Source organism: Hemicordylus capensis, chromosome 2 (genome assembly GCF_027244095.1).
Source record: "Hemicordylus capensis ecotype Gifberg chromosome 2, rHemCap1.1.pri, whole genome shotgun sequence".
NCBI lineage: Eukaryota > Metazoa > Chordata > Lepidosauria > Squamata > Cordylidae > Hemicordylus > Hemicordylus capensis.
Genome location: NC_069658.1, coordinates 357,797,195 through 357,869,283, shown reverse-complemented (window position 1 = coordinate 357,869,283; position 72,089 = coordinate 357,797,195).

The window sequence follows — 72,089 nt, the reverse complement described above, 5'->3', positions numbered from 1 at the left end:
TGCGGACATAGTATTTTGGTATCCCTGGATATGATCCAGTTGGCATACCTTGTGTGTGTGTGTGTGTGTTTACACATGCACACACACACAAACATAAACATGACATTGGTTAGAAGCAATTTTTCAAAATTAATTGCTCTATTTCCCCCAATTCCCCTACTCCAGAATAAAAATTCCATCTTTGCCATCTAGTCGCTGTGTCCTAGTATACTGCAAATGTAGAAGAATTGTCATCCAAATTAGATCTGTCACTCAATTAAAGAAAGGCAATAACTCATATAAGCTTTGTTTATTTATTTTGATATTAATAAACTACTTTTCCAAAGCTCCAAAAGTTATACAAATCATAATGCCATAATACAGCAGAATAAATACAAATAAGTACTATGAGAAAACTAGCTCCAGAACCAAACACAGTCAACAAAAGCTTGACAAAAGAGCAATGTTTGACATGCCCTTCTAAACCACAGACCTCAAGGAGCCGGTTAGCTCCCAAAACATTTCAATGTACTAACTTCAGTTGCTTCACGTCCCCCCCACCCCCCCACCCCGCTCTTTGCACTTTGTTGGAGGCTACATCCAAAGTTTTCCTGCACTCATCCAGGCTGCTTTCAGAACAGAAGAAGTGAAGAGACTATTAATGCAAGGGTAAAGAGACATCCCTTTGAATCCTGGTCATCATGGAGCAGTTCTCTAGAAATGATTTTATCGAGAAATTATTTATCCACTGTGGAAATGAAATTGAAAACTGAAAACCAAATAGGGACAAAACACTTACAAAAACCTATGGCAAAACCCAGCCCAAACTAAGCACCCCAAGTTTCATTGATTTCAATATAGATTAAAGTTTCACTGATTTTATGCAGATTAGATCTGTATGAAGTTGCATATGAATAAAACAATAGTTCTGAAGGAGGGGGGGAATCTTTATTTTTAGATGATACAAACCTCTGCCAAAGCCAATATCATCTCAAAGGAAGCATTACTTCCTGTGTTAAGGAAGAGGAATGCCTGTTCTAGGAAGGAAGCCTTCAAGACTTAATTACTCACAAGTAGTCACATTAAGATAATTACCTTCCCACATTAATTTCAGTGGGACTACTCATGAGTAATCTAGTCTGGCTGTCAGTCAAACTAGTTTAAAAAATAAAATAAAATCTGCTGCCTGCTTAACTAAAGATGCTTTTAAAATAATGAAAATATTTGTAATTAGATTGACTAAACATTACAACTCTGTTCCCAATGCAATAGAGATTCCTCTCTTATTTAGAGGAACACTGAAAAAGGCAATAAAAAGTATTCAAGTAATCAGAAGCGCTCTTACCCCTGTGTTCAGGGCCTTCACGCCCTCTGCCCCCCCCCCGAGAGAGTTAAGTTTTTTGTTGAAAATTTTCTGCTAATGCATATTTGCATAAATATACCTGTTTTATATTCTTACATTCTTGTGTGTTCAGTTGCTCAAGAAGCCATGTGTTAAAAATACTGCATATGTCACGGTGTGTGTAGGGGGATGATACTTAACTTGCGGGGGGTAGGAGCTCCAAAGGCCTTTAGGCTCCAAAATTACCTAAGTGCACCTCTGCAAGTATTAGAGCAGGGGTGGCCAAGATGAGCACTCCAGCTGTTGCTGGATTACAACTCCCATCATCCCCACCCTTGCCTTAGAGTGAGGGCAATAGCTGATGACATTGGTATTGCTTATATGACTAGTGTTGTATGACTAATATGATCTTATGGGTGTTTGTTGGAAAGGTTAAAAATTTGTTTATAACCACCAGCTTGACCATTTCTTTTGTGGGTTGGGTGGTAGGTAGCACCCATCATGCCCTACCACACAACCTACTTTGGTATACCTTGGAGCTACCCAAGGGAAACTTTGACAAAGTTCCCAACCAAAAGCTCTTGAGTAAACTTAGAAGTCATGGGATAAGGGACAAGTTCATGTGTGGATTGGTAACTGGTTGAAGGACAGGAAACAGAGAGTAGGAATAAATGGATAGTTTTCACAATGGAGGGAAGTAAGAAGTTTGGTCCCCCAGGGATCTGTACTGGGACCCGTGCCCTTTAACTTCTTCATAAATTATCTAAAAGTTGGGGATAAGCAGGGAAATTTGCTTATTTGCAGCGGACACGAAACTATTTAGGGTAGTGATATTCAAGGCAGATTGTGAGGAGCTCCAAAAAGATCTCTCCAAAGTGAGTGAGTGGGTGACAAAATAGCAAATGAGGTTCAGTGTAAGCAAATATAAAGTGATACATATTCGGGCAAAAACTCCAATTTCACATATACACTGATAGTATCTGAGCTGTTGGTGACAGACCTGGAGAGAGATCTTGGGGTCATTGTGGACAGCTTGTTGAAAGTGTTGACTCAGTGCGTGGCAGTTGCGAAAAAGGCCAATTCCATGCTAGAGTTCATTAGGAAAGGGATTGAAAACAAGAATGCTAATATTATAATGCCCTTATACAAATCTATGGTGTGGCCGCATTTGGAGTAATGCATACAGTTCTGGTCACCGTATCTTAATAAGGATATTGTAGAACTGGAAAAGGTGCAGAAGAGGGCAACCAAGATGATCAGGGGCCTGAAGCACCTTCCTTATGAGGCAAGGGTACAGCATCTAGGGTTCTTTAGTTTTAGTTTAAGACTCTTTTAGTCTTAGTCACTCTTTAGATGACTACAGGGAGACATGATCTATGGAATTATCTGCCACAAGATGTGGTGAAAGCCACCAGTCTGGATGGCTTTAAAAGGGGCTTAGAAAAATTCATGGAGGACAAGTTTATCAAAGGCTACTAGTCTGGTGTCTATGGGCCACCTCCAGCCTCACAGGCATGATGCCTCTGAATACCAGTTGCAGGGGAACAACAGCAAGAGAGCAGGCATGCCTTTGCCACTTGTGGGCCACTGTGTGAAACAGGATGCTGGACTAGATGGGCCTGGTCCAGCTGAACTGTTCTTATATTCTAATAGGATATTTTGAGTTTTCCCATTGTTCCCTATGGCCGGAACAAGATGTACTCATAGAGTTCAATGCATTTTGCAACTATGCCTTGAAAAGCACTGTAGCAGCACAAAGTAAAATGGAATCTGTCACTCCCAACACAGAACAGAGCAGTACCGTTAGCAGCAAGCATAGCCATAAGCTCAACTAGAGCAACCTCAGCCACATTTTGACTGAGTACACCTTGCAACGCAGATTGCAGAGCAGACTAGAGCAGTGAGAGAAGCACAAGTTCATCTCAAGGCCAGATATGGAGTTCATCACCGCAATCGCCATGCAATATTACAGAAAGAGAGAGAGAGAGAGAGAGCGCTGCCACTGTCAATTTCTCATCACAACACATTTCTCACAAACAAAACAAAACAAAACTCAAGGAAGGCAGTCAGGCACCCACCCAAGTTCTGCCTTTGTCAGTCTGAGATTCATCAAAACCAGATAATTATAGCAGCAATAACACAGCATACTATGCTTAGTGCTGGGGGGGGGGGGAAAGCCACGAAATCAAATCTTGCTTGACTCCTTCCTGCTCTCCTGATGTATCCTCTTCAAGAGACTATAAGGGCTCTCTCTGCCTCTCAATGCTTTTGAATACATTTTGAAATTCCCTCCAAAAGTGTCCCCACTCCCTTCTCCTTCCCCCGCAGCCAATGGGGGCACAGTTGCCCATGACAACCAAGAAGCAAGGATATCACAAGCCAATTGGAAGCCAGTGCCAGAAAGCCAATCAGCAAGGGGTAAACAGGCCTCCAAAATGGCACTTGGAACATCAAAACGTTTCAATCAAAATGGGGATTGTTCTGCTCCCAGCTCAAAACAGGCCTTTTATTTAAAGGGTGTTTTGTTTCTAGATCAAAACACTTGAAATGGCAAGTTTTGCATCAGAACGTTCCACCCTTGAAACATTCTGCACCTCCTCATTAAATATTGCCCTTATTCAAAATGAGCTTCATTCATTTGCCCATACTGATATCAGTGCATAATCAAGTGGGACTGGCTGCATAGTATTGTGATGTAGGGTCATTGATATGTTGTGGCCACTCAAGAAGAGGATAAGCAGGGAGAATATGTTGCTGATTAGGCAGCAACATGAGGTGAGAAACTTTAAGACTGATGAACCTGACTAATACACCAGTGAAATGTTTCTTTGAGTTGTTTTAAGCTTTCTGGAAGACTAGTGACTGTAATTCTACAAAGTTTACACAGGTAGAACACAAAAAACCTTGCTTACTCTATATCATCATTATGCTGGCACTTTTAATTGGAGCCTTATAGCAGTTTCACATCAGTCTAACTAGCACCATTGACTTCAGATAATGAATTTGTAAATCACCCAGGAAGGGGGGGGGGGAATCTGATGCCTTGCCTGCAAAACAATAATTTTCCCTTCCTTTTCCTTTTTCTATCTGAAGACAACCAAAATAGATAAAGTTGCTGATTTTCCCCCCTCATCTTTGTATCTTCTACTACCCACCCAGTAGCCTAATATTTTGGATCTATCTAGATCACATCTATGGGAATTCTTGCTTCCTAGTTCAATCATAAGGATTTGAGCCAATTCAGAAATTTGCTGGGGTCTGATGAATATTTATATGCAACTTTTCAACAAAATTTCCCAAAGCAGTTTACATAGAGATAAATAAATAAAATGACTCCCTGTCCCCAAAGGGCTCACGATCTAAAAAAGAAACATAAGATAGACAACAGCAATAGCCACTGGGAATGGATAGGGCCCCCTTCTAGAATGTCCTGGATATCTCTAAATGTGCAGTTATGTGTCAGAAGTTTTGGATCCTTGATCATAGCTGTCATACATTTTTATTGAGCTTTTTCTCCAAGGAGTAAACCAGGGATGTAACCAGGGAGAATCTGGGCAGGGCACATCTTGGCTGAAGTGACTCCACACATGGAAGACCTGACAAATGTCTCAGTGGGTCCAAATCCTTTTCTAACCCACAAAATATTGTTTCTAATACTCCTTTGGGGCCATTGCTTCTGTTTTTATTAAAGAGCCTCTCCTCTCTGTGTAAGTGAGCTCCTTGGCAACTTTAGATGCGGCATTTTTAGATGTGGCATTTTGCCAGAATGGGGTAGTTCTAGATAGCTTTGGTTGCACCTTATCGATCTTCAAGTCTATGAGGCGCTTCACACGATGAGTGTGAAGCGCCAGATGAGGTTTGTTTTGGGAGAATGGGCTTAGCCCACTCTCCCTGCACACGAGCAGTCATTTGTTGGGGGGGCCACATCAGCTGCCCAGATGACCAGCTGCTCTGTTCGGGTGCTCCTGCGCCCGGCCACAGCTCAATTAGGCTGGAGCTCCATTGGGCTGTGTGGCGCCCCAGCCACCTGAACCCTAGGAAGGCACAGTGTGAGTGTGCAGTGCCTTCCTGGGGTCCCTCCCCCCACCTAAGTTTGTCAGCTGCGGCTACAGGCAGCCACCGCTGACACATGATCAAACAAATGCCATTAACAGAGCACTCACTCTGTTAACCTCGTTTAGGGGTAGGGGTTTTCAGGTGGGCTAGCCGCCAGAGAACCACCGGGCTCACCCACAAGCCCAGTGGTTCTTATGATTGCTCAAAACTGTCGCCTGGTTTTGAGCAATCATGTGAATAGCTTCTATATCTTGTAGTGATATATACAACAGAACGTGTTGTCACACATTCGAGATCAGTATAGCAGTTTATTTCCAAAAAGGTCCCCATGCATTTTGAGGAAAACCCTCTTCTTCAGGGGACATCAGAAGTCTTGTGAGACCCTTTTGAAAATAAACTTCTATACCATTCATTTTTTCTTACTGGTATTTCTGGTGCCATTCCTTCTGCCTATTTCCATATATTCAAGATCACAAAGTATTATCTCAGAACAAATGAATTCTGACTTCTCACCTGCCAGATTAATGTCACATAGTTAGAAATACTATAAGATAATTATTACACCATTGTGATCCCATTGTTTGCTATTTAATTCACCCTCACGGCCACTCTGGAGTTTATAGATACTAGGTCCCTGCCAGCTTTTACCTAGCATTAGTCTATGAGGAATTTTTGATTTGATTTCTGCAAGCTATTATTCAGAAAGCCTTTTTCTATTATTTTGTTGACACTTTGGATTTTGCAAGGTTGCTTGCTGACAGATTGCTTGGAAACAGCAACATCTAAATGCCACATAAAACACCGACTGACAGCATAAGGAGCCATTTCAGCTGTTTTCATGTTAGAGTGCCTAAAATATGGGGGAGGGGAGAATTCACCTTTTGAAATGAGTGTGGTTCTAGCCCAGTTGATTGCATAGCAGCCAATGTCACATACACTCCAACCAAAGAACATTGTCCCAACAGAACCATGGATGAGAGAACAGCTTGTCATCGTGAAGAAACAAGAATGAAGAAGCTGTTTCCATGGAGGCTTGGTGGCTGACACATTTCACTGATTTAGAACTCTTCATTTTAACATGCATGTTTCCCTACTGTCTAGAAAGCCTGCTTTTAACTCATGTGTTAAAAGTCTTTACATCTTTCACTGTGTCATACAAATATAGCTCCTAAATATGCTACATTTAAGAGGTACATAGTATATGTTGAAAACTAGATAGCAGGGATGTGTACAAAATGGATTTTGTGTTTTGTTTCAAGCTTGAAACAAAACACAGATGGCCGAAACATTTCATCTCAACAGTGGTCAACCCCAGTTGTTTTTACTAGTGGTGTGCATGAATTGGATTTTGCCATTCGTTCAGAGCTTGAAATGAATTGCAAAATCCTCAAATTGATTCCTCGAAACAGCAGCCATTTCTAGCAGTTTTGACAAATTGCCTCGAAAAGAAAGACACCCCCTTTGGGGGGGGAGGGTCCAGAAGGTGGTGCTGGGAGACTACTGCTCAGCCCCGTGGCCATTGGCCTGTGGGGTCCCGCAGGGTTTGATTTTGTCCCCCATGCTGTTTAATATCTACATGAAACTGCCGGGAGAGGTCATCCGGAGACTTGGACTGAGTTGTCAGCAATATGCAGATGACACTCAGCTCTATCTTTCCTTGTCACTGGATCCTAGGGAGGCGGTGGATGTCCTGAATCGGAGATTGGAGGCCGTGATGGGCTGGCTGTGGGCTAATAAACTGAGACTGAATCCAGACAACACAGAGATAATGTTGGTCAGTAGGAGAGCCAATCGGGATGAGGAGATTTTATCGCTTCTGGATTGGGTTGTACTCCCCTTGCAGGAGCAAGTATGCAGTTTGGGGGTACTAATGGACCCGGCTCTGTTTTTGGAAGCTCAGGTGGAGGTAGTGGCCAGGGGTGCCTTTGCACGGCTTCAGCTAGTGCGCCAGCTGCATCACTTTCTTGAGAAGGCAGATCTGGCCACAGTTACCCATGCCTTAGTCATATCACAGCTAGATTATTGCAATGCACTCTACGTGGGGCTTCCTTTGAAGAATATTCGGAAACTGCAGCTTGTACAAAATGCGGCAGCTAGGGTTCTATCTGGAGCTGCCTGGTGTGATCACATCACACCTATTTTGAAAGAGCTGCACTGGTTACCAGTGTGTTTCCGGGTCCAATTCAAGGTGCTGGTTTTGACCTTTAAAGCCCTTAATGGTTTGGGCCCAGGATACCTGAGGGACCGCCTGCTCCCAAGGGTTTCTGCCCGCTTGACGAGATCATCTGAGGGGGCTCTGCTATGGGTGCCGACAATGAGGGAGGCCCGGCTGTCGTGCACTCGAGACAGGGCCTTCTCTGTTGCTGCCCCCAGGCTTTGGAATGTTCTCCCAGTGGCCATTTGCTCCTCAGACTCCGTCACAGTTTTTAGAAAGATGGTTAAATCTTGGCTTTTTATCCAGGCCTTTACATGATTGTTTTATTGCTGCTTCTGTGTGTTTTTATCCATGTATAGTTTTCTGTATTTGTATATTACATATTTTAATATTAGATTGTTTTTATATTTTTAGCTAAATACTTTAAACTCATTTTTATTATGTGTTTTAACTTTTGTAAACCTCCTTGAGATTGTTTTTAATGAAAGGCAATATATAAATCTAACAATAAATAAATAAAATAAAAATTCAAGAGATTCGAGTGATTTGGCCAGAGAGAACAATGGGGAACTCGAAACACTCCATTGTTCCCCATGGGTAGGTCCCAGGGATACCAAAGTGGATTGGGGGGTGGGGCATGATAGGTGCCACCTACCACCCAACCCACACAAACAAGAAAGTGGGCTATTTAAAAAACAACAACCTTTCCCCCAAACTCCTATAGGGTAGGGTCCTATGTGTGTGTGTGTGTGTGTGTGTGTGTGTGTGTGTGTGTGTGTATCCACCCCACTTGCCCATTTCTTTTGTGGGTTGGGATGTAGGTAGTACCCATCATGCCCTACAACCCAACCACTTTGGTGCTCCTAGGAGCTACCCATGGGGAACAATGGGGGTGTTTTTAGTTTCTCCATTGATCCCTGTGGCTGAAAAAAGCTGCACTCAAAGTTACTATCTCTCACACAACTATTACTTCATCCTTACTTGCCAGCATTGCAACAGCTGCCACAGCAACACCTTTAGCAGCAAGCATAGTCATAAACTCAACTACAGCAACATCTTCAGTCACATCTTGACTGAGTAAGTAGGGACGTTCATTTCGATTCATGCTGAATCGGGGTGATTCGTTGATTTGACCATAAATCAAATCACCTGATTGAAAGGTCTGATTAAAGGTCAAATCTAATCAGCCCCAATTTCAAATTGATTCTCATGAATTGAGTGGCCATTTTGGAGGGCTTTCTCCTCTTGCTGATTGATTTTCTCACACTGGATGTGATTGGCTTGAGAGCTCCTTGCTTCTTAGTTGGCTTCTTGTCATTCAAATCAAGCATTGCCATGGGCAACTGTGCCCTCACTGGTGGTCGTGAGGTTGGAGGAACACTTTTGAAGGGAGTTTCAAATATATTCAAAGGGATTGGGAGGCAGAGAGAGAGCCCTTATGAAGAAAAGTATGCATCATGACAGGAGGAAGGAAGGAGGAAGGAATATTAGATTTTGTGGTTTTCTTTCCTGAGCACTGAGTATATACTGTGTTGTCTATTGTTGCTATAACTCTTTTGTTGGATCTCAGATTGACGAAGGGAGGACAAGAATGGAGGGGATTTCAAAATGTATTCAAAGGGACTGGGAGGCAGAGAGAGCCCTTACATCAGGAGAGAAGGAAGGAATCAAGGATGGTTTGATTTTGTAGTTTCATTTCTTTTCTCAGCACTGAGTATAATGCTGTGCTATTGCTTTCTGCTATAACTATCTGGTTTTGCTGGTTCTCAAATTGACAAAGGCAGAACTTGGGTGCCTTCCTTCCTTCCTTCCTTGAGCTGTGGTTTGGTCTGTTTGTGAGATGGTGTTGTGGTCAGAAATGGACAGTGGCAGCTCAGCTCCATCTGTCTGTGTGTAATATTTCTTGATTATTTCTGTGATGAGCTCCATGTCTGGCCTTGACTAACATGCTTCACTCACTGCTCTGGTATGCTCTGTAATCTGCATTCTGAATTGCAAGGTGTACTCAATCAAAATGTGGCTGAAAATGTTGTTCTGGTTGAGCTTATATCTATGTTTGCTGGCTGCTAAGGGTGCTGCTGTGCTGTGGCAGTTGTTGAAAGTAAGGACAGAGTCATCAATGTGTGTTAGAGAGTGACTTTTGCCAATGCACAGGCACTCTGGCTGGCAGTGGATTCTGTGTCAGTGATTCTTTTTTCGCCATCTTTGGACTGTGTGTTTGGCAAAATGTGATGTTCTGTGTTGTGGGGGACTGTGTGTGCGCTGCTTCTATCCTGAAGTGTTCTTTTTCAAGGCAGGGCTGCAAAATCTGTGCTGTGCAGTGCACTCTGCTTGCTTCACTCATAGGGAACAATGGGGTACAGGAATCACCCTATTGTTCCCCATGGGTAGGTCTTAGGGACACCAAGATGGGTTGGGTAATACGGTGTGATGGGTGCTACCTACCACCCAACCCACAAAACAAATGGGCAAGCAAGTAACTAAAAGAAAGAAAGAAAGAACCTAAAGCCCCATAGGATCCTATAGGGTTATTCAGGAAAGTTTATTAAAAAAAAAAAATAGCCCACTTGCTCATTGCTTTTGTGGTTGTGTGGTAGATATCACCCATCATGCCCTACCACCCAACCCACTTTGTTCTCCCTGGGACCAACACTTCGGAAACAATGGGGTGATTTGAGTTCTCCATTGTTCCCTATGGGCAAATCAAAAAAATTTCATGGGGAACTTCCCCCTCACCTCACCACCACCCTTCCCACTGCAGCAGCAGCCATCCCACCACGCAGCAGCATTTTAAAGTTAAAAGGGGGGACTTTCCCCTCGCCCTCCTACCCATGGTCACTACTATGCAGCTTTCACTTCCCTCATCCCACCACACAGCAGCGGTTTTTATAAGAAAAAAGGGGGGCATTCCCCTCAACACCCCTACCCTCACTGCGGTGGTGAGAGACAGGAGTAGCAAATCCTTGGCCACCTACAGGCAGCAAAAGGCTTAATTCACCCCTGCCTCTCCTGATATATCCTCTTCAAGAGAGGCATAATGATTGCACATCCCCATCTGCTGCCCATTTTGGACCTTTCTCTGTGCAGTCATTGAAGCACAAAATCATACCTTCCTTCCTCCTCTCTTAAGTGGCACATTTAAGGAGATGGCAAAATTTGAGAAGTGGCACAGTTGCCCATGACAACACTTGATTTTTATGATAACAAGCCAACCAAGAAGCATGGACATTGCAAGCCAGTCCAAAGCCCATGCCAGTACCAATCAGCAAGGGAAGAATTAGGCCTCCCAAATGGTGCTCTAAATGTCAAAAAATTTCGATCAAAATGAATTTGTTTTGTTCTGAGCTCAAAACAGGCCGTTTATTTTAAAGGGAGTTTTGTTTTGCACTCAAAACACTCGAAACAGCCCATTATGAGTCAAAATCTTTTGGCATCAAAATGTTTTGCACATCCATACTGCATAGATCCCATGCCAAAGCAAGTGTTCTACAAGCCAAACAGGAACCAAACAGGAACAGGATAATTGATAAGTTCTAGCAATTGGTTGTGCACCCCTTTCCTTGTTAAATGTAGTACTTTCTCATTTAAAGAAATTTACTGCTTGTGCAATAGCTTAAGGCTGCACAAGCTCACCTCTTCCCTTACACTCTCCAACTGGGGTTTTTTTTTGGGGGGGGGGTTCCTTTGATCAGTTATAAAGGTCACAGATGAATGACAGGAGATAGTCTGTAGGTACAGCCTACTTGGCCTCCTAGGTCATAAAGCCTCTTCCTGAGCCAAAAAGGAAAAAAGTAATCTTCACAGTCACCTGGCAGCTTTAGGTGCCAGGTCAGGCCAGCAAAATTCACCTTTTGAGCAAAGGTCCAAAGATCATAATCAGCTTTCAGTGTCAAATGAAATACTAAAATTTAAGAATTTCAGGAACTAATGTCAAGTTCTCTGACCTAAGAGAATAACTCACAGTGACAAATTTCGGTTGCAACCAGGGAAACGAAGCATGGTTTGATTTCATAATGGCAACAAACCCACTAGCATTATATTTTCCCACACACAGATATTCACCACCTGTTTTCCACGTATGTGGACTTTACTGGAAGTTTGATGATACAATACAATATTGTGTTCTAAGTTTATGCAATGATAGGATCTATATAATGATAATGAGTCACATTCATGTACACTGTGAGCCCTTTCTTACGATCGGAGAAAGGGCTCAGAAGGGGCGAGGAAGCCTCAAAATGCTTACATCTTCTGCAGACAATCATCTCTCCCTTGCTGAGCTCACCTAAACACTTCCTGGCTCCTGCTAGAAACAGGGAGGTTCTGGGGCCAGGAGGCCCCCTGGAACTTCCATAATGCACTGTGCAAGTGGACAGTGCATTATGGGGAGCCTCCTGATGCCAGTCAGAAGGATACTTATGAGTAGGTGCTCTGCTGAGCTGCACGGCACTGACACACAGTCCATTAGCCCAGGTTTCAGGTGCGCTTGCAGTTCACACACACCAGAAAAATGGGCTGGGCTTTCCTGCACTTTCCTGGGTATTGCCTATGTGTGTGAATAGCCCCTGTATCTCATTGTTTCTGCAATTAGGAAGGGTGGTGGTGGTTGTTTGCCTTATATGAGGAAACCTGTAGCCATCGATCAGCTGCTGTTCTTCCTCACTGTAAAACATGGATAACCAAACAATATTTCATTTATTTATTTATTTATTTGATTTCTATACCCTTCCAAAGATGGCTCAGAGCAGTTTACACAGAGAAATAATAAATAAATAAGATGGATCCCTGTCCCCAAAGGGCTCAAAATCTAAAAGGAAACACAAACCAGCAACAGACACTGGAGGTAATGTGCGGCGGGTAGAGAGGGCCAGTTACTCTCCCCCTGCTCAATAAAGACAAGCGCCACGTTAAAAGTTGCCTCTTTGCCAAGTTAGCAGGGGTTCTGAAGTATATGGTCCTCATGATCTGCCATTAAAAGCAGCTGATAATCATATGTGTCCAGAGACAACCTAGACAGTTTCCATGACAAGTTGTGTTACATATCATAGCTTTGTGGAGATTTCTGAAAAGTGAAGTTCAAGGTGAATGCAAGTGATAATAAACAAGAGACTGCATAAGCTCTTCAGGCTTGCCATAGTTTCTTTGTATAGCCAGCTGAAGAGTTAGGTGTTTTTAGCCATGGGTTGTCTCATACATCACTCATCATGCTGGAGGTGGGGGGGGCATTATCTTGATAGAACACATAATAATTCTATCTATCTATTATTGATCTAAGTAAATAAGTAAGTATGTACATTTATATACTGCCCCAAACAAAAAAGTCCCTGGGTGGTTCACAATATGAGATCAGCACTAGAGTTCCCTTGTGTTTGAGAGGCTAAAGGCTAAACAGCGATGGCTTGTGTGTGGAACCACTCTTTGAGTTCATGTCAGAGACAAGCTTTTAACCAGGAAACTCACATTCTTAGTCTCACACTACACCAGCTCTAGGTAGTTAGTTCTGCAGTGGACAGTATGTACCTTGAAATTGTTGACTGTTCATTTACATAGCCCTGATAGTATGGTAGATACAAAATGCAGAACACAAAAATGTGAAGCACCTTAACTGGACATGGAATGAACCAATATATCCGATGACCAGCACCAGGGGCATAGCAAGATTGGAGTGAAGATGGGCCCCTGCTCCCCACAATCTTCTAAAGAGAGGCGGGAGGGGAAGAGTGAAGAGCGAGCTGTCACTCAGCTCATGCCCCCCCCACCCCGTCCTGGGTCCAGGGACCTTGGTCCCCTCCCTACTTCAATTATAGCTACACCCCTGACCAGCACACTCTAAAACAAGCTTCCTGTTGAGCTTTTTTTGTTATCAATGACCTTGCCACACTCCAAAGTTCCACAACTAAATGTTGCATTCTACTGATCCCATTTTTCCCCCCTTTGAGGTGGTGCTATTCACACATATTCTCCAGTCCCGATGGCTGCATACTGAACTTGCCTCAGAGAATAGTGATGAAGCTAAATGAAGCTGTATTTCTTCTTACATGTCCTTGTTCACTGTTGCACATTCTTCAGGATAGGAATTCTCCTTCCACTCTGTACCACAACAAAGAGGCTAACTGTTTCATGGCAGCTTGATCTCTTAGGATGCTGTAGATTGGGATTTTCCTTCTTCTTGCTTTTGCTTTTATTATTATAAAAACATTTAAAACTCATTAGCCTAAACAATGTCAAGAGTGAGGTTTTTTAACTTCAGTAAATGTGGCAACAGTAATCATTTTTAAGTCTTAAATAATGGCAGTAAAATTGGTTCCTAATGATACCTCATTTGTATTAAAGATGCTTTAGCAGTAATACGGTTTCAGTGATTATTTTATCTTATCTAATGTGTTGGATTTTGAAATCAAAGTGCATGCATGGAAAATTACAAGCTATTTTGCTTTTCTTGCCGATGGCATCATCATTCTAGAAGCCTCAGAGCATCCTGTTCTTTTGAAGATTGTTTCAGAAGATTAGCTACCTATCATGAAAATTCATAGTATGCGCATTACACAGCAGAACTGAAGGCTCAGCCCTCCAAATATAATTGGAACTTGGTCACAAACATAAACTTTGAATCTAGAGTGTAGTCCTAATGGGGCCATTCACATGACCTACCAGGTGGGTGGGCGAGGGGAAGGCTTTGCAAATCTTGCCTTCCCCACAGACTATCATTCTTTGCTTGGTGGGAGTGTGGAGCATGCTCCCATATGTTCCTTGCTGCTCCATGCAATGTGGAGCAATGTGGATTGCTCTGCAGCCAGAATCCATTGTCCCAGCCTCCGCATATCCCACTGCCGAGTGCAGTGCACTGGGGGATTCCCCTAGGGGATGGGTGCTCTAGGCTCCTGTCTCTGTGCCAGTACAACTATAAGTAGCTCGTTCCAACACATGATCCTGGCAGCCAGGTTAAGGGTGTGTTTTCACCCTTAACCTTGGCTAAGAGCTGGGCTTTGGTGCAGGGTTTGGCGCCAAGGCACCACTGGTGGTATCTGAGTGGATCCTGGTGGTTCTCCTAGGCAGGCAATCCCAGGCTTGGCTGCCCATGAGAACAGCCTAGTGGTTTTTTATCCCTTTGAAAAAGGAAAAGGGTGGGGTCAGGACAATGGCACTGATAATTCCGACTAGGAATTGTCTTTGTGTCGTGGGAATCGGCATCCCTGTGGCAAGTTTCCCACCCCCTGGCCATATTGTTTAGTACAACACATTGTGAGAGCTAGGGACATCCTGCAGTGAATTGTTCAATGCCTGCTGGCAAGCAATATTGGTGTGGATCACAGGTGCAGAAACTCACTATGTGTTTAGTGAATCACTGAGTGAGTTGTGCTAAACGATGTGGCATGAGTCAGGGTGAGAAACTTGCATGGAGTTGCTGATCAAAATACTATCACTAATTGCCTTCCCCAATCCCCTTGGATAGGATTTTTCTTTCTTTTGAAAGCTAATATTTCAGTCAACATAGACCAATACAAATATTTTCTTGCCATGTAGACTCACTGATGTTGGATATAAAATAAATGATTGGGCAGGAAAGATATAGATAGATTCTCATGAAATCTTCCTGTATATCAACAATATTTATTCAATTATTTATTATAACTGTGTACCACACCTTTCCATTTATATAATGTGCAACGTGGATAACAAAGTTTAATGAAAGCACTAAGAAATATTAAAAAGTCAGAAGCAAATACAATAAATAAAATGCAGTTGCTTACATTCTACACAGCATTCCTCCGATGCAAAAGCGGGATGCCTGTGCTAGTCCCATTCAATTCTCAGCGGTGTCCATGCTGTTTCAGAGCTCAGAGGACCTCCATGGTGACTAAGAATGGTGTAACTGCTATAGCAATACTGCTCCAATTATCCCAAATGGGGTTTTAAAAAATGGCTCACATGGCATTTCTCAGCTGAGAGGTGCTACACATACTTTAAAAATAATTAAAAGGGCAACATACAGTGGCTAGACTTGGAGGCTGTTCTCATGTGCATCCTAACCCAAGCTAGGGATGCCAAGCCTTGGTTAAGCTGAGTGTGAGAACCCCAGGATCAGGCCCGATCCAGGTGGGCCTGTGCTACCTAGCCTGGCTTTTTAGCCTGGCTGCTACTAGCTGAAGGGAGTAAGCACTCCCTTAACCCAGGCTACTTGCTCATGTGCAAGCCAGGCTGCTTCCAGCCCGGCCACACACAGAGATGGATACCTAGAGAGACCATCTCTTGGGGGAATGCCCCAATGCATCATGCGTGTCATGCGGTGCATTGTTGTATCTCCAGAGGATGGGGAAATGAGTCCTGGCATCTGTTTACCTGTGCTGCCACGAGGCAGCACAGAGATTGATCTGTGCTGCTTCTGGCAGTGCTAATCATGTGGGTGCTTGCCTTGTGCACCTTCAGAGCTGTGAGTGGTCATCTGGGGAAAGGTAGGTTGAACCCCACCTCCCCCTCCCATCATGTGCACAGTCATGTGAACATCCCTTTGGCCTCTGTGAGCTGGTAGACCTGGCCACTGGCGGATATTTACTTCCACCAACAGGCTGTGAGATCTGATCTCTATGAGCTCCATTTAATTTTTAAATGGCCAGTGCACTGTCTCTCAGTTGAGATGTGGCTTGCTGACCATTTAACTGAGGTTCGACAGGAATTTGGGGGAATGTCAGGTTTTCCATCCAACTTCACCCAACAATTTTGGGTGTCATGTCAGCCCTCTTGACAATTTTTGTGACAAGTTATATTGGATCAGATCTAACTTTTCTTTTTTTTTTAAGGCTGCACTGCACTGGGAATCTAGTGACAAATTATTCCAATAGTGGGAAGCCATTCAATTCAATGCATTATTGTATTGATTTTCTATCAGATAGGATTCCCCCTCCCCTCTGCCTCGTGCTGGGGGAGGGAGCTTGTTCCAGCCCTGTACGGGCCCAAGACGCAGCCGATTGGCTGCTTTGCACGAAAGGGGGCGTGGTTTCGGCCGAGATCGGCCGTTCCACGCCCCAAACGAATCAGTTTGCGAAGGCTCTTGGAGAGGAAGGAGCTCTTGTAGCGAGCTCCTTCTTCGAGTGCGGGGGGTGGGGGTCGGGTCCGTCCGGGATCGGGCGTGCGGAGCAAACTAAGCCGCTGCATCGGGTGCTAGCGGCGCGGCTTGCTTTTCGTCGCCCTGCTGGGCTTCCTGGGTCTCTGGCCCTGTGGGGCTTCGTCCCTCTCCTCCGGCTTCAGAGTCGGCCCTGCCTTTTAAGGCAGTGGCTGGGGGAGTAGTGAAGCCGCCGCATCGGGGGACAGCGGCGTGGCTTCAGTTCTCTTTGCCCGGCTGGGCGCGGCGCATTCTGGACTTCCCGGGCCTCCGGCCCTATACGGTTTGGTCTCTCCCTCCCCCGGCATTGGCATAGGCCCTGCCTTTGCAGCAGTGGTGGAAAGCTAGCTCACCCCCCCCCATTTTTAGTCGTTTCCCTGTTACTTTCTCTGGCCTCCCTTGTCTCCTTAGACCGGCCTTGGGCTGTGGGTGGTTGGCCCAGCTGTGTGAGGGGTTTGGGATTTGGTCTGGGGTGTGGGGCGGTGCTTTCCTCGGGCACGTGGCTTTACACCTTTGGGGGCTGCTGTTGTGCCGCAGGGACTGGGGGTGCATTTGATTGTTTTGGCCGCTGCTTCGTGTTGGAGGACTTGGTTCTTGGCTGATTTATTTGCGGTCAGTCTGGTTGCTGTGTAAGTCATGCCCAGAAAGGCTAAAGAAAAGCGGGGTGGGAAACCTATCAGACCACCCAAACGACCTGCTGCTCCTCCTCCATCTTCCTCTGAGGACGAAGACAATGAGATGGCTGTTATTAGGGCCCTTCTAGGGAGGATGGAGGCGCTTGAGAAGGCCCAGAAGGTTCCTTCTGATCCGGGGGCTGGCCCATCGGGATGTGGGGGCGTTCCACCACCCAAGGTTCCTCGCAGGACGCGTGGGGATACTAGGAGCCAATTATTGAAGTCTCTTTCTAGCAGGTTAGAGGCTCTGGAGAAGGCGGGGTCCCCCACTGGGCCTGACACTCCGTCTGAACCTGTGGGTCCTCCAGCACCATCTCCAGATCTACCGGGACAGCCAGCACCTGTGCAACCTGTGGACCCTGTTCCTGCTCTGCCTGGACCTGTTTTGCCTCAGCCTGTGGCACCGGCGGGACTGCCTCTTCGGGATCCAGCTCTTCCTTTGCCGCCGGGTGAGCCAGCAGCACCCACACCCCCCGGCGGCACCGGCCAGTGGCCTTCAGTGCCCTGGCCGATGCCTGCCATGGGGGGCTGGGGACCAGCCACATACTGGTCCCCCTACACGCACACTTGGGGTTTAGGTTTCACTCCACCCATGGGGGGATGCGCATTGGGCCTTCAGGGCTCTGCCGAGCAGGTTTGGGGAGTCAATAGGCCTCCTGGCGCTCCTATGGCTCCGTCTACAAGCAACTCGGGCGCCGCTGTCCCCGCAGCTGGCGGCACGGGGTTCTACCCCATGGGTATTACCCCCACTCCTCACCATGCCCCGTATGGTGGGATGGGGCTTCCTTTGGGAGACCATTTGCTTCCGGCTACGAAAGAGAAGATTCTGAAAGGGGAGTACATAGACATTTTTAGCCTGTTGTTTCGGGAACCCGAAGTTAAACACAAGGAGGGGGAGTCCTGTAAGGAGCACGAGGCTATGAAGCGTAAGCCTGTGGAGAAAACGTGGAGCAACTGGCTCTCCGGGTTTAACATATATATGGGGGTGATTGTACAAGTGCAACTGGCTAGGGGCCCCGCTTTGTTAAAATATATGGACATTATACACAGGGCTGTCTCTGATTTTGCTGGATCCGCTTGGATCCGCTATGATGAGAGTTTTAGGATGAGAGCCGCCCTCGATCCATCGTTGCCCTGGGATGCCCCACTGCAGGAATTGTGGCTTGTGGTAATGTCCCCGGCCCGTCCGGTCGAAGGGGACAGGTCTGATAGTGGGCATTTGCTGTCCAGACCCTCGGGCTCCGTGGCGGCGGCTGGTCCAGGCCATCAGTGGGTTCAACCCCACTTGGTCTGTTGGGAGTACAACTCGAATGGTAAGTGCTCCTGGTCGCCCTGCCGTTACAGGCATGCGTGTGGCCTCTGTGGGGCTAGACACCCCAGTTCCGCTTGCCCTCGGGCCCATTCCGCAGGTTCAGGGGGCAAGTTTAGGTCGGGTGGCAATAGGAAAGGGGGCCCCCCTCCACTTGCTGCGGGTAAAGGGGCCCAGCCCCATCAAGCTTGAGGTGTTGGGTCGCCTGTTGCAGGCTTACCCTGATAAGTCAGCGGCTTCCTACTTGTTTTTCGGTTTTAAGGATGGGTTTCGCATCCCTTCCTCTTCTCGGCAGGGATCCATCAGAACCCGCAATCTCAAGTCAGTTATAGGTCAGGAGCAGGTCGTTTTGAAGAAAATCGCGAAGGAAGTCGCGGCTGGTAGGGTTGCGGGGCCTTTTCGGTCCCCTCCCTTTCCGGGTCTCCGTGTTTCACCGCTTGGGGTGGTTCCTAAGAAAGCACCAGGTGAATTCCGGCTAATTCATCACCTTTCCTACCCCAAAGGGGCATCCGTCAACGACGGCATTCCGGACACTTTGTGTTCCGTCCGTTATACGTCCTTCGATGAGGCGGTCCAAGTTGTCCGGAGTAAGGGGGCGGGGGCTCTCATGGCCAAGTGTGACATTGAGTCCGCCTTCCGCCTGCTGCCCGTCCATCCTGCTGACTTCGAGCTATTGGGATTTGCCTTCGCTGGTCAGTTTTATTTTGACCGAGCATTGCCCATGGGCTGCTCTATTTCATGTGCGGCTTTTGAGGCTTTTAGCACATTTTTGGAATGGGCGGTGCGGCGGAGGGCGGGGCTAGTGTCAACAGCCCATTAATTAGATGATTTTCTTTTCGTGGGGAGGGGCAACTCTGGGGAATGCCGTCACCTGCTGCACTCCTTCATGGAGTTGGCGGCTAACCTTGGTGTCCCACTGGCGCGAGACAAGACGGAGGGCCCGGCTACGCAGTTGTCCTTCTTAGGTGTGGAACGACTCTGTAGCAGGGTGCTCCAGGTTGCCCCAGGATAAGCTGCATGCCTTGCTGACTTTGGTTAGGACCCTTGGGCGAGCCCGTAAGGCTTCTCTGCGGGAGCTGCAGGTAGTGGTTGGTCACCTGGACTTTGCCTGCCGGGTTGTTGCCCCAGGAAGGGCTCTTCTCCGGCGGCTCTGCGATCTCATGGTTGGCCTTCAGGCCCCACACCACAGGGTGAGGATCTCAGAAGGGGTCAGGGCCGACTTGGCCCTCTGGGAGTCCTTTCTTCTCACCTTTAACGGGATATCGTTTTGGCGGTCTGAACAGGCCTTGGAGGCTGATTTACAGGTCCATTCGGATGCGGCCGGAGGGGCCGGGTTTGGTATCTACTTTAGGGGCAGGTGGTGCGCTGCACCTTGGCCGCCCTCATGGGTTGTGCACGGGATAGTCAGGGACATGACTTTTCTCGAATTGTTCCCCATCGTAGTGGCAGTCCACATCTGGGGGGGGGGGGAGTTTGCTAACTCTTCCGTGAGATTCTGGTGCGATAACCAGGCTGTAGTGCACATTGTTAATACACAAACTTTGCGCTCGCGGAGGGTCATGGTCTTGGTTAGAGCGCTAGTGCTTCAGTGCCTGCATGCGAATATAGTCTTTCGGGCCCGCCATGTCCCGGGGTTGAGCAATGAGATCGCTGATGCCTTGTCTCGTTTCCAGGTAGACAGTTTCAGGGCCTTAGCCCCCGAGGCAGCAATTCTCCCGGACCCATGCCAGCAGTCCTGTGGCAGCTTGGCAGTTGGAAGCACAGCGGGCCATAGCAGCGTCGCTGGCTCCTAGTACCAGGATGAGCTACGCAGCCAAGATAGAGGCTTTTGCCCAATTCCGGAGGGCTGAAGGTTTGGGAGAGTCTTGGCCTGCTCCGGTTGGCCACTTGCAGCAGTTTTTAGTGGCACTACGTAAGGCGGGGCGATCCGTTTCTACGTTGGGGGGTTACTTGTCGGCCTTGTCTTTTGAGGCCCAGGTACGGGGGGTCGGGGATTCGTCATCTGACCCTCGGATCCGGCGTATGTTGGAAGGCTGGGCCAGGATGGCTCCGGCCTTGCCGGATTGCAGGCGTCCATTTACTTTAGAAATGTTAGCTTCCATGTTGGGTTGCCTGGGGGGCTGTTGCTTCAGCCCGTGGGAAGTCTCGCTCTTCCGGGCCGCGCTTTTGGTGGCCTTTTTTGGAGCATTTCACCCCTCTGAGTTGCTGCCACGTAGCAGCTGTTCCCCCCGGGATGGCTGCATCCAACTGTCTGACTTATCATTCGCGCCTGGGTCAGCCAGCCTGTGTCTCCGACGTTCTAAGACTGATCAGCGGGGTAGGGGGCAGTTGGTGAAATTAGCGGAAGCTACCGGTTCTGCACTCTGCCCGGTGGCGGCCCTTAGACAGTACATCGGGCTTGGTCCACGGTCAGGTGGATGTTTGTTCCTGCATGAGAGCGGCTGCCCATTGAAGAAGAAGAAGGAAGAGGGGAACAGCTTGGGTGGGGCACTGACTGTCTTTTGCTTCTGCCCACCTCTTCTCCGGGTGTTTTACATCTCCTGGGCTGCTGCTGAGCTGGGGCTTCTGCCACTATATAGGGCAGGCTGGCCCAGGGCTTGGGGAAGAAGAAGGAAGAGGGGAACAGCTTGGGTGGGGCACTGACTGTCTTTTGCTTCTGCCCACCTCTTCTCCAGGTGTGTTACATCTCCTGGGCTGCTGCTGAGCTGGGGCTTCTGCCACTATATAGGGCAGGCTAGCCCAAGGGCTCTCGTCCTTGTGGCTCTCAGCCGTGGGGCGAGCTGCCTGGGGGCTCAGAAGATCTCTCTCCTCTGCCTGAAGAGCCATCTTCCCTTAATCAAGAAGCTAGCAGGAGTCTATATAAGCCTGGTTTTGGTTTTTATTAAGCCAAGTGGCCGTGGTGTGTTAGTCTGGGGAGATGTGTCTGGGAGAGCGAAAAAGTGGGTCTGGAGTGGGGGTGGCAATATCACGGGTAGCGGGCAGAGGGAGGTATGGCGGTGGGAGTTGGGCAGGCCGTTACAGGGGAAATCAGTCCAGGCAATTGAGACCTGTTCCTTTCTCTGGCCCTTCTCCCAACCCTCTGACCCTAGGGAGCTCTGAGAACACTCCTTCGAGGATTAGGGTGCTGCTGCTGAATGCCAGGTCAGTTAACGCAAAAACATCTCTCATCCACGATCTGATTGTGGATGAGTGCGCTGACCTGGTATGTGTGACGGAGACCTGGTTGGATGCGCTGGGCGGGGTCGGTCTCTCTCAGCTTTGTCCTCCAGGTTTCCAGATCGTGCAGCAGCCCCGCCTCGAGGGTCAGGGAGGAGGCGTTGCAGTCATCTTTCGAGAGACTCTTCCCATTTCCAGGTGCCCGGTCAGGCAATCTCAGAATTTTGAGTGTTTGTCCTTGAGGGTGGGCCTCCGAGATAGGCTGGGGATTCTGCTGGTGTACCGACCACCCCGCTGCACTTCAGTCTCCCTACCTGAGCTGGCGGGGGTGGTCTCGGAGGTGGCTTTGGGTTCCCCCAGGCTTATTGTTTTGGGGGATTTCAATGTCCATGCCGAGGCCCCCCTAGTGGGTGCGGCTCAGGATTTCATGGCCTCCATGGCAACCATGGGCCTGTCTCAATTGGTATCGGGCCCTACCCACGTGGCGGGACACACTCTGGATCTGGTTTTTGCCGACCGGGAAATAAATGATCTGGAGGTGGGGGAATTTGAGACCACTCCCTTGTCATGGACAGATCATCACCTGGTAGGGTTTAGTTTGACTGCTCCGTCTGCCCTCTGCAGGGGTGGTGGGCCGATTAAGATGGTCCGCCCCCGGAGGCTTATGGATCCGCTTGGATTTCAGACGGCCCTCGGGGAGTTTCCAGTGTCCCGAGCTGGTGACCCTGTCGAGGCCTTGGTTGATCTCTGGAATGGAGAGATGGCCCGGGCTGTTGACACGGTTGCCCCCAAGCGCCCTCTCCGGCTTGGTGGAGCCCATTCTGCTCCTTGGTTTTCCTCGGAGCTTAGGGCGATGAAGCAACTCAGACGACGGCTGGAGCGACGCTGGAGGAAGAGTCGTCACGAATCCAATCGAACACGGGCTAGAACCCATTTTAGGGACTACTCCGTGGCGGTGGGGGCGGCGAAGAAACATTTTTTCTCCGCCTCCATTGCGTCTGCTCAGTGCAGGCAAACAGAGCTGTTTCATGTGGTGAGAACATTGCTCCACACATCCCCCCGGACAATGGGGGAGGAGTAATCTACGGCTCTTTGTGATCGGTTTGCATGTCGCTTTGCAGATAAAGTCGCTTGCATCCGTGCTGACCTGGACTCCAGAGTTTTGGCAGTTCCGGCAGACGTGCCTCTGGTACCATCTGGTCCCGTTGTTTTGGATTCTTTTCAGTTGGTGCGGCCTGAGGATGTGGACAAGATCCTGGGCAGTGTGTGGGCGACTTCGTGCGCTCTTGACCCTTGCCCTTCATGGCTAATAAAAGCTGCCAGGGAAGGGACAGGCAGATGACTGGAGGTGATCGTTAATGCTTCATTAAGGGAGGGCAGGATGCCATCGTGCCTTAAGGAGGCGGTGGAAAGACCTCTATTAAAAAAGCCCTCCCTTGATCCCTCCAACCTGGACAACTATAGACCTTTGTCTAACCTTCCCTTCTTGGGCAAGGTGATGGAGCATGTGGTGGCGTCCCAGCTGCAGAGGGTCTTGGATGATACGGATTATCTGGACCCTTTTCAATCTGGCTTCCGCCCTGGGTATGGGACTGAGACTGCCTTGGTCGCTCTAGTGGATGACCTACGCCAGGAACTAGACAGGGGGAGTGCGTCCCTGTTGGTTCTGCTGGACCTCTCTGCGGCGTTCGATACCATCGACCATGGTATCCTTCTGGGCCGCCTCTCGAGTATGGGAATCGGAGGCACTGCATTGCAGTGGTTCCGGTCCTTTCTTGAGGGGAGGGTCCAGAAGGTGGTGCTGGGGGACTACTGCTCGGCCCCGTGGCTGTTGGCCTGTGGGGTCCCGCAGGGATCAGTCTTGTCCCGCATGCTGTTTAACATCTACATGAAGCCACTGGGAGAGGTTATCCGGGGATTTGGACTGAGTTATCAGCAATATGCGGATGACACTCAGCTCTATCTCTCCTTGTCATCTGATCCTAGGGAGGCGGTGGATGCCCTGAATCGGGGGCTGGAGGCCGTGATGGGGTGGATGTGGGCTAACAAACTGAAATTGAATCCGGATAAGACGGAGGTACTGTTGGTCAGTAGGAGAGCCAATCGGGATGAGGAGATTTTACCGGTTCTGGATGGGGTTGCACTCCCCTTGAAGGAGCAAGTACGCAGCTTGGGGGTACTACTGGACCCGGCTCTGCTCTTGGAAGCTCAGGTGGAGGTGGTGGCCAGGGGTGCCTTTGCACGGCTTCGGCTGGTGCGCCAGCTGCGTCCCTTTCTCGAGAAGGCAGATCTGGCCACGGTTACCCAAGCCTTAGTCACGTCGCGGTTGGATTACTGTTATGCGCTCTACGTGGGGCTGCCCTTGAAGAATATCCGGAAACTGCAGCTAGTGCAAAACGCAACAGTGAGGGTGTTATCTGGAGCTGCCCGTTGGGAACATATCACCCCCATTTTGAAAGAGCTGCACTGGCTGCCGGTTCGTTTCCGGGTCCAATTCAAGGTGATGTTTTTGACCTTTAAAGCCCTTAACGGTTTGGGCCCGGGGTATTTGAGGGACTGCCTGCTCCCAAGGGTTGCTGCCTGCTTGACAAGGATATCTGAGGGGGCCCTGCTCCGGGTACCGACAATGAGGGAGGCCCGGCTGTCGTGCACTCAGGACAGGGCCTTCTCTGTTGCTGCTCCTAGACTCTGGAATGCTCTCCCGGTGGCCATTCGTTCCTCAGACTCCATCACGGCTTTTAGAAAGCTTTTAAAGACTTGGCTTTTTACCTAGGCTTTTACATGATCGTTTTTACTGCGGCTTCTCTGTTTTTATCTGTTATCTGTTGTCATGTTTTTATGCTTGTTTATATGTTTTTAGCTTGATGTTTTTATTGCTTGATGTTTTTACTGCTTTTATTGTATGTTTTAATTTTTGTAAACCGCCTTGGGGTTTTCTTTTAATGAAAGGCGGTATAGAAATGTAAAAATAAAAATAAATAAATAAATAAATAAATAAATAAATAAATAAATAAATAAATAAATAGACACAATATCAGTTTCTGGCGGTGGTTAAGAAGGTCCTCAAGGCCGCCAGGATCCCCCCGGAAGGACTCACTCTACATTCCTTTCGAATTGGGGCTGCCTCTACTGCTTCCGGACTGGGCATGACTGAGGATGCCGTCCAGCGGATTGGGCGTTGGAGGTCCATGGCGGTCAGGCGGTATGTGTGCTGACAGCGGCCAACGTCTCATGGTTCATCGTAATTTGTTTTTCCCTGCAGGTGCTGGTGGAGCGGCAGCTCCGATCCGGGTCCTGGTTTGTGGCCATTCGCTGGTCTTCTGGGCCTTCAAGCGGGCCAGCACCTCGCAGTGGGGCACACAGCTGGGTTTCGGCCGGAGGGCCACTATATATTGGTTAGGCATGCGGGGCATGCTTTGGGGTCAACTGCTCCCCGCGGTTAGGAGCCATTTAGTTAGTTTCCCTGCTCCTCAAGTGGTGATTTTACATTTGGGTGAGAATGATTTGGGCCGGCGAACTGGCCTCTCAATTATTCGGCAAGCCGCATCCGATTTGAAGACTCTTAAGGTCTGGATCCCGGGGGTACGCATACTGTGGGTTAACTGGCTCCAACGTAGAGTCTGGAGGGGGGCGTCTTTGGGTCTTGCAATGGAAAAAGCCTGCCGCAAGGCTTCGGCGGCAATTGGCCGTTGGGTTGCGGCTTCTGGAGGTCGAGTTATTTCACATCCAGGGATAGCCGTGCGCCTACCTGAGTTGTACCGGCCTGACGGGGTTCATCTGTCCGAAGCCGGGTGTGATGTGTACCTGGGCAATATTCGGATGGGGCTTGCCGAGTTTTTGGAGGATTGTGGGGCAGGGAGCTCAAGCGTGTGCTAACCTCCCTGTGTGGCAGTAGCAGTGCGGGCTAAGGGAAATTGAGGTTAGATCTCGGTGAGCACCCTTGGGTATTTAAAGGTTGATTGGTTAATCGCTCCTTTGTTGCCTGTGCGGCACGGGGAGAACGATTGCCAAGAAACCAGCTTCAGGACTTCACCAACCTTTGGGTTCTGCGGTCCGGGGTGGTTTAAGTCCTTGAAGTATCCAGACCACTTCCTGAAAAGGGGGTGGTTGGCTGTGAAGGGATTAGGCGGGTCATTCCTGCCCTATTTCCTGAGCCAGGGTGTGTCGCCCATACAGGCTATGGGGCAGGGCTTTGTGTCCTTGCTCCTGCCTAGGAGCCCACACTGTTGTTTAGAGGTGATTAATCACCTAAGCTTCCAGTTCGCCCTGTTTGTAATTTTAAATAAAGTGTGGCCCTTTTCACCATATACTGTCTCCGTGTCTTCTTGGGCTGGGGTCTGGTAACAATGGAGAGTGGGGAGGCTCACCACGCTTCAAGATCAGGCTTTTCTGAAGAAACCAGCTGCCTTCCAGGCAGTTGCATTGCAGCCATTTCAAATCCCTACCTTTCCTTCCCTGGTTTTATCATATAATGCATCAGGAAAGGAAGCAGTGTAATTATGTGGCTTTTCCTCCCTTGTGCTTTACTGAGAGGGAAATGGCCATGCTCTGCAACTATATGTCTCTTTTTCACCTCTTCCAGGTAACATCTTTTACAACAAATGTATGACATATTATCATTAGGCTTGTGCCCGAAACATTTCGGAGGCCATTATGAAGGCCTCCAAAACGTTTCGGCGAAGGGGGGGGGGGTTGGTGCCAAAACGCTGATGGGGGTAGCACTTTAAGGGCGGGGGAGGGTGTACTCACTCCTCCCTCCACATTTCCCCCACCGGCGCGCTATTGTTTTTAAGCCCCTCGGGGCGGCAGCGTTCCTCCCTGCTGCCCCGTTTCCCCCATCGGCCGGAAGTGGCCAGAAGTTGCGAGCGCGAGTGTGCCCATTGTGCATGCATGCTCACATGGCAGAAGGGCGTGCGTGCGCATGCACGATGGGCGCATGCACGCTCGCAGCTACCGGCCACTTCCAGCCGACGGAGGAAACAGGGCAGCAGGGAGGAATGCTGCCACCCCGAGGGGCTTAAAAACAACCGTGCGTCAGTGGGGAAAATGCAGCGGGAGGAGTGAGTACACCCTCCTCCGCCCTTAAAGTGCTACCCCCGTCAGCGCCGAAGATTTTCGTGCACATCCCTAATTATCATGTTGTGCTTTACCCCCACCCTTCCAACATCATTGGGTCTCATTGACAGACAGGGAAACAAACAACACTATGATGTCACATCATGCTATGTGTTATCATAGGCATTAACAGGAAGAGGAGAAGAAAGAACCATGGAGCATTGTCATTGTCTTGAAACAACTTGTTCCACACTTAATACAGGTGGACCTCATTATCCATGGATTTGATATCCACGGATTTGCATATCCACGGTCAGGAAAAAGACACCCAACCTTGGCATATTTATTTATTTATTTATTATGTGAAAAAATGAAAATAAAACATATTGACCTTGTGCATCCGTGGGTTGGAGGTGGCCAGAAATGACTGCGGAGGTCATTTCCAGTCACCATTTTCTTCAACAAAGCCACAAAATGGCTCCCATCTTTGTTAAAAAAGAGAAAGGAAGGGAAGCTGATTTTTGTCTGATTTCTGGCTGATTTGGTGGCAAAGCACAACTCAGGGGAAACAGCAGAACACGGTAACAAGCTCCCCCCCCCACACACACACACAAAAATTGAGCCATGTCCTGCCATTTTCGGCTGACCGGAAACCTAATCCCCACAATCCCATAGCCCCCAGTGGCTTGATATTCACGGTTTCCATATCCGCAGCTGCATCCCCCATGGGGAACCCCCATGAATATCAAGATTCTCCTGTACATAGAGGATCTTATACTTTCCCTGGTTGGGTTCCAGTATTCTCTGTTTTCCTACAGTTGCCTGATCCTCTAATGAGGACGTAGCCATTGTGATTTGAACTCCATGCAATATTAAAGAATCTAAATGAGGAATATAGCAAATACCATTCACATGTGCTGATTTCCTAGTAATTATACTACAGCAAGAGAGCTAATTAATTATATACCACCCAATATATACAACTCTGTATATCAGTGTACAAAATCCAAATTGCAATATAAAAATAAAAAACAAACAATTAAAATATGTTCACAAAACAAAAACAATTAAAAACAATTCAGAGAGTGAAACTGTTAAAATAATTTCACAGGATAACAAACATATTAAAATTATTTTAAATTAAATACCTGAGAAAACAGGTATGTCTTAGGATAGAACTGTAAGGGTAGTTTGGATGATATTTCGACATCTTAAAAGGGGGCACACCAAGAGAATGCCCATTGTGGTGTCTTTTGCAGACATCCCTATAAGTACTTTATTACCTATAAAGCCCTTAATGTCTTGGGTCCAAAGTATTTAAGAGAACACCTTCTTCATTATGAACCCCGCCACCTATTAAGATCTTCAGGGGAGGTTCGTCTGAGGGTTCCACCAGCTCGTCTGATGACAACTCAAAGGGGAGTCTTCTCTGTAGTTGCCCCAGAGCTGTGAAACACACTTCCTGCTGAGATTAGAGCTGTTTCATCCCTGATGGCTTTTAGGAAACAACTAAAGACACATCTCAGAAACTTGGCCAGATTTGGCTTTTAAAAAGTCAAATTCTGGCTTACGGCCCATTTGACTCACGAGTATAACCCTTAGGTTCTGGCAACCCTTATACAAATATGTTGAATGAATGAATGAATGAATCCAGGTGTCCCCCTGGCATGTTTCTTTATCACATGGGTAGGGAGGTTGTCTGAATGACAGCTCTACACGTGACCCAAATACTAGTTTAAACTTTCTTCATGCTGACTCTTGTGATCTGAGTTGCCATTAAGATGAGTAGCCCCCTTCCCAAATGATAAAGGAATGTGCTTGGAAGCACTGTTCCCTCTAAGAAGGATTCCCAGATGTTGTTGACTACAACCCTCAGAATCCCCAGCTACAGAGGCTTTTGCTTGGGGATTATGGGAGTTGTAGTCAAAAATGTCTGCGAGTCCCTGTTAGAGGGAACATTGGCTGGAAGGACTACAGAACATCTGCAAAATACATCATACTGAGCTCACTCTTGGCATGTCTCCCTTTAATCACATGGGCCAGAAACAAATTGTCTGAACTAGACCACTCTGTTTGTTTCTCAGCATAATCAATAAACCTCTCTCAGTTGTTAGATTCTGAGACTGATCACTGTGCAGGGAAGGGGTCCATAGCCATGTGACCCCTCAGCTCTGGCAAGCTGGGTTAAAATTCACAGACTCTTGTTAAATGTATTTGAACAAGGTGAGGTTTTACTGTAATATAGATTTGAAATGAATTGAAAGAACATACTCTGTGTATCACAGGAGGATGTTCTGATTATCAGCCCATCTGTCTACTCCCATGTGATCAGATTAAGCCACTTGGTGGTGCCTGTCATCACAAAATCTAGGGATTGTCATAACGAAGGTTTTCATGCAATTCCACACTAATTCCTGGGTATCTCCATTTCTCTAGAAGTACTTTTCAAAATATATTTCCCCAAACATCTGTAGATGAAGAAAGTTGCCATGGAAATGTTCAGTTCATTTTCAAGCTTCTGTGGCAGGGGGCATTGCTGTTTATGTATTGCCAAATGTCACAAGTGTTTTTCTATATTATCATATCATCTATAGCAGGCTTCCTGTGGTCTAAACCTTGGTTATCTTGACTCCCGACTTTGACAAATTTACCATGATGTAATCATCCCTGCTGGCTTGTGTTATCATGCTATGCATCAAATTCATCGGCTCTTCTTATTATCCCACAAATAGATTAGAAAGTGTTATATGCTTAGTTTATGTTTAGTTAAAAGATGAGGTGGGTATAGAAATCGGTAGCACAGGTTTTAGTAAGCATTTCAGAAAAATTGGTTACACTCCCCTCCTAAACATATGCCATTTTCTAGGCCCATTCAGAAGTTATGTTCAACACTCATAAAATGGCTGTACAGTGTACACAGGTACAAACCTGTACACAGGCACAATCAATCACATGCTACGTTGAACACAGGTACAGAAGTACACTTCCTATCTGCACCATACATTTGAATGGCCTGTATTCAGGTTCACTTTTAAAATGAACACAGGTACAGTTGTTCACACAAACACATGTATGAGTGTATAGACATTTGTACAGCATAATGTCTTAATCAGGATTCTATTAAGAGAAGATCTGTGAATGAAAAAGCATTTGAACACTCTGCATGGTCAGATCAATCCAGTGAGAACTGGCATAGAAATGTATTTAATATTTTATGTACAGGTGGATCTCGTTATCCACAGTTTCAACAGCCGTGGTTTCACATATCCGCCGATGGGTCTTAGAGACACGGTTTCTTTATCCATGGTCTAAAAAATAGGCAAAATGAGCCTATTCACAGCTTTGAGTGGCTGGAAAAGAGCCAGATATGACTTCCAATATCATTTTCAGCTGCCATTTTGCAGTGCAGAGCCATTTTGTGTCTCTTAAAAAGAAACATTCCCACACTTTTTTGTGAAAAATCAGAGGACTTGGGGATTTCGGGGGGGGGCATTGCTGGAGAGCAAGATACAGCACTTTATCTTATTTCTGCCTCCTCCCCACTTTTTTAGCCCCTTTTTTGTGTGTAGCCCTAGATTTCCTAAGCCCTAGATTTCCTAAGCCCTAACTCTTGGATTTCCATAGGGGTAAGTTTTTGTTATTAATGGTTTCCATATTCATGCCTATAGGTGAAAATGGAAGCCCTGCAAATAATGAGGGCCACCTCCTCATATAAGGCCAACCAGTGTGCAGGCACTCACTTTGTGCTATTTACTCACGTTGTGCTTTTTCCATTGGTCCACACAAGGTGTAGTGTTATGGAGCCACAACACTGTGCCCCGGGGCTGCTGCAGAATTCTAAGGCAGCTCCAATGCTGTTTTGAGGCACCATTTCTGCAAGTTTCCCTATTTAAGGGGAAACGTTGAAGGTTGATACCAGCAACTTAAATCTGAGGACAAATCAGGAGCCCGTGTAGTTCTTCCAAAGCAATATAGTCCACCCAAGCAGCCCCATAATAATATGGCAGCCTCATTCTGCAATAGCTGAGGTTTCTGGTTGCTTTTCAAGGGGAACCCCACACAGAGCACATTACGGTAATCCAAGCAAAGTGACTAAATAATGGTTATGGCAGCCAGATCTTCTTTCTCAAGGAAGGATCACAGCTCGCACACAAACTGAAGCTGTGCAAAGGAGCTCCTGAGTCCTGACCATGGCAGCCACCAGACCCTTCGGGAGCAATTCCAGATAAAAAAATCTGCAGGTTGTGCACCCATGTATTCACAGGGAGCACAACCTTATTTAGAACAGGTTGAACCCCTGTTCCTTGATTGTTTAGGCTTCTTGGTAATGGCCCCCAGACTTTGAAATTCCTTCTCTATTAAGATCAACATCTTCTCCCTCTTCATTCAGGCCTTGGGCGGTGAGGAGGTCTTTAGTTGAAGTTTTAGCTGCTGCTGTATATATTATTTGCTCATGTTTTCTCCGCTCCTGGCAGACATCCCAACTAGCACAGCGCTGGTGCAACAGTTGGTGACATCAAGTCAAATGCTGCACCACTGTGCGAGGGGGAGGGATGATGTCCCTGAGGGCTGTGCCCTATTTTAGTTTTGATTGTTTGAATTGTTCTATTGTTTTAAACTTAGTGTTTAATTAATTGATGTTTTTTGGTAAGCTTTCTTGGGGCAATAAATGAAAGCAGTCTAGAAATGCTCTTCTCCCCCCCGCCCTTTCAAGATTTTCTTCCTCTAAAGGAAGGGGTCTTTTAAAGCAAGCATCTTTCTTCCATGTGAAGCTTCTTCCTCTGGAAGGAGGAAACCTTAGGATGCAATCAAATTTTCTGTATAATAACTAAGCTCTTTCCCCTGCAGTTCTTTCTTTATAAAGGAAAGCAGTCTTTCATAAGTTTATAAAAGGTCTATATATTCAAGTTTATGTTTGTGTGGGCTTTTCCTTGGATGTCTGAAACTGAATAACTAGATGCAACTTTCCAGAAGACAGGGTCTCAATCTCTCACAATTTTATTGATTTGTTCATTCGTCTATTTAGCATATTTGTATACTTCTCAAAACTTATGTGTCTGGGTATGAGAAGTGCTCACATGCTGTCTCCTATTCAAATGCAAACCAAGGCAGACCCTGGAATAAAGCAACACAAATTGAAACAAAGATAAAACAATAGATCAATTTAAAACAATGATAGATTATACAAGTCTAATTAAAAGCCTGGGTGAATAAATGTGCCTTAGCCCTTTTAAAAGCTGCCAGAGATGCTCCTATTTTGGCAGGGAGTACATTCCAAAGATTTGGGGTGGCAATGGAGAATGCCCATCTCTCAGTAGTCACCAGATGAGCCGGTGGCAGCTGCAGACGGACCTCCCCAGAAGTTAAAAGAAAAATGGGAAGTGAATACGCTGAATTTTATTATCAATGTTGTTGCTGTTATTATTCATTAATTTCCTGGTCTTACGATCTAGTGTCTCTAGCTCTGCCTGGGTCCAGTCTATTATTCCTGCAGTGTATCTGATAACCGGTATAGCCCAGGTGTTTATGGCTTGTATGGTGTTCCCGCCATTGAGTTTGGACTTGAGGATTTTTCTAACTCTCCTGATGTATTCACTTCCCATTTTTTGTTTAACTTCAGTGTGTGCAATGTTATCAGCCTGGAGAATGCCCAAGTATTTGTAATGTTCTTTCTCTTCCAGGTTCTTGATGTTGCTTCCATTGGGCAGTTCTATTCCTTCTGTTTTTCTTATTTTTCATCTGCTCATTATTAATGCAGCACACTTGTCTAGTCCAAACTCCATTGCTATATCGCTACTGAATATACGGACAGTGTTCAGCAGTGATTCAATTTCTGACTGGGACTTTCCATACAACTTCAGATCGTCCATGTACAGCAGATGGTTGATTTTACTTGATGTTTTAGATGTTTGGTATCTGAGGCCTGATTTGTTGAGTATTTGTGAAAGTGGGGTCATGGCGATTACAAACAACAGAGGGGATAGTGAGTCCCCTTGGAAAATACCTCTTCTAATGCTAACCTGTCCAACTGTCTTGCAATTGATTGTTAACTGTGTACTCCACATGCTCATTGCTTTTTTTTATAAATATCTGAATGTTTTTGCTGACACCAGTTGTTTCTAAACATTTTAGTATCCATGTGTGAGGCAATGAATCGAAGGCTTTCTTGTAGTCAATCCATGCAACACTTAGATTGGTTTTTCTTCTCTTGCAATTTTCTAAAATCATTTTGTAAATCAGCAGCTAGTCTTTTGTGCCTCTGGTGTTTGGGCAATTTCCTTTCTGTTCAACTGTAAGCTGTTTGTTAGTTAATAAGTGTTGCATCACTCATCTGATGTTATTCCAGTTAATAATTTGAACATGGTTGGCAGACAGGTTATCGGTCTATAATTACTTGGAACTGCACCTTTTGCTGGGTCTTTCATTAGGAGATGAGTTTTCCCAGTTGTTAGCCATTGTTCAATATCACCTCCTTGCAAAATGTGATTGAACTGTTTTGATAGTTGTTTATGAAGGCTTGTTAGGTGTTTAAGCCAAAAGCCATGCAGTTCATCATCGCCTGGCGCAGTCCAATTTTTAATTTTCTTTGCTCTTTCACTTATTAATTCTGGTGTTATTATTAGTTCTTGCATTTGTTGGTTACATTTTTTGACCTCTTTCATCCAGCCTGCTTTTTTATTATAATCTATTGGATTGGGCCATGATTTCCCCCAGAATTGCACTGTTTCTTCTTTATTTGTTGTTTCTATGTTTTTTGTAGTTTCTCCTCCTATGTTTTGGTAGAAACGTCTCTGATTTGACTGGAATATTATTATTATTATTATTATTATTATTATTATTATTATTATTATTACTAATACTACTACTATATATTCTGACCATAATTTTTCAGGAAGCGCTAATAGCATTTACTCATGTTGTCTGTCTACATTAACAGCCAACCATTTATAAAATAGTAAGTTATCTTATTTGAAGTATTTTAAAATTCTCCCCCTCCTGCATGGATAATTGCAGACACAATATAATTCCCGTGTTTACTTGCACCTGCACCTGCAGAAATAAAGGTTGGCCTTTAAAATGGGGGGGGGGGTTTGACTGACAGTCAGTGAAACTCATTTTTGCATTTCTGTGGGAGGGAAATTGCTGTATTAACGCAAGGTATTATCACTTTAATAAGCCTTTATTGCCGGTTCTTCCATTTGCTCATCTGCTTTTAACCAACATAATATATTTATGAGCAACAGTGGCAAAACATGGTTCCTCTTGTTTTTGTTTGTATTAATGGCAGAAAGTCCTCTGCCAATTAATCCCTGCTATAAATGCCTCTGTTATGCTGGAGAGCAGCCACTTTTGGACTCCTTTACATGGGCATTCTTAATTATTGCTCGTAGCTTACTTCTGACACCAAACTATTCCAATTTAAACTAACTCAGGCAAAACAAACACGTAGGGTGCAGTCTGCCCTTGAACAGTTGCTAAGAAATGTTTCCAAAGAAGACATGAGTTACTGTTGTATAATATTGTTCTGTTCCTAATTTGTCTGGATGTTGCAAAAACCACACTACAGTATTCTTCATCCTTTTGAAAAGCATTTTTAAAAGAAATGTTTCTAGGGGCCAAACAAGACATGACTGCAGAAGCTGCATGTGAGCTAAAAGAAAACTGTTGAGGGAAATAATGTTTGATTTTGTTGATTGGTAATTTTTGATTGATATTGCAAACTTGTATTCCAAACCAGATGATTACAGTGTTTGGTGGCATCACCATGTGATGGTTTGTTCTTGTTTCGGCCCCACTCATATTAAGTGTGGGAATCTCATCATCCAAAGGGCCATGAGACTGAGGAAAACTGAACTTTGCCTCTCAGAAATATGGCACTCCAGACATTTTCTACTAGCCCAGCTCCCTTCCAGGATTGGGGGGGGGGGGAGCTGTGTGGTGACAGACTTTGGGGAGGGCAGGAAGAGGATGAGGAGGATTTAGGTCCCCTTTGGATTTTAAAATTAGCCATTGCTAATGCTTGAATATGTTGTTTGTTTGTTCGATTTCTATACCGTCCTTCCAAAAATGGCTCAGGGCGGTTCACACAGAGAAATAATACATTAAAATATAAGATGGATCCCTGTCCCCAAAGGGCTCACAATCTAAAAGGAAACATAAGACAGACACCAGCAACAGTCACTGGAAGTACTGTGCTGGGTGTGGATAGGGCCAGTTACTCTCCCCCTGCTAAATAAAGAGAATCACCACGGTAAAAGGTGCCTCTTTGCCCAGTTAGCAGGTTTTACACATGTAAGGAATAGATCACCTCTTTGTTATGCATTGCACTTTGTTATGAGCACAGCTGTTAATCATGCATGTTTGTACCCATTGTACGCAATGGTACAAGTTAGACCTGAGCAAAAAATATCAGTGCAGCATTAAAATAAGATAGAAGCATGCTTTCAGATACTAAGGGTGGAGTGGAGTTGGGTGGGAGGAAACATATAATGAGCTAAATAACTCATAAGACTTGGGGGCTGACACATCCTGACTTACAAAAGACACATGCAGCAAAGGAATCCTGCAGACATTTGCTGCATTTCAGAATAAAGATCACTGATCTCTTCTAAAGCACTCTGTGACCCCTGAAAATATGTTCTTGAGGACTGTGTGACCCTCTGGGACATATTTGCAGAGGCAAAAAAGCATTTTAGAGGGAAGGGGAGATTGCCCCCCCTGACCCGGCATGAATGCCCACACTGCTTTACACTGGAATGAGGCAAATGTGCATGTGCTTCCTTTGCTGCATGCATACTTTGGATGTCAGGATGTCAGCCAGGATTTGTAACCTGCTTTTGAGTGTCCAAAGCACTTCACATGCATTATCTAGTTATAATCTTACAGCAGCCCTATAAGGTAAGTAAGAATTCTTCTTATTATTATTATTATTATTGTTATTGTTATTATTACTTTTATACCGCCCTTCCAAAAGGCTCAGGGTGGTTTACATTAAAACACCATTAATCAATTAATAATAAACAAAATTATAAAGCATAAAACAACAACAATTTAAAACATCATAAAACAACGATTAAATAATCAATAACCATCTTGCAGATGTGGCTGAAGCTTAGTGGCTTGCAAAAGGCCACCTAGTGAATTCACTGCAGAGGTGAGATTCATTAGGCACCTCCTGAGTCATTGCTCAGCCTCTACTCTGCACTAGTTCTCAAGCTATGGAAGTTGATTGCTTGAGGGGTTCTTCTAACTGCAGCCAACACACCAGCTTTTAGAACAACGTAGGTTTTAATCCTCAGGAGTGCTGAGATGCTTATGTAGGTCTGTGATTTATAGCTGACCTTAGGACAAACTGTTAGTTGTGTGGGGTAGCCATTTCTTACCATGGGCTAGCCCACAGCATTCAGTCATAAAATTAAACTTTAAGCATAACTACTGCCAAAGTGACAGTTTTTAAGATATTGTTTTCTGTAGTCACGGTTATATTCTAATTTCAGACAAAGAGCAGAGAGCCACTGCCACACTGTTGCTTTGGGGAAACAACTTTAGAGAGACTTATCTGGAAAAATGCTAGAGAGAGGCTGTCTTATCTGATGGGAAAGTTGATTGGATTTTTGTACCTGCTGACATTTAGCAGAAACCTTGTCTCCCCTGCATTTCATCTATAACAATCCCACCATACATTATGTGAAAGTGTTTATACCAGTTAAGTAAACAGCACCTGCTATCTTTATTTACTTGCTTGTTGCCTCTTACCTGAGCAGATATTTAGAAGCAGTCACTTGCACATAAAAAGACTCTATTTTCATATTGTTTCTTCTTTTAAGGAGTAACACATTTTGATTAGTTTTAAAGCCAGAAAACAGACATTGACCTTGGAAATTCAGTGATACATCTGAGTTTAACTCAGTATAACTTTTCCAGTTATACATCTAAATATGTTATGTGTCTAAATATTACTCTTCCATCTTAAGCTATGCATTCTGTGTGCTTCTGAATCAACACAGAATTGGCCTCCTCTTTTGTTTTCTTCAACCATTGAATTGAACCACTGAATCTTCAACCTTTGAATTCCTTCTTCTGGAAGCTACCATGAAGATACCAGCATAATGTCAACTGTTCCCTTGCAATATTCAGGATCTCTGCAACTCGTGGGCATAAGTTCAGATGGTCTAGCGAAGGAAGAACTGATGCTCCCATTTTCTTTATTTGTACTACTTGTTCTGCCTTGAGTAGACAACTTTTATCTCCATTATTTCCTTTGGCCAGTTCACCTGAGCTCCAGCTTGGTGACATTAACTGAAGATTTAGTGTCAAAATGCCCAACTCTGTTCTGGCTATTGCATCTGTGAGGGGATAAGCTCTTTGATTCTGCACAATTCATTGCTCTCTGCTCCTGAATCAGAACACAGATGGAGGGCAGAAGACAGGGCCCCATCCAGTGGATTGTCAGGAACTCTAAGTTACAAAAGACATAGGCAGATATTGTCTTTGATTCTATAGTGCCACCATTGGACAACACTATGGGCTGGTTCAGGCATAACAAGAAACCATGGTTTCCAGTGCAGCCCAAGACATCTTTGCACCTGAGGCATGATGCCAAATACTGTCCCTTATTTCAAGTGGCAACACTGGGAGCAGGTGAGGTGGCAGAGGGCAGCAGGGGACATCCTATCACACACTCTGCCCCGTACCTCTATAACCTGCTGCTTGAGGAAACCATCTCATTTTGCCTTGTGGAATTCAGGGGACTGTGGTTTGTTCAAACCATTGTTAGCAATAAACCAGGATCTGAAACCACAATTTGATTTCAGTTTGCTTTACTAAAATAGGCTGCATTCATATGTAATGCAGAACCATGAGTCCAATGAACCCCCATTTCCATTCCTTCCTCGCCATTCTCTCATCTGAATTTGGATGTAATGGACAGCTTCCTCTCTGCAGTCAGTGAAACTGCAGAAAGGAGGGGGAACTGGCTGCCTGGGCTTCCTTCTTGGTTGAAGGACAACCCTGGAATCCAGTAGCAGCTGGAGCAAGGAAGGAGCTTCCTTCCTCAACTCGGGTTGTCAGACAGTAAGACTGTGGTGCTGTGTTTGGATGTAATGCTGGCACTGTAGAACCAGAGCTACAGGCAGGAAAACTGACTACAAACTGAAGTCACAAATCAGAGTCTGGGGAGGGAAATGGCAGGTCAATGTTGGCAAGAAGCTGAGGTTGCTAGATCGTGGATCATCCCCATTGCTAGATTCATTCAAGCCCTGGGGAGGGGTACCACATCAACACCTTTCCATGTCACAGTGACTGGAGGACAGCAGGAGGGGAAAGCGTTCACTCTGGCAACCTGGTCATCCCTTGGCACATACGCATATTTTTGTTTGGAATATTTGTATAGTGCCCACTACTGAATTCTTGTGGGGGGGGGGAGGATGTGCAACAATAAAACCAATCAAGACATTTTAAAACAATCGAAACATATAAAAAGTTCAAATGAAAATAATGATCCATAAAAACTGCTAAATAGCTAAAAAGCTTGGATGAAGAGATGTGTCTTTAGTTATTTTCTAAAGGCCAGCAGGGTTGGAACAGCTCTAATCTCAGCAGGAAGTATGTTCCAGAGAACTACAGAGAAGGCTTGCCATTGAGTTGCAGTACCCTCAGATGACTCTCCCCTGAAAATCTTAATAGGCAGCAGGGTTCGTAATGAATAAGGTGTTCTGTTAAACATCCTGGGCCCAAACCATTAAGGGCTTTATAGGTAATAACCAGCACTTTGTATTTTGCCCAGAAACCTATGGATAACCATTGTAGTTATTTTAAAACTGGAGTAACATTGTCTCTTCAGGATGTCCCAGAGACAAATCTGGCAGAAGCATTCTGTACTAATTGCAATGTCCAGACTATGTACATAGGCAGCCTCACATAAAGTGCATTGCAATAGTCAAACCTGGTGGTTACCAGCATGTGCACCATTGTCTTAAGGTCACTCACTTCCAGGAAAGGGTGCAGTTGATGAACTAGCCAAAGTTGATAGAAAGCACTCCTGGCCAGCACCTCCACCTGAGGTGTTGAGGAGAGGGTTGGGTCCAGAAGTACTCCCAAACTGTGGACCTGGTCCTTCTGGGGGAGTGTATCCAGAACTGGCAGATCTATCCCATTTCCTAAACTGCAGCTTCCTACAATGAGCACCTCCATCTTGTTTGGAAACAGTCTCAGTTTGTTATCCCTCATCCAGCTGATTACTGCCTCATGGCAGGCATTTAGGTAAGTTGTGCCATTGCCTGATGAAGCTGACATGGAGAAATAGATTTGGGTGTCATCAGCGTATTGATAAGACACTGCACCAAATACCCTGATGATCTCTCCCAGGGGTTTTATGTAGATGTTATAAAGCATTGGAGACAAGGTGGAGTCCTGAAAGACACCATACAAAAGCTCTTACTTCATAGAGCAACAATCTCCAAGTAACAACTTATAAAATCTGCCCGAGAAGTATGAGCAGAACCACTGCAAAGCAGTACCTGCTATGCCCAGTCCTCCCAGGTGATCCAGAAGGATACCATGGTTGATTCAAAAGCTACTGAGAAATCCAAAACGATCAACAGGGTCACACTCCCTCTGTCAATTCACCTTTGGAGATCATTCATCAGACCCACCAAGGCAGTCTCCACCCCATAATCTGCCCAAAAGCCAATTTGATATGGGTCTAGATAATCTGTTTCATCCAAGACTGTGGAGTTAAAAGGCTACCACCTTCTCAATCACCTTGGCAAACCATGATGGGAGATTGGAGACAGGTCTATAATTGCCTGACTCTGATAGATCAAGTGTAGGCTTCTTTAAAAGAGGTCGAATACTTGCCTCCTTTAAAGAAGGAGGCGTCCTACCTTCCCTCAGGGAAGTAATTCTGATCTCAACCAGGTCCTCTCCAACAATCTTCATGCTTGATAATATAAGCCATGTCAGACATGGGTCAAGAGAACAGGTGGTAGGATGCACAGTTCCAAGCAGCTTGTTCATATCCTTAGGAATCACAAACTGGAATTGATCCAATTTAACCACACAAGACGAATTTCTGGATACCCCACTAAAGACTCTGCACCAACAATGGAATCCTGGTCAGCTCGAATATGAGAGATTTTGTCCACGAAAAACTCATTAAAAGCTTTACAGTTGGTTTGCCCCCCAGTAAGACCACCTTGCTTGCCAGGGATTGCTGAAAATAGGGGTTTCTGCTCACCCACGATTCTCTGTGATGGCTGATCTGCATATGTCTCAAAGCAGGTACCAGCCCAGGAATTTTGAACGTGTACTTGGAGCCATCCCCGATCTTGATAGGGAAATGGCCAGACACATGGAGCAGCCTTGAGACTCGGTAGGGGTTGAGTGTAGAGGGGAAGGTAAGTTAGTGTAGAGGTAGTGTAGAACATTACGAAGGCACCCCTGGCGGTGGCCAGGGGTGCCTTTGCACGGCTTCGGCTAGTGCGCCAGCTGCGTCCCTTTCTCAAGAAGGCAGATCTGGCCACGGTTACCCATGCCTTAGTCACGTTGCGGCTGGATTACTGTAACACACTCTACGTGGAGCTGCCCTTGAAGAATATCCAGAAACTGCAGCTAGTGCAAAATGTGGCAGCGAGGGTTTTATCCGGAACTGCCCATTGGGAACACATCACCCCCACTTTGAAAGAGCTGCACTGGCTGCCGGTTCGTTTCCGGGTCCAATTCAAGGTGCTGGTTTTGACCTTTAAAGCCCTTAATGGTTTGGGCCCGGGGTATTTGAGGGACTGCCTGCTCCCAATGGTTGCTGCCCGCTTGACGAGGACATCTGAGGGGGCCCTGCTCCGGGTGCCGACAATGAGAGAGGCCCGGCTGTCGTGCACTCGGGACAGGGCCTTCTGTGTTGCTGCTCCTAGACTCTGGAATGCTCTCCCGGTGGCCATTCATTCCTCAGGCTCCATCATGGCTTTTAGAAAGCTTGTAAAGACTTGGCTTTTTACCCAGGCTTTTACATAATCGTTTTTACTGCTGCTTCTATGTGTTTTTATCTGTTGTATTGTTTTTATGCCTGTTTTTATATGTTTTTATATCTTTTAGCTTGATATTTTTATTGCCTTTTTTTGTATGTTTTAACTTTTGTAAACCGCCTTGGGGTTGTCTTTTAATGAAAGGTGGTATATAAATGTAAAAGTAAATAAATAAATAAATAAAAACATAGTGTAGTGTAGAGGGGAAGATGAGTTCAATTTTTAAACAGATTGACCAGGGGGCCCACATCAGCAGGGACTCCTGTAGTTGGATGGCCTAACTCATGAGGGTGCAGTCCGATGGAGACCTGAAGCTCAAGGAGCCTCTGGTTCTCCCCAGTGGACTGGCCCTCTCATGAGAGGCCTAATCCCACTGGCAAGCTGATATGTGGGCAGAAGTGTGTTTGGGGTTCCTGGATTGCTTTGACTGGGTCTGCCATCACAAGAGCATCCATTGCCACAGTGACCCCAGGATCCTTTGGCTGCCCTCATATACATATTCCCTTCTAGAAAATCGTAATGATCCCTTCCTGGATTTATGAGAGACTGCTTGGCTGTGGTGCTCTTATGGGGGCAGAAATATGGTGTGAGGGAATGGGTTTAAAGCTATTTTAAAGGGTTTAAATGCCCTTTCCCTGATGAGAGCAGGCAGTCCATGATGAACAGGCACAATCACGCTGGGCACACCCCCTTGGAGATTGTGGCCAATGGCTGCCACTACTGATGCCTTGCCCACAGTGTGGTGATACAAGCACTATGGAGCTTGCTGGGATGCGTCTTTGGCAGATCAGGAAGAGGGAGGAGCTCCTCTGCCCTGAAACTGGATGTTGCCCAACCTGGATTGGAAGATCATCTGTAGGACAATTCCTGGGTTCAATCATTAACCTCAGGTTCATCAACCCGTGATTTCATGCTATGTCCAAAAGGGCTCATAGAATCACTTAGCTCATACCATGACATCATCATAATGTGTGTTTCCCTATCAGCACCATCAGAAGAAGCCAATGATATGAGGCAGGAATGGAGAAACACACATTATAATAACATGATATGGGAAAGTAATCCAACATGTTAATGGTGGGTGGGGAAGGTGGCCAGTTTTAAATTTCAGTTCAATATTCTGCATATTGTGTAGTTCCAAACTTAATTGAGTCCATTTGCATTTACTTTAGGAGCATATCATTTTCTTCCATGCTGTCCACTTCTTTAAAAATGATCAGATTTCCTTCATCTCTAAAAAACATAAAAAATGAACTGGCTATGGTCTAGTTTAGCAAATCAGAAGTCAAAAATGATTTTAGCAAATCATTATTATAGATATGTCACTCAACCAAAGCAAGAGGCATTATCAAACAATCATAAGTGCCAAAGTTGTAAAACACTGAGTATTGTGCTGCATTATTTCATTTTGTTCCTGATGTTTTGATTCTTATCATCTTTCAGGAACTCAGCTAGTGATATTTTGGTTTGCAGTATCTCAGTTCATTATAATTAGCATAAATTAAATTACTATGTGAATTTTGAATATTTGCTTTCTGAATTTCAAGACAGCTTCAGGCTCGTATTGACTACATTCATGTCCATTTCCCCCATCAAATATTTCACTGTCAAACCATTTATACCACACTGATTTATGGACTTAATAAGAAAATGGGCAAAAATGTCAAGAAAGACTACTGGAACAGGAAGATCAGAAACAAGTGCTTTTTCAAATATGATGAATCAAACTTACATTATCGTGTCAGGACTCAGGACCTATAAGAAGGCAGAGGATTGATTTTCCTAACCAGTATTCAGTTACACAGAATTACATATATATGCTTTCTACATAAACTTCATATACTTATGCCAAGGCAAATGTATTCTATTATGGCTGCATATGGGTGCTAGTATTTTGTATTTATTTGAACTTTATGAGGGCTTTCAATGGAGGAATGGTGGGAATGTTGAAAAAAAGTGTTGCTACATACTGCTGATTTCCAAGGAGGATGTTGCTCCCTGAATTCATGACACACATTGGAATCTGTGCCTTTCTGACTCAAATGACCCCACATCTGTGCTAGAATTTGAATTTAAAAAATCTGGTTCTGCTTATATGAGCAACTCTGCTTCTACTAGCCCCTCAAGCACACACTGATGCTCTCTCTCTCTCTCTCTCTCTCTCTCTCTCTCTCTCTCTCTCTCTCTCTCTCTCTCTCTCTCTCTCTCTCTCTCTCACACACACACACACACACACACACACACACACACACACAGCCCTTCTGGATGTGTATTTTTTGGCCCTTCAGCCCAAAGCCCATCCAGGCATCCTGATTCACACTGTGGTCCACCAGATGCCTCTTAGAAGCCCACAGACAAGAGATGAGGGCATGCCCTCTCTCCTGCTTTTGCTCCCCTGCAACTTCAGAGTATTCAGAGGCATCATGTCTCTGAGGCTGGAGGTGGCCTATAGCTGCCAGACTAGTAGCTATTGATAGACCTGTCCACCATGAATTTGGCTAAGCCCCTTTTAAAGCCATCCAAGCTGGCGACCATCAGCACATCCCATGGCAGAGAATTCCATAGATTAATTATGCGCTGTGTGAAAAAATACTTCCTCTTGTCAGTCCTATATTTTCTTGTCAGTCCTAAATAAGTTTCATGAGAGGACTCCTGGTTCTAGTGTTGTGAGAGAAACATTTCTCTCTGTCCACTCTCTATACTCCATGCATAATTTTATACATCTTGATCATGTCTCCCAATAGTCACCTCTTTTCAAGACTAAAAATCCTCAGATGCTGTAGCCTTGCCTCATAATTCTCCCTTCCCTTGCTGTGGCAGTGCTCCCTGTGCTCCCCACATGTTTTCTGCAGCAGGATTGGTTCTCCAATCCTTCCCTTCACTTGCTGGCCATTTGCATGGCCATTCCATTGCATATTTCATGTTCATCATGACTCATTCTTATGCCACTGTATCTGCCATCTTCAATTGCTTGCATATGACTGGTACTGGGGAAGTGCTATGCAAATAAAGCTGCTGTCCATGGTGCTACCCATGAAACTCATCAAGGGACACTCCCTAAACACAACAGACACAAAGGCGGAAGAAGCCTCCTCCTTAACCCCATGGCCCACTAGTAAACATTATGGCCAGTTACATTGGTATTTTGTACTGTCTTATTGTTTCTTGGATGCCCTTCTTTATCTGGCAGCTCATCAGTCTTATCAAGAGTCAGCAGTCATCTCTGTTCTGGATCCTGTTTTCAGTAACTGATATTCTGCACAGCAAAATGCAGGCAGTATAGACCTGCCTGTACCACTTTGGGGCTATAAATCACCCAGCAATGCTGCTGCATAAGAGGGCAGTACAAGTGCTGCTAACTCTTCCATAATCTCACATTATATGCTATTTCCATTGGGAATAATTGTGCGATCACAAGAGTCAGCAATGCCAGTAATGCCCTCTTGCACAATATCGTCACTGAGTGCTTTAGAGTCCCACAACAGTGCAGGCAAGTCAGTACTATCAATGTTTCACTGTGCAGAATGCCAGCCAATATCAAAATGCACTCTCAACAGATATGAATTAAGGAGAGTGCTTCTTCTCATGTTCCGTCTGCTTTCCATCAAAACTGGCTGCTACAGCCTGCTTTGCCATGGCTGTGAGGTGACAAAATTCCTCGGCCAGAGGATGTGGCTGCCAGACAGCTGTTTCTCTAGCACATCTCATTGAAGAATGTAAGCAGTGCAGAAATATCAGTGATGGTTCCCCAGCAGAGAAAAGAAGTTCACTTCATTTTTGATGAAGAAACAAGTCTATTCCATTTTACTTTAGCTGAAGCCTATTTTGAGAATGCTTGTGCTAATTTCTTCTAGCTTATCAGTAGATCAGCAAAAACAGGCTGTGCATTCTTCCACCATTAATTTTCAAAGCCTTCTCTGAAAGGCTGGGATAAGGGAGAAATACTCAGGTCTCCTTGGACCTCATTCCTCACACAGGCAAACACTAATTGACCTCTGAACAATTTGCCCAAATAATCTGATGAGTAAGGCTCTGCGAATTCAGCTTCAACCCCCTGACTGGAGTTTGCAAGCAGAAGCACTCCTGATAATTCATACAAATTTTGGATGAGTGTCTTCATACATTAGGGCTGTACGTAACCTTTGGATATTTGCCCAAACTTAATTACAGCTTAATTTACCCATCCATCACTAGGACTGTCAAGTAGACAGGTGTTTTAGGCAGCTGGATTTGCAACCTTTCCCCTTGTAAAATGGAGCCAGCCATCTAGAAATTCAACATGCACATTCTAAAGAAAAGGAAAGAATGCTCTTGTTGATTTCCCCTGCATAAAAAAGGAGTGATAGGCTCTTCCTGTCACTTATATTTTATTAGCATGTCTAGAATTACATTTTTAAGGCTTTGTAAACATACCCCTGACAACCTGTTTGGAATTAGTTCTGCTGGATTTGACAAGTCCTGAGCACACAAAGGCTAATAACTCAGTGGGATTACATGTCTACCTATTTATAAATAAGTACGCTTCCTTTCCCCTTCTCTTCCCCCTATTGGGAACTGCTGGGGGGATTCCAGCCACCACAAGAACAATAAACATTTTCTTTCCATTTAGTAAGATCCATTAAGTTGGAGATGAAGCACCAGGCTGAGACAACAGGACAGCAGTGAGCATGTCACTGTGAGTGTGTCAACCTGCTGCCTGTTGGGTCCATCCTCTGCTGCTGTGCCCCCCCCCAAATATGTTGAGATTCCCATCATGAATGAACCAGCAATTCACAGGCGGGATGATGCAATCTCTCTATAGGGACAGCTGTGTGGGCTGTCTGAACATGCCTCGATGTTCTCATTAATTCCACATGCCAGCTACCTTGGCACTGCAGAAAAGATGATACGAGGTCAGCTATCTGCAAAGAGATGATGCAGTACAAAACTGAAAAGAAAAGAAAACACAAATGATCAAATATATAACTGTGGGATTTTTGTTGAATCCATTCATTGATCCAGGCCAGCTTTTGAATGGTGCTTTAGTTACTTTTATTCCAGTCTGGAGTATAGGTGGGGCTAACAAACAGCCAGTAGCAAGAGCACTGAAGGCAGACTGCATTTGCCTCTCTGCACATAATACCTATCTTATTAAACTGTTAATGATCCTAATTCAATTCCTCTGTCCTGTCCTTGTGTACCTGAACTCTCTTTTCTGGATTCTATAATAACATCTGTACGTTATGACCCTTAATTTGACCTTACAAGTCCAAGAACCAAAGAAAGAGCAAAGGAGAGTGCAAACTGCAGAGTTGAGCATATTAACATAAGAACAGCCCTGCTGGATCAGGCCCAAGGCCTATCTAGTCCAGCATCCTGTTACACACAGTGGCCCACCAGATGCCTCTGGGCACAGTCAAGAGCTATGTGCATGCCCTCTCTCCGGCTGTTCCTCCCCTGCAACTGGTATTGAGAGGCATTATGCCTCTGAGGCTGGAGTGGCCCACAGCCACTAGACTAGTAGCCATTGATAGACCTGCCCTCCATGAATTTGTCTAAGCCCCTTTTAAAACCACGCAAGCTGGTGGCCATCGCCACATCCCATGGCAAAGAATTCCATAGATAAATTATGCACTTTGTGAAAAAGTACTTCCTCTTGTCTGTCCTAAATTTCCCAACCTTCATTTTCATGGGATGACCCCTGGTTCTAGTGTTGTGTGTGTGAGAGAGAAATTTCTCTCTACCCACGCTCTCCACTCCATGCATAATTTTATACACCTAGATCATGTCTCCCCTTAGTCACCTCTTTTCCAAGGTAAAGAGCCCCAGATGCTGTAGCCTAGCCTCATAAGGTGTGTGCTCCAGGCCTCTGATTGTCTTGGTCACCCTCTTCTATACCATTTTTAGTTCTACAATATCCTTCTTAAGATATGGTGACCAGAACTGTACGCTGTACTCCAGATGTGGCCACATCATAGATTTGTCTAAAGGCATTATAATATTATCAATTTTTTCCAATCCCCTTCCTAATGATTCCTAGCATGGAATTGGCCTTTTTCACAGCAGCCGTGCACTGAGCTGACACTTTGAATGAGCTGTCCACCATGACCGCAAGATCTCTCTCCTACTCAGTCAGTGACAGCTCAAATCCCATCAGTGTATATGTGAAGTTGGGGTGGTTCCCCCCCCCATATGCATCACTTTACACTTGTTTATATTGAACCGCATTTGCCATTTTAATTCCCACTCCCCCAGTTTGGAGAGATCATTTTGCAGCTCCTCATAATATGTTTTAGATTTCAGTACTCTAAATAGTTTAGTGTCATCTGCAAATTTGGCCTTTTCCCTGCTTACCCCAACTTCTAGATCATTTATGAATAAATTAAAAAGCACTGGTCCCAGTACAGATCTCCGGGGGACCCCACTTCTTAGTTCCATCCATTGTGAAAACTTATAATGGGTGGCTCATAATGGTCACCGCACACCATGCAGGGGAATGGTGGCCACATTATACCATAATGCCTATGGGCATTGCATCCTGCAACTGCATTTGCACAATTTTATGAGAGAGTGGTACAGCCCTGAAGCACAGCCCTGTTGATGGTGTTTATATGGAGGTGCTGCAACTGCCAGCATTCTTCTGTACAGTATGATAACCACTGGTATTACTACTAATGCCTGAGATTAGATGCTCCTTGTGAAAATAAGAACGCAAGAGAGATACTGGAAAAAAATAAATATGAGACTCCCTCTACAGTGCCTCTTTTACTCACAGTAAATTATTGATGCTGGAAAGTTAAGGATCATAGGATTGGACTCAAAGGGGTGGGGAGGTGGGGCGGATTTTTACAAATCTATCAGTTTGTATTTCAGAGCAGTCTGTCTGCCCAAGCATGACTACAAAGCTGCTTATACGAAGGGGAGTCTGCAGGGTGGCCACTCTGTGTGTGGCTATTTGTTTTTGTTCTCAGTTCAGATTTAAACTGTGTATATCACAAACAGAATTATTCATTCAGGGCACTAACTGTGATGAGGACAACTACCACCCAAGTTTCTAGCATATATTGGAGCAGTAGCTTGCCAAATTAACTTGATCATGATGGATTATCCAGATGACCAATTTGCCAATTGTGCATGTATATATTCTAAGCTAAGAAAGTCAGCAGCTAGGCACACACAAAGCAGTCCTGTGAGTTGGCCTTTAGATTGCTGCTTACCTTTATCCATGCTGTTTTTGTCAAAACAAATGGAATGGGAGTGAAGGGGGGAATAGATGCCATGGCCAGGAACAGCCTTATTAGTCTAGTCACCCTAACTGAGGGTAGAAGCAAAAGCTGATCTACCCACAGGTGAACCAAGTGGGAGCGGCTGACAGCCCGACTAAGAGCTGACAGCCAGACTGTGCAAGCACTGCTGCTGTATTCCAGAGTAATGCAGTGTGTGCATATGTAGAGGGGCAATTTTTGTTGATTTTCCCTTCCCCAAAGCACTCTCTGTGACCCAAAATCTCTCCCCATTTGGTCACGTGAACAAGCCCACTGTTTTACAGGTATTTCAAGGTATTCAGATGGTTACCATAAACCATTGCCTGAGAGTTCCTAGAAATGTCGCTATTCAATTCGAATTGATAAAATTCAATAAGTAGGTAAAAATATGCAATATCCTATTCCTATGAGCAAATCTGCTCTTAAAAGTTATCATCAGTCACTGATTACTACATTTATTATAGAATAGTATCTCGTTACTCTTCTTATGGGCACGTTCAGTCCTGCACTAGAATATAGAAGACTCACATTATATATGTGAGTCTTCTATATTCTAGTGTACTGCCTAGAATGCACCAGGAAAGAAAGCATTCTTTTCCGGATGTGTTACTGGGAAAAATGGTTTCATTCTATGGTTACAGGGTGTGGCCATTTCCCCCCAGTAATGTACCAGGAAAAAGACACAATGCCATTATGTTGCTTCCGTTCTTGATGCTTTCTAGGCCAGCACCAGAAATGGGAAAGGTGGTGTTTTGAAATGCTGCTGGTGCCAAAGAAGCTGACTGTTTGCTCTAGGTAAGACCCCATCATGTGCCGCCATATCCATGCATCATGCCAGTAACAATCATCAGCTCAACAAAATCCTGATTACTCCCTGCATCACTAGGGATGTGCGAACAGGTTCAAAGTCGAATGTGTTTGATGTCAAACTGGTTCAGTTCGATTTTTCGTGGTCAAACTGAACCACCACCTGTTTGGTCTGACCCCGGACCGAACCCCCACCCCAGGGGTTTGCAATTTTTAAAATTAATTAACACATTTTTTATTACACTTGCCCCCTCTCGAGGAGTTGTTTGAGGTGGCAGGGGGGTCCGTGGAGGTTCTCCCTGCTGCTGGCTTCCCTTATGCCTTAATTCAGCTGTCCAGCCACTCATTGGGCCTTTCCCCCTTGGCACGGTGGCCATTTTGGAGGCTGCCGTGCCTGCGCAATGGTCCTCTGCATGGCCTGGGGAACCTCCACAGACCCACTGGCCACCTCAAACAAGGGGTGATACCTCAAACTTACCCATAAGGGGTAAGTGTAATTAATTTTTGTTTTAAAAAATTCACACACACACACCCCTGGCCCGGATCAAACCGGGGACGGGTTTGAGGGGGTGCTGGACCAAATTGGCCCGGTCCAGTTCAGGTCCAGTTCAGACTTGAATTGAACCAAACCAGCCAGTTCTGTGCACATGCCTATGCATCACTAACGCAATGTGAGAATGGCCAGGATTGGGATCAGGCTGATAATTCAGCCTGTGCACAGCTCTAACAGTGGACAGCATCCAAACTAAATAGTAATCACTAAGCACCACTGGAATCAATGAGACAAGTTAGTCCTGGTGGCCAACATCCAGTGCATTCTTAAATGTTTGTACTGCTGTACTGTGCTGTTGCTGCTGCACAGCTGCCCCCATTGTCCTGAATGAGAAAAACTGTGGAAGTGCTGCATGAACACCTGCCGATTTCGCTCAGCCCTGATGCTGCCTTTGAAGGATGCAGCAGCCCTCCAGTGCAGTGTTATGGAAACATAACACTACACGGGATGTTGGCCATTAATTTCAAAGGGCCTTTGTAATTCCTAATTTGGCCCAGATGTTGTCCAGTACTTCTAACAACAAGTATACATCAACCTTTAAATGTGCATCATGAACATTGGTGTAATATCATACATACAGAACATTCTCTAAGAACAGAGATGAGATTTGTGAATCCTGAATATATTTGGCAGCAGAAACAGGAAACCATGCAAGGGTATTTGCCTTGATCCAGCAGAGTGCATACAGAGCCCCTTTTGAGAGGCTGAAATCCCAGTTATTTGATGAGAGCAGGGAACTATGTGTATGAATCCAGCCTCTGCTCTCTCTCCTGATCAGTCACCATGATTTCAGCTTTTTAAAAATGGGCTTCATGCATGGATCCCCTTCTGGACTGGAAAGGGGAACTGTGCCTGTAGCACCTAGTTTTGCACAGCATTCCCTAACTGACACGTGATATTCATTTGGAAGTCTTTTTCTGCACTCATGGTGACTCACATACAGCACAGTGCAGTGCCCATGGAAGGACTGGGAACATACATGGTCTCAATTCAATCCCCAAATCATGTCCTTACATCTAGCAAACTTGCAGAGCCCCGGTAGCTTCTTAAAACTGCTCAGTCACTGAAGTAACAAGCCTCTCATTATTCCCAAAGTGATTGTTCAGTTCTTAGTAGCCACAGCGGCTCTGTGAGTTTTCTAGATGTAAGAACGTGATTTGGGGATTAATGGAGACAGTGTGCACACCCAGCCTTTCCATAGGCAATGTGCTGCATGGTGTGTGAGTCAGTGCCTCTAGGTGGATTTGGTGGGCATGCTTTTCTAATTTGTCATTGTCATCATCGTCATCATCATCAGAGATCTAGCACAGATTAAATCATCAAAGTAATGATCTGCATTTAAAAATAAAAATCCACTTAGTTGCAACTTCTTGAGAGACTATTGCCCTGCACCCCAAGGAGACACAAGACACATAGATATGGTGAAATAAAGGGTCACAATTTATTTTGCCAATTCAAAATGCAACTTTAAATAATAAGAACAGGGATTGGCTCTCCAGACCTACAGTGCAGCAGCTAAAGGCCTGAACACTCAGGCCATGCCTGCCCAAAGCATAAAAGGTGGTGCACCTTGGCTCCAGACAGCCTCCAATGCTCTAAAGCAGGGGCTGCCCATCCTAGCAGGCTTCTGCCATAGCATCACTCCCCAGCAATCACCCAGCATGTCTGGGGAGCTTAGCTGACAGAGTAGATTGGTCCAAGCCAAGGTTCCTTGAGCTGTGCAGCATCTAAGGAGTTGACCTGTTTGATCTAGTAGCCAAACACTTACCTGAAGGTGCTCACTGACTTGAGATGTTCTCCCCAACCACACTGTACCTGCCAGAATTGTGACTGGGAAAAGAGGGCCTCAAATATCTAGCTAACCCGGTACAGTCAGAGGCAGGCAGAAAAGGATGCACACCACTGGCCAATCAGATGAGTGCCCCCAAAATTCCTGCCTGGCCCCACTAGGTGACCAGCAAAGCCCAAACTGTACCTAGGGAAGGGAGCGAGGGTGACTTCAAGGAGCGACCTGAAGGGGAAGGACACTGAAACTGGCTGCGCGTCTAGAAACCCTGCCCCCCGCCTGTCGGGCAGCCAATGGGGCTGCAACCTGCCTCGTGCTCATTTCCAGGGGGAGCATGGGCAAACGGGCTGTGCCACTCATTCAGGCAGCGAGCAGCCGAATTTTAACAATGACCATGGCTTCTAGGTTTGTATAGTGCAATTACATTGTGCAGTCAATAATGATATTACACAATTATTGGTCAAAGTATTTATCCTAAAAGTCATGCCTCTCTTAATTCTTCAATTTTTAAATGGAACAAAGACTTTTGCAGAAAATCTGTTTTTTCATTTCTGGTTCAGAATTTATCAGAGGAATGTGAACATGCCAAATTTAAAGGCAGAATTTAAAATATCTGTAATCTAAAATACAGTTCTGGCAATTTTTATTATAATTTTGTTATCGATTGTGAGACATCCAGGGACGTGCATATGGGGCAGCATAAAAATGTGTCAAAAAATAAAAAATAAAAAATAAAATAAAATAACTACGCCCTTAAATAAATGTGTAACAAATTAGCTGTTCACAACTTAGCAAAACTCAACAAGCAGTGAAAATTTATCATGTGAACCATGAAAAAGTGACTTACTTGAACAATGTAATTAAAAATTAAAATTGGTACATTTGAATGCCAAACAAAATGAGGATTTGAGAAAAATAAATGCTTTTCTTTGCCAGTCTTTGAAAAGTATATCAGCATGGAAGCTTGGTGGTGGTTCTGCTACAAAAGCTCACGTTTAATTTGAAAGCTGCTTAATATTTGAGATGAATAGCTGAGGTTCAAAATGCTCTTATAAAGAACACAGATTATAAGAGCATTTTGTAAAGAGGGGTAGTCTTTAAATAGCATGTGCATGATATTAAGGGGGGGGGGGTTCAGTGTGCTTTTCTCTTTGTGTTTCATTAAATGTAAACCTAGTAATTAGAAAATTAAGGATAGCCAACTCCCACACATTAGTTTGTCAAAATTCTTCTTAACCATGGTAAGTTAAATAAAAATTATCTCAAATTGTGCCTGAGATACTAACCATTGTGGGAATTAGAATGAATATATTTTCCCATTGACAAAACTGGTCTGTTGTTGTTGTTGTTGTTGTTGTTTTGTGGGTAGTAAGTATAAAATAGGAGTGTTCATGTCCATTAGAATGACAAATATATTTAAAAGAATTGTTGATGTGGTATATAGCGACTGCAATTACTATTTTATTAATTTTTATACACCTCAGTGAGTAGTCTCACCTGATACAGTTTGGGACCCTGTTCAGCTTGACTCTATCCATAATACAAACACTATGTATTCTATAGTAGCTCTTGCCTTATTTGAAAATCCAATGCAGGAGGTTTCAAGTTCCCTCCCTGACATCTTCGGATACGGCTGAGAGAAACTCCTGCCTGTAATCTTGGAGAAGCCGCTGCCAGTCAATGTAGACAATACTGAGCTAGGTGGGCCAATGGTCTGACTTGGTACAAGGCAGCTTCCTATGTCCTTATGTCCCTAAAACCCTAAATGGATAGGTTTAGACTCCTCATCAATCCAATCAACACCCTGATCCAGCAAGAGAGATCCATATACAGAAGCAGCCTTTAATATTCATTCCTGAGATTGATACAAATCTAGATATGCATCCCGTCATCAAGATGTACACCCAGGCATATTGAACTGGCTGGATACAGTGGGATGCATCCATATCTGGACGGAACAGTGGCTGCAAGGATTAGTTGCCCACAACTATAGCTGGACTGAAGCTCAGAAGTCCACATGTCTCTCCCATACCTGAAAGTAAACCTCTGCTAAGCGAGCAAAGAGGCACATTTAAGAGAACGTCTTCTTCGTCATGGAACCCACTGCCCATTGAGAACATCAGGAGAGGTCCGCCTGCAGTTGCCACTGGCTCATCTGGTGGCTACTTGGGGATGGGACTTCTCCGCTGCTGCCCCAGAGCTTTGGAACACGCTCCCTGCTGAAATAAGAGCCTCCCCATCTCTGACAACTTTTAAAAAGTCTTTAAAGACACACCTATTCACCCAGGCTTTTAATTAAATATTGTTTTAACATTGTTTTAAAATGTTGTTTTAAAAATTTAAATTGTTAATGTTTTAACTTTTACTATATCATTTATTTTGTTTTTACTACTGTTTTAAGTTTTCTGTTGTCATTTATTTTAACTAATGTTAAATTATTTAATTAATTTATTTTAACTAACTTTTTGTTTGCTTGCTTGTTGTAAACTTCCCAGAGACATGAATTTTGGGTGGTATAGAAATAAATTAAAAGATAGATAGATAGATAGATAGATAGATAGATAGATAGATAGAGTAGTGATTCTATATATTTACTTGGGGAGAGCAACTGCCCCTCTCCAGCCGTAGCTGGATAGGTTGCTGTGGGTGTCCTTATGTTTCTTTTATAATTGTGAGCCTTTTAGGGACAGGGGACCTCTCATTTCTTTGTCTATGTAGCTGCTTTGACAACATGTTTTGCTGAAAAGTGGTATATAAATATTTGTAACATTCTGGATGCCATCCACTGGCCAACATGATGCCCAGCATTCCAGTGATGGTACAGTCCATGCTGGAGCTGCTGCAGACTCGTAGGGAAGTCCCAATGCTATTGAGAATGAGAGGTTGCTCAAGCAGTGCTACTGCAGTTTTCCCCATTCACTGCAATGGGAATATCTCTAGTAGCACTGCTTGCACAACTGCTCATTCTCAACAATGTCAGGGCTGCCTTATGAGTCAGCAGCAGCCCTGGCATGGATCACTGCATCATGTTGGCCCATGTCCATTATTTAGTTCTGGCTTTTTGTATTCTGGACATACCTGGGTTGGTAGAATGGGAATTATATACTTCCACTGGTGAAGGTAGTTGCAGACAGGTTGAGGTCCTAATTTTTTGGATTTCAGTGAGAATAAATTTTCTCCTCTTGCCTTCCTTCCTTTGCAAATAAAGCAGAATAGCTTATTTTCTCTCCTGCAACACCCGTTGCATCAATGTCAGATGCAGGCGGTATGGTTAGGGTGTACACACTAGTATGTGCATCTGCTTAATACAGAATAGGGGCCATGAGCAGGGGATTGTACCCCAGCTGTTAGCAGCTTCCTATGCCCCTGTGTGGCCAAAAGAAGCATACTGGCAGCAGCTGCATCCCCACTTCTGCACTGTGGGAATTCAGAGAGGGTTGAGATCTTTGCCAATCTCCCCTTCCTCTGAAGTGCTCTGTGCATCCCACAAATACATTCCTGAGGGCTATGCCCTGAGTAAAAACATTCTTACACCTTGAAAACTATTAAAATATCAAAACTTTGTAAAAATATCAAAAATATCAAAAATTTGCTTACAATTTTCATTTGTGCTCTAAAAAGCATGGAGCATTACCATACATCATTATCATCAAAATTAAATAATAATAATAATAATAATAATAATAATAATAATAATAATAGATCTTTGTATTTTGTGATTTTTTTCTATTTCTTTTTCTTCTATTCTGCTAGCAATACCAGGGGATAGCAGAATAGAAGAAAAAGAAATAGAAAAAAATCACAAAATACAAAGATCTACAAATTGAAATTGAAAGTCTGTGGCAGAAAAAGACCAAAATAATCCCAGTGGTAATTGGCGCCCTGGGTGCAGTCCCAAAAGACCTTGAAGAGCACCTCAAAACCATAGGGGCCACAGAAATCACCATCAGCCAATTACGAAAAGCAGCTTTACTGGGAACAGCCTATATTTTGCATCGATATCTATAATAACCAACAGTATTGATGATAAAATTCTGGCATCCCAGGTCCTTGGGAAGGTCTCGATGTCTGGATAAAACAAACCAGTCAATAACACCTGTCTGACTGTGTAAACAAGAAATAATAATAATAAAAAACTGGACCACCTAATCAGCTGTTGTAAAAAGATCGCACAGACTACAAACAAAGGCATGACAAAGTAGCAGGGATGATACACTGGAACATCTGCAAAAAATACAAGCTACCTGTAGCCAAAAATTGGTGGGACCATAAAATTGAAAAAGTTGTCAAAAATGAAGATGCAAAAATATTATGGGACTTCTGACTACAAACAGACAAACATCTGCCACACAATACACCAGATATAATTGTAGCCAAGAAGAAAGAAAAACAAGTCAAAATAATCGACATAGCAATACCAGGGGATAGCAGAATAGAAGAAAAAGAAATAGAAAAAATCACCAAATACAAAGATCTACAAATTGAAATTGAAAGACTGTGGCAGGAAAAGACCCAAATAATCCCAGTGGTAATTGGTGCCCTGGGTGCAGTTCCAAAAGACCTTGAAGAGCACCTCAACACCATAGGGGCCACAGAAATCACCATCAGCCAATTACAAAAAGCAGCTTTACTGGAAACAGCCTATATTCTGCGATGATATCTATAACAACAACAACAACAACATTGACAATAAAATTCAGCCATCCTAGGTCCTTGGGAAGGACTCGATGTCTGAATAAAACAAACCAGTCAATAACACCTGTCTGACTGTGTAAACAAGAAATAATAATAATACTTTAAGGTGATCCCCTAACCAATGATGTGTTATTTGATGCTTATTTCTCTGAAGCTGATCAACATCCTGATTAATGCAGTGCAAATGCAGTAGGGATATGCAAAACATTATGAGCTGGAAAGGATCAAGAGATCAAAACAAAATGTCCTTAAAATAAAGGGCCTGTTTCAAGCTTGAAAAAGAACAACCCCATTTTGATTGAAACATTTCAAGTATTTCAAGTGCCATTTTGGAAGCCTGTTTTTCTGTTGCTGATTAGTTTTCTGGCATTGGCTTCCAGTTGGCTTGCAATCTCCTTGCTTCTTGGTTGGCTTGATATAATCCATATCAAGTTGTCATGGGCAACTGTGCCCACATTAGATGGGAGGAGGGAGGCCAAAGGAGGGTGTTTCAACATGTATTTAAGGAGACTTTGGGAGACAGAGATACCTTAGTGTGGCTGTCTCTTGAAAAGGATACATCAGAGGACTGAATCATTGGAATAGAGATTGCAGCAGCAAAGCAGGTGGCCTGGAGGCCTGCCGGTGGAGAGAGAGAGGCCGCATTCACATGTAACATGAAACCAGAGGTGAAAGGGCCTCCAGTTCCAATTTGTGTATGTCTAAATGCAGGCAACTACAGTTAAGACAAAAAATGGACTAGTGGTTTCCCTCCCCAGACTCTGATGTGTACCTTCGGGTTCTAGCGAGGTTCGCCTCCTGGACCTCCAGTTTAGCGGTGCCAGCGTTGCGTCCGAATGCAGCACCACACTCTGCCTGTTCTGTAACTGGAGTTTAAAGGAGGAAGCTCCTCCCTCACTCCGGCTGTTATTGGCTGCTGGGGCTGTCCTTCAGTCAAGAAAGAAGCCCTGGCAGCCAGTTTCCCCTCCTCTGTGATGCCTTGTTGACTGCAGAGAGGAAGCTCTCCATGATGTCTAAATTTGGATGGGAAAGTGGGGGGAGTAGGGAGAGGAAACATGGGTTCATTGAACCCATGGTTTTGTGTTGCATGTGAATGCAGCCAGACAGAGTGCCTGCTGGGCTTATATGTCTATATTGTTTCCTTTTTAATTTGTAGTGCCAACAACTGCTTTTCTTTCTTTCCCCCCTACTTGCAAAAAAAATGTACCCAGTGGCTTTAACTGGGTGCTGCTTTGATTTCTTCTTCTTCTGTGAATGTTTTCTTCTTCTTGCTTGTAGCCAGCCCCAGTGGCTTTAATAACTGGAGTGCTGTACTGAGGTCTTTCTTTTTCAGTCCCAAGCTGCACCTTTGGTGCTGCTGTGTGCCTGGATTGCATTTCATATTTTTGTTTTTGTAGGCTGCTGTGCTGTGGCGCCCAGCCTTCCAGGCTCTCTCTCTTTGTTTCTCTAGTGCATTTGACCCCCCCCCCAGTATTTTCTCCCCCTCCTTGTTTGGGTGGGTGGCTGCCTGCCTACTGGCCTACCCCCAGCTGTTGAGACCCGGTGACTGCTGGGAATGATTTCCTTGGAGATCAGCACCTGGCCAGACTCTAGCAGAAGTCTGGAAGGTAAACCCCCGCCCCCTGCTTGGTCAGGCTACAGTTATTTAAATAGGGCCCAGTTTGGGGAGGGGATTTAATTACTAGGCACTAGGATTGTAGGACAGGAGCGGTGGGTTAAGAGAGGCCATAGTAATCCGCTTTCCCTTCCCATCCCTTTAACTTCCCTTCCTTTTAACCCCATTGTTGCTCGCTCCCCTCCAATAAAGCCCCCCCCCCAATAAATCCTACTTCTTTATTTGGGGGGATTTAATTTTTCTAGCTACTTTGGATGCACTACAGTGGTATAGATAGCATGGTGTGTGGCACACAGAGCATAAACAGACCACCTGACATGCCCATTTAAAATACCCAACTTAAAGGTGCTTTTTCTCAGCCCCATCAGAGTTAAAGCTTGAATTGTTATTTTTTCAAAAGCAACCACCCAAGATGTCCTCCAGCAGGGTGCAAGGCAGAGGCAGGAGCAGATTGGCAGGCAGAGGGAGGGGTGATGCTGGTCATGGTGGGTGATGGCAAGAGGGACCTTCTCCTCCTCATCCCCACTGATATGGTTGTGCACAGGCTCTTCTTTACAGAGGAGGTTGGTGGCAGCTGAGGTAGAATTGGGGGGAGGTCCTCCCCTGTTGGGAAGAAACTCTTCTTGTGGCAGCACAGGAGGAGGAGGTGTCGGCTGATAGCCCAGCCAGATCACTCTCACCATCCTTCCTAATCCCCCTAGTCAGTGCAACCCCCCCCCCCCGGCCTGAGGCTGAGGAGCAGGAGGAAGACATTCCATTTCCTGTTCCTGGACCTTCTCAGCCCCAGACTGAGGGAGGTAGTGGTGTTGGCCACCAGAAGGAACCAGCAACCCCAGTACCACTGCCCCTCAAATGGGGCCAGCTCGGCTCCGAAGGCAGCATGGTGTGGGGCCACTTTGAGCTCCACCATGGTAACCCACACTATGCTTTCGGCATCCATTGCAAGGCACAGGTTGGGGGGGGGGCTCCTAAGCATCTTTCAACTTCTGAGATGCTACAGCACCTGCGATGGCATCACCCGGGTGCCCCTGCTGGCAGCAATAGGCCTGGAGCACCCTCAAGTAGCAGCAAGGCACCTGCTCCTACTCCCAAGCAGGGGAAGTTGCCTGTGTGGTGGGTGCAGTCAGTGGGCAAGCAGTCTGGTCACCCAGAGCCTCATCTCATCACCTGGGCCATTGCAGAGATGATTGCTTTGGACAACCAGCCATTCCAGGTGGTGCAGAATGCCAGCTTAAGCCAGCTGCTCCTACTGCTTACCCCAATTATAAAATCCTCTCATGCACCACCTTCAGAAGGCAGGTGGTGCCCAGCCTGTACTGGGTGTGCTGGGAGGCTATGCCAGGGCTGTTATGCATCACAGGTGCTGCACAGCAGCACCTGACACCAGCATGCACTTCAATGTGGATCTATGGACCAGCTGCAGTTGGAGGAACACTGCTTTCTTGTCCCTCATGGTGCACTGCCTGGGGCAGGAGCATGAGGGGACATCTGGTGGTGGTGGTGGTGGTGTGGTCATCCCTTCCTATGTGCTGCATGCAGAGGTTCTGGACACTGAGCACATGGCAGATGAGCTGTCAGTGGCCATGGAATGCCAGGTGACTGTCTGGGCAGCCAAACCTTCAGTGAGGATTCAGTGAGGAGCAAAGCGAAGGCAGCCAAGCAGCTTCAGCTTGTGTCCAAGGGGAATCCTAAGGGAAAGGTTAAATTTTTGTTTAAAATCACCCACTTGCCCGTTTCTTTTGTGGGTTAGGTGGTAGGTAGCACCCATCATGCCCTACCGCATAACCCACTTTGGTGTCCCTAGGAGCTACCCATGGGGAACCATGGGCATTTGAAACACCCCATTCTTTACTATGTCCAGAACACTCGAAAAAGCATTTTGAGTCTGTTTCATCGAAGCTGCTGTTTCCTCGAAATATTTTGAACATTGTACATTTCATTTTGAGCTCAAAACAAAACACTAAATCCACTCCGTGCACTTGCCTAAAGTGCAGCAAAGGAAGAGCTAGCAGCATGGGCACTTAAGCAGTGAGGGTGTAATTATTGCTTATCTGCTCTTCTTTCTTTCTGAAGTGTCTGTACAACCTGAAAACATGTCCCTAAGTGTTGAACAACTTCAGGGACATCTTTTTAGGTGACAGAGCGCTCCAGCTGGAAGGGAAGATTGGCAAATATCACTGCTCCTGAAAGCATTGCTGGAATGCAGTGGTTGCCTGTGTGCCTCTTTTGCTGCATATGTGGTACATTAATCAGAATGTCAGCCACAGAAAGCAACATTTTTTTAGCTCTTTGTTCTCTATTGGTTCACTTGGAAGTATGGGAAGGAATGTGATCTCCTCTCCTAGTTAATTGAAGATATAACAAATTATGCCTGTGGAATAAGGATGTGAGATAATAGTTAGCTTTAGTGTTTACAGAACACTGGCCATCCAGAGAAAGGGGCATAGGCTGTGCTTGTTTCACAGGTTATACATTTCTGCAGGAGAGAAGTGGAGAGAGAAACTGGGTTATAAAAATATATGGCTAGAAGCCTAGACTACATTTCAAACCTCTGGGCTTCTGTGACCTCCAGATGGGCGTATTCTGGAGCTGGTTATCATTTCTGAATAACAGTGGAAATAGAGATTTCCTTTTTCATCTATTTTAAAAGAAAACATTTTTATATACTGACTCTTTTGCCTGGGGCTCTTAGATTTTTTAAAATTGTTACTATCTTTCTGGTCAAATGATTGGTTGGGCAACCCTTTGATATGGCTTAGACCAAGAGAATCTAGATACCTGGAAAGGCTACAGCAATCCTAAATGCAGGTCTTGGGGCAGTGGGGGTAGCCTGAAAAGGTTGCTATGTGGTAAGAATTTGTACAGTCATTTTGGCATACAAATTAGACTGAATGCACCCATACTTTGCCAGCTCTACATTAGGCAGGCAGAAAGTCAACAGGTGCAGAGTCAATAATCACTCACTAGAAATGCACCTGATGGGTTTCTGCCTAGTGCATCCCTGTGAAACACAGTGTTTTCCCGAAATGCCACCTACTATAATAAATGTTTCAAATTTTTGGAAAAGGCATTAAATTATGTCAGCATTCTAAGTGGGTATGTTAAAATATCGCCTCTATAATTGTACAGCACGAGGATATTTACGGCACTTCCCTGATATTATCTCGTTAAAACATACACAGGTGTTCATAGCTTCATTCAGGTTTAAGAACATCCATGCTTAGAGGCAGAATAGATCTCTCTAGCTGACATCCTGAGTAGCGCTGCACGAGTGTTCCTAACAGCAGCATGCACAGAGTGCTGGTCCCTTCACTTCCAAAGCATAGGCACCCTGGCTCAAGAGTGTGGCTCTTTTCAGCACTCTTCCCTCACTCCAGAAGCACTCTGTCACACCTCCCTCTGCCCTCGGCACTTGTTTCCACTGCAGCAGGGCACTTCCAGAGCACAGGGAGAACTCCAAAACAGTTCAGTTCTTGCACAAAATCATCTGCACTTTGGATGTAGAGGGACTACTACTTCGGGGGCTACTACTGTGTGCATGCTGCTGCTAGAGGCATGCAGTATTAGTCAGGATGTCATCCAATAATTGATGCTGGGGCTATAAAATGGGAAGCAGGTTAAAATAATCTAGTACTAAAATCCACTCTCATAATTTTTACAGCAGCCCTTAATGCTGTTCACTGAAGAAGCAACACAGTTTCTACTCCATTAATAACCAAAACCAATTTCACATGTTTCTTTCCCCAAAAGGGAAATCAATTAATAATTCAAAAGATAAACATTGGATTCCAAGGACCAGGTGTATTGCATAGGTGTATCAATGCCAACATGCCTTAGCAACTCTTAAGAAGGAATTATAGTTCTCTTGTCTACACTGGTCTTAGTGTGCTAAATTTATGCAAAGTTTTAATGAAGTTGTAGCATAGAAACATAGGAAGCTGCTGTTAACTGAGTCTGACTATTGGTCTATCTAGCTCAGTAGTGTCTACACAGACTGGCAGTGGCTTCTCCAAGGTTTCTGGCAGGAATCTCCCTCAGCCCTATCTTGGAGATGCCAGGGAGGGAACTTCGAACTTGGAACCTTCTGGTCTTCCCAGAGCTGCCCCATTCCCTAAGGGGAATATTTATTTTATTTTATTTATTTATTGTTGCATTTATATACTGCCTTTCATTAAAAGACAACCCCAAGGTGGTTTACAAAAGTTAGAACATACAACAAAAAGACAATAAAAATATTAAGCTGAAAAATATAAAAACAAACCAAATTTAAAATCTATAAAATACAAGCATAAAAACAATATAACAGGTAAAAACACACAGAAGCAGCAGTAAAAACGATTATGTAAAAGCCTGGATAAAAAGCCAAGGTTTAACAAGCTTTCTAAAAGCCGTGATGGAGTCTGAGGAGCGAATGGCCACTGGGAGAGCATTCTAAAGTCTGGGGGCAGCAACAGATCTTTGCTGCCCCCAGACTTTAGGCCCTGTCTCGAGTGCACGACAGCCGGGCCTCTCTCATTGTCGGCACCCGGAGCAGGGCCCCCTCAGATGTCCTCATCAAGTGGGCAGAAACCCTTGGGAACAGGTGGTCCCTCAGATACCCCGGGCACAAACCGTTAAGGACTTTAAAGGTCAAAACCAGCACCTTGAATTGGACCCAGAAACGAACCGGCAGCCAGTACAACTCTTTCAGAATGGGGGTGATGTGCTCCCAATGGGCAGCTCTGGATAAAACCCTAGTTGCCACGTTTTGCACTAGCTGCAGTTTCTGGATATTCTTCAAGGGCAGCCCCGCATAGAGCGCATTACAGTAATCCAGCTGCGACATGACTAAGGCATGGGTAACCATGGCCAGATCTGCCTTCTCAAGAAAGGGACGCAGCTGGAGCACTAGCCGAAGCCATGCAAAGGCACCCCTGGCCACCGCCTCCACCTGAGCTTCCAAAAGCAGAGCCGGGTCCAGTAGTACCCCCAAGCTGCGTACTTGCTCCTTCAAGGGGAGTGCAACCCCATCCAGAACCGGTAAAATCTCCTCATCCCGATTGGCTCTCCTACTGACCAACAGTACCTCCGTCTTATCTGGATTCAATTTCAGTTTATTAGCCCACATCCAACCCATCACGGCCTCCAGCCCCTGATTAAGGACATCCACCGCCTCCCTAGGATCAGATGACAAGGAGAGACAGAGCTGAGTGTCACATGCATATTGCTGACAACTCAGTCCAAGTCCCTGGATGACCTCTCCCAGCAGCTTCATGTAGATGTTAAACAGCATGGGGACAAGACCGATCCCTGCGGGACCCCACAGGCCAACGGCCACGGGGCCGAGCAGTAGTCCCCCAGCACCACCTTCTGGACCCTCCCCCCAAAAAGGACCAGAACCACTGCAACGCAGTGCCTCCAATTCCCATACTTGAGAGGCGGCCCAGAAGGATACCATGGTTGATGGTATCAAACGCTGCCGAGAGGTCTAGCAGAACCAACAGGGACGCACTCCCCCTGTCTAGTTCCTGGCGTAGGTCATCCACTAGAGCGACCAAGGCAGTCTCAGTCCCATATCCGGGGCAGAAGCCAGATTGAAAAGGGTCCAGATAATCCATATCATCCAAGACCCTCTGCAGCTGGGACGCCACCACATGCTCCATCACCTTGCCCAAAAAGGGAAGGTTAGACAAAGGTCTATAGTTATCCAGGTTGGAGGGATCAAGGGAGGGCTTTTTAATAGAGGTCTTACCACCACCTCCTTGGGGCACGATGGCATCCTGCCCTCCCTTAATGAAGCATTAATGATCAGCCATCTGCCTGTCCCTTCCCTGGCAGCTTTTATTAGCCATGAAGGGCAAGGGTCAAGAGCGCACGAAGTCGCCCGCACACTGCCCAGGATCTTGTCCACATCCTCAGGCCACACCAACCGAAAAGAATCCAATACAACAGGACCAGATGGTACCAGAGGCACGTCTGCCGGAACTGCCAAAACTCTGGAGTCCAGGTGAGCATGGATGCGAGCGACTTTATCTGCAAAGTGACAGGCAAGCTGATCACAAAGAGCTGTAGATGACTCCTCCCCCATTGTCTGGGGGGATGTGTGGAGCAAGGTTTTTACCACACGAAACAGCTCTGTTTGTCTGCACTGAGCAGACACAATGGAGGCGGAGAAAAAGCATTTCTTCGCTGCCCCCACCGCCACGGAGTAGTCCCTAAAATGGGCTCTAGCCCGTGTTCGGCCGGATTCATCATGAATCTTCCTCCAGCATCGTTCCAGCCGTCGTCCGACTTGTTTCATCGCCCTAAGCTCCGAGGAAAACTGAGGAGCACATCAGGCTCCACCAAGCTGGAGAGGGTGTTTAGGAGCAACCGTGTCAACAGCCCGGGCCGTATCTCCATTCCAGAGATCAACCAAGGCCTCGACAGGGTCACCAGCTCTGGACACTGGAAACTCCCCGAGGGCCGTCTGGAATCCAAGCGGATCCATAAGCCTCTGGGGGCAGACCATCCTAATCGCCCCACCACCCCTGCAGAGGGCAGGCGGAGCAGTCAAACTAAACCCCACCAGATGATGATCTGTCCATGACAAGGGAGTGGTCTCAAATTTCCCCACCTCCAGATCATTTATTTCCCGGTCGGCAAAAACCAGATCCAGAGTGTGTCCTGCCACGTGGGTAGAGCCCGATACCAATTGAGACAGGCCCGTGGTTGCCATGGAGGCAATGAAATCCTGAGCCGCACCCACTAGGGGGGCCTCGGCATGGACATTGAAATCCCCCAAAACAATAAGCCTGGGGGAACCCAAGGCCACCTCTGAGACCACCCCCGCCAGCTCAGGTAGGGAGACTGAAGTGTAGCAGGGTGGTCAGTACACCAGCAGAATCCCCAGCCTATCTCGGAGGCCCACCCTCAAGGACAAACACTCAAAATTCTGAGATTGCCTGACCGGGCACCTGGAAACGGGGAGGATCTCTTGATAATTGACTGCAACACCCCCTCCCTGACCCTCGAGGCAGGGCTGTTGCGTGATCTGGAAACCTGGAAGACAGAGCTGAGAGAGACCAACCCCGCCCAGCCCATCCAACCAGGTCTTCATCACACATACCAGGTCAGCACACTCATCCACAATCAAATCATGAATGAGAAAAGTTTTTGCATTAACTGACCTGGCATTCAGCAGCAGCACCCTAATCCTCGAGGGAGTGTTCACAGAGCTCCCTGGGGTCAGAGGGTTGGGAGAAGGGCCGGAAAAAGGAACAGGCCTCAATTGCCTGGACCGTTTCCCCCTGTAACGGCCTGCCCAACTCCCACCACCATACCTCCCTCTGCCCGCTACCTGTGATATTGCTGCCCCCACTCCATACCCACTTTTTCGCTCTCCCAGACACATCTCCCCAGACTAACCCACCACAGCTTCTTGGCTTAATAAAAACCAGAACCAGACTTATGCAATCTCTTGCTGGCTTCTTGGTTGCAGGAAGAAAGGTCTTCTGGGCTGCAAGGAGAAAGGTCTTCTGGGCCCCAGGAAGCTCGCCCCACGGCTGAGAGCCACTAGGACGATAGCCCTTGGGCCAGCCTGCCCTATATAGGAGCAGGGCCCAGCCACAGCAGCAGCAACAGCCCAAGGAGATCCTACACACCTGAGGAAAGGTGGGGCAGAGGCAAAGACAGGACAGTCAGAATATCTTACAATGCTCACACATAAAGTCTCCCATTCAAATGCAGCCAGGGTGGACCCTGCTTAGATAAGGGGACAAGTCATGCTTGCTACTGCAAGACCAGCTCTCCTGTTTAATTACATTTATTGGTGTCTGTCTTCCTCCCGCCCTTGCTGTCTACAAAATAGCTATCAGTAGAGGGCACAACCTCCAAGCTACACAGAATGAATTTCAGCACCACTAGTCCTTCCAGCATGGCGCCATTTCCATGGATGGGCCACACACAATTGGGCCCCAACTAATATCATTTAACCATTCTTCCAGATACATTTGCTGCTCAAGAGTAAGTGGTTCCCACACAGTACAGAAACCCTGAAAATGGCTACAGATGTTCAGAACTAGTTTGATCATGAAGCAGACCGCCGCAAACCAGGCTTGTTCGAACAGTTCAGTTGTGAATCACTTCAGTTGTTCCAAACCGGTTCAAGCTGGTTCATCAAACTGACCGGCCTCGCTGGATGGGTCAACCAAACCGGTTTTCATATCTGTGGTTCGGTCCAAATTCAGTCCGAAAATTGTCCATGCACACCCCTAAAAAGGTCATCTCTTTCCCACTCCAAAGCTCCAGATTTGAGCTATCAAGAGACTAGAAGGAGTGCATTTGTCATCTCCATTTATATAATACACAAATGTTCTGAGCATTTTCCTGGAATATCTTTTAATATAGCCCATCTTGGCAGTTCCTCACCTGTTGGCTAGTAGGTTCTTGATGAGACCATTTCAGTTCAGTTTGGAGATGTATTATAAATCTTAATTTGCTGTGTTTATTTAATGAAACTTACTGAGACTGATGCTCATTTTCTAGCAAGTGTAAAAAAAAGTGCAATTTAATTAAAATTAATGACCTTCATGCTTACAAAAGGTTGTCAAGCTCAGAGGAGAAGATTGAACACTTTTTTCAAGAGAGAAAGACAAAATGCTAAGCTCAATTAAATGGTAAGAAATCTCTACAGAAATTATCACTTTTGAGATAAATTAGAACCTCTACTGTTAGAGCAGAATTGCAGTGGTTCTTTTAAGTTTGGAGGCTCTGCAGCAAGAACAAACACTTTATGAAATATATGAATTGATTCCAGTTCATTTGCTTCAATAATAATTTCATATCCTTTACTCTTATTTTTTTAAGAATCAATTTTGCAAACAAGACAGAAGAAATATGCTTTAAAGGGCCATTTAAACTTCTCCTTTTTAATAGGACAATTTTATACATGGTGGGCTTTTAGACATTAATGACTAAATTATGGAAAGGCTCTGGCATAAAATAATTTGATTAGGGGAATGGCAAAAGAAACATAGTTGTGTGTTGCTATTGATTATTCTCATCAGGTACGATATAAGCACATTCTGCATCCTTTCTACAGAATGTATAATTTATTGAAGAAGTGAAAGTTTTTTTAAAAATCCCTCGATGGTGAACTGTTGAAATTGCTTTCTTTCAAAGTTAATGGATGCATTTAGCTACCCAAAAGGAGGAAGGGAGGGAAAGCCCAGCTTAGATTCAAGGACAAATTTCATGCAACATTTTTAATTAATGTTAAAATGGAAGCTAGTGTGGTGTAGTTATTAGCTAGTTTGTTGGACTAGAAGTCGGGAAGTCTGGGTTCAAATCCTCACTCAGCTATACTGCTCAGTGGATGATCCGGATACACTCACTATCTCTCAAACTTAATGGACCTCACAGGATAATGTGGTGATTGTGCAGGTGGGGGGAGATGTAGAACCATGTATGCCAGCCTAAGATCTATGGAGGAAGGAGGATACAGATGTAATATTTATTATGGTAGTTATATCTTGCTTTCCTGTTTTATTTCTAAAACATCCAAGCAGGCTTGTATCCTCAGTATAAAACCGTAATATAGTAATACCAAAATTATACCCTCCAAAAGCCCCCTGTAATTTTGAAAAACACACAAAATCATGACACAATAAGCACAATAAAATGTGTTTTCATGAGAGAATATTTCATCATGTGAGTCTACTTGTAGAATGGGACAGTCCAAACACAGCTTTGCCACCTGAGCTTACATTTTGCTTGATGGCAGACTTAGTGCCTTGACCCAGCACGGAAGATTCAGAGGCAGAAGCAACCTTCTGCATATGTAGCTAATACAGAGTGCATCTGGATAAGAATTTACATCTTAATTGTTTGTGATGCTCATTCCAGGCCCCATTGAACTGGCCAGGAGTTTTTTTTGAAACATATAAGAAAATAGATCTTCATTAGGGAGATCTCCAGATGGTATGCATGTATTGTTCACTATGACTAGAGCTGGATTGGAGCTCAAATGAGAAAATCAGTCTAAAAGAACAGCAAAACCTCTTCAAAAGAAATTAAGTTCCAATTAATGTTACCATCAGCATTGGATATGCATGCAGGTGTTGTACATATGTGCAGGTTTTTTGTGTATGTACATGTTTTGAGAATGTACATGGGTTAATTTTAAAAGGGAACCTTGATACAGTCTCTCTGAAATGCAGGGCACAGATAGGAAGTGTACTACTGTATGTTTGCCACGCATAATGTATGGATAACTGCAGTTGTGCTCAGATCTGTATACACAGATCGTATGTGTGTTCTACATAACTTGTGAATAGGGCTATGGTTGTATGGTCAACCATGAATAAATTGTTACTTCCTAGATGCTGAAAGGCATCATCTCATACTGCACAGGAGATGGCAGTGGTAAACCCCTCCTGTATTCTACCAAAGAAAACCACATGGCTTTGTGGTCACCAGGAGTCAACACTGACTAGACGGCACAATTTTACCTTTATACCGGATGTGATTCACACATATTATTCAGTCAAGGTACTGATTGTGGCATGGAACATAATGGCTTGATTTGAAAACTGTCGAAAAGTGCAGTTGCAGATCACACAATACATTTCCTACATTGCATATAGGAAAATCCATGTATTTAGCATATATATTATCATGTGTGTTGAATTATTTCTCCGCATAAAATGCAGGGATCAGTTGGCATTTGGAACCTTCCACCACATACAGATATAGCAAAATAGATACAGTATATGTGTTGCTGCACAATACACATCATGCATTATAGCATGCATGAGGTATCCTGTTCTGAAGTGATAGATTTGTCAAAAATTGGTCTCTCATAAGGTCCCCTTATGTCTTTAATTGAACAAAGGGAGGTTTCTTTTCTCTCCATAGATGCCTTTCACCAAATGTCAATTCATCAGCTTAATTTGATTTAAAATACTAAAGCCCTTTGTATTGTGGTGTTAAAGCTTCTACAGAATAATATGTAATGGGGGTTTGCATAGGCTGGGCGGAAAGGCAGTTGTAGCAAACAGTTCTTTCTAATTCTGTTCTCTCTTCCTCTGTTCTGGTCGATTGCATTTGCATTCTATAATGCTCTCACACACTAAGTGCTTGTCTAATTTGTGTTTAGAGCCTGTTCCTTGTTGCAGTTTCTTCTGCTGCCTTATTGCCCATGCTTAATTACCCTCCGTATAAATGCCTAGAATGCCTAACACTGTCCTGGAAATGTTATGAGTGTACCTCAGTTTCTGAAAGGTCACTGTGGAGAGATGTATAACATGCAGCATTCACTGACAAGGAGAAATGTGTGCTGAAAGATAAACTTGGTACAAGCCACAATCCAGCATAGAGATAAGCAGACTTTAGCCCACTGATATAAATGGGTGTAAGTGTCCTTAACTCTGTGTGGGGTAGTTGCCAAGATTTTAAAGAAGGTACCACACACACTTTCACATTGAATGTAGGTGCTCGGAAATAAACAGAGGCCACATTTTTAAGTGTGGCTGGCAGGACAATCTTTGTAGGATTCAGCTTCTACATTGGTGTTCCCCATGAGACCTCAGACTGGGCAGGAAGGGTTTGCTTTTCATCCATCTCCTCCTCCTTCCTACCCCCCATCCCCTGGGGGCTATTTTCCAGGGGCGTAACTATAATAGCGCAAGGGGAGACAGTTGTCTGGGGGCCCAATGCCTTGGGGGCCCCCCAGAGGCAAGTCACATGACTGACTCCCCCAGCCACGCACCCGCCTGGGCTTCCTTCAGTTGTATTCATCCTCCGAAATGGATGTGAGTGTTAAGACCTGAAGCTATCAGAACAGCATGTCTTTCTCTAGTACCATTAAATGACTTGCATCGCCCACAATTTACAAAACCTTTTAAAAAATAATTTAGGATGATGTTCTATTGTGGCACATAGGAGATATATGTATTCATTCATTTATATATATAAATTTTACTATGCTTTTTGCTTTTTGTTACCACTATTCAGCCTCATTTAAGATTTCTTTACTTCATGAGCTGAGCTTCAGTGAGGGGGGGCATTTTAAAATCTTGTCTCAATTTTTTCTTCTCACTCTCTCTTTCTTCTAACCCTTTAAGTACCACCCCTTTCCTTTCAGATCTCACGGGAGCTCTCCCTCTTCCTGTCCTGCCAAGAGCTCATCCCACCAATTGCCTGTTGCTGCTCTGTGCAGGGTTCTCACACAACCTGGCTCAGCATGAGTGCACCAACATCACTTTGGGGTTTCTCAGTCCTTTGCCCATTATGGACATATCACATTTGGTATATCCTGGTAAGCCAGTCAGGGCTTGTGTGGGTCCATGTAATCAAAGTCATCTGGTCAAGAATCAAAGCCAGAGAGCAGTCCATAGGATAAGGCAAGGTCAAGACCACATGTGCAAAGGTCAGTACCAGGAAGCTGTCCGACTGAGGCAGGAAAGAAGCGTTGTTAGGCAAGCAATAGGTCAGTAGCTAAATAGAGTACGCCAGGAAGCAAAGGCAAGCAGAGGCTCAGGAACCAGGGAGTCATGCTGAAAGCTTGGTAGTGGGCAGAAAGGTTTTACAACAAAGTTGCTTCAGCAGCTGCTCATTCAAGACTGAGCTCTTAAATAGGCCTGATTCAGGAACTCTATTACAGGCTCCTCCCACCTGTTATTAAGGCTGGAGCCATTTAAAGGAGCCATGGCCGGTTCCTTACACCCAAGGTTCCCTGATAGGTCGGTGATTTCTCTACTGCTGGTTGTGGTTCCAGGGAGTCCTCAGAGTTGGAAGATGGAGGCAAGGGGCAAGGTGGGGGTAGTAGTTTTTGAGGATCAAGGGTCTCAGGTGGTGACAGCTCTCCCACATTCCCTTCTTTCCTCATCTCCCGACACTGATGGCTCTGACTCAGTGTGTGAGCCCCTGAGACTGTGGTGCATAGGTACAGCAAGGGCGTCTGGCCTCAATTCAGACTCCTCATCCCCAAGCTCTTGTCACATGGGCCCGCCTGATGGGTGGTACGGGTGGTTTGGGTTCATGAATGGAAGGGAAGGAATCACAGGTTCTTCTACCGCCAGCTGGCTCATGGGTAAATCTTCCTTCCTCCTCCTCCTCCTCCTCCTCCTCCTCCATTTGCACAGAAAGGTGTTATTGACTGGTTTGTTTTATCAAGACATCAAGTTCTTCCCAAAGACCTGGGATGCCTGAATTTTATTATCAATGTTGTTGCTGTTATTATAGATATCGTCGCAGAATATAGGCTGTTCCCAGTAAAGTTGCTTTTTGTAATTGGCTGATGGTGATTTCTGTGGCCCCTATGGTGTTGAGGTGCTCTTCAAGGTCTTTTGGAATTGCTCCTAGGGCGCCAATTAACACTGGGATTATTTTGGACTTTTCTACCACAGTCTTTCACTTTCAATTTGTAGATCTTTGTATTTAGTTATTTTTTCTATTTCTTTTTCTTCTATTATGCTGTCCCCTGGTATTGCTATGTCGATTATTTTCACTTGTTTTTCTTTCTTCTCGACTACAGTTATATCTGGTGTATTGTGTGGCAGATGTTTGTCTGTTTGTAGTCGGAAGTCCCATAATATTTTTGCATCTTCATTTTCTACCATTTTTTCTTTCAATTTTATGGTCCCACCAATCTTTGGCTACAGGTAGCTTGTATTTTTTGCAGATGTTCCAGTGTATCATCCCTGCTACCTTGTCATGCCTTTGTTTGTAGTCAGTCTGTGCAATCTTTTTACAACAGCTGATTAGATGGTCCACTGTTTCATCTGCTTCTTTACAAAGGCGGCACTTGCTGTTTGTTGTGGATTTTTCAACTTTTGCTCTTCTTGCATTTGTTCTTAGTGCCTGCTCTTGTGCAGCCAGTATTAAACCCTCTGTTTCTTTCTTCAAGTTGCCATTCTTAAGCCATTATAGAGAGTCTATTCCCACACACACAAAGGATGAATTAACATATGTTATAAAGCACACAATTACAAAGAAATAGCCTGTATTCTAGATCCCATAAAGTGTGGCTGAAGGTCAAATTGTGTCCATAGTCCTTATGCGTGTGGATATATACTATATCCTTTGTGTGTGTGGGAATAGACTCTCTACACGGTATATATACTTTTTAGTATATGTTTTGTTTCTTGGTCCATGTATCCTCCTTGTTTTCACATTCTTAAGCCATTGCCAGGTCTTGGTGATGTTTGATTTTCCACTTATATTGTGCCAATGTTTACCATGCAGTGGCTTATTTTTCCATTTTTCTGCTCGCTTCTTGACTTGTTCTTTCTTGTAGGCCTACTTTGATTCATTGGGGTTGAATAGTTTCTCATTATTGACGATTATAAGTGCATCTTCTTCACTGTCCTTGATATATTCTTCAAGGTATCTTTTCTCCTCCTCTACTGTTTGATGGACTTGCAGCATTCCTCCTCCACCTGAGCTGCGAGGGAGGTATAGCTTATCGACATCACTGCGGGGGTGCAGAGCATGATTGATGGTCATGATTTTCCTGGTCTTACAATCTAGCGTCTCTAGCTCTGCCTGGGTCCATTCTGTTATTCCTGCACTGTATCTGATA